The sequence below is a fragment of the Salvia splendens genome, chromosome 13 (genome assembly GCF_004379255.2).
Source record: "Salvia splendens isolate huo1 chromosome 13, SspV2, whole genome shotgun sequence".
NCBI lineage: Eukaryota > Viridiplantae > Streptophyta > Magnoliopsida > Lamiales > Lamiaceae > Salvia > Salvia splendens.
Window position 1 is genome coordinate 30,967,063 of NC_056044.1, and position 71,704 is coordinate 31,038,766.

General features: G+C 39.2%; 5 protein-coding genes and 2 pseudogenes across 21 annotated transcripts; all 7 read left to right on the forward strand.

Moving 5' to 3' along the window:
- The first annotated feature begins 22,660 nt into the window (after positions 1–22,660).
- Positions 22,661–24,741, forward strand: LOC121761470 (cytochrome P450 736A117-like). Its single transcript, XM_042157116.1, has 2 exons — positions 22,661–23,573; positions 24,067–24,741. The coding sequence occupies exons 1-2, from the start codon at positions 22,704–22,706 to the stop codon at positions 24,673–24,675; spliced, it is 1,479 nt and encodes a 492-aa protein (XP_042013050.1). The 5' UTR covers positions 22,661–22,703; the 3' UTR covers positions 24,676–24,741.
- Positions 24,742–28,177: 3,436 nt separating this feature from the next.
- Positions 28,178–30,236, forward strand: LOC121760875 (cytochrome P450 736A117-like). Its single transcript, XM_042156472.1, has 2 exons — positions 28,178–29,051; positions 29,619–30,236. Exons 1-2 carry the CDS (start codon positions 28,179–28,181, stop codon positions 30,234–30,236), a joined length of 1,491 nt encoding a protein of 496 aa, XP_042012406.1. The 5' UTR covers position 28,178.
- Positions 30,237–35,008: 4,772 nt separating this feature from the next.
- LOC121760876 (cytochrome P450 736A117-like) lies at positions 35,009–37,127 on the forward strand. Its single transcript, XM_042156473.1, has 2 exons — positions 35,009–35,776; positions 36,519–37,127. Exons 1-2 carry the CDS (start codon positions 35,009–35,011, stop codon positions 37,125–37,127), a joined length of 1,377 nt encoding a protein of 458 aa, XP_042012407.1.
- Positions 37,128–43,198: 6,071 nt separating this feature from the next.
- Positions 43,199–45,407, forward strand: LOC121760198 (cytochrome P450 736A117-like). The gene is made up of 2 exons (XM_042155843.1): positions 43,199–44,139; positions 44,729–45,407. Exons 1-2 carry the CDS (start codon positions 43,279–43,281, stop codon positions 45,335–45,337), a joined length of 1,470 nt encoding a protein of 489 aa, XP_042011777.1. The 5' UTR covers positions 43,199–43,278; the 3' UTR covers positions 45,338–45,407.
- A 1,176-nt stretch (positions 45,408–46,583) lies between these two features.
- On the forward strand, positions 46,584–49,306 carry LOC121760877 (annotated as a pseudogene).
- A 731-nt stretch (positions 49,307–50,037) lies between these two features.
- LOC121762897 lies at positions 50,038–52,436 on the forward strand. Of its 17 annotated transcripts, none has more exons than XR_006042305.1 (5): positions 50,038–50,315; positions 50,645–50,774; positions 50,881–51,078; positions 51,155–51,261; positions 51,997–52,436. XR_006042305.1 is itself a non-coding variant. In XM_042158916.1 (5 exons), the coding sequence occupies exons 3-5, from the start codon at positions 50,995–50,997 to the stop codon at positions 52,307–52,309; spliced, it is 501 nt and encodes a 166-aa protein (XP_042014850.1). In that variant the 5' UTR covers positions 50,038–50,315; positions 50,645–50,774; positions 50,881–50,994; the 3' UTR covers positions 52,310–52,436. The 17 variants fall into 17 exon arrangements, 7 of the variants coding, with proteins under 7 accessions (XP_042014850.1, XP_042014845.1, XP_042014851.1 ...); XR_006042308.1 differs by having other exon boundaries at positions 50,881–50,924; positions 51,001–51,078; positions 51,155–52,436; XR_006042307.1 differs by having other exon boundaries at positions 50,881–50,924; positions 51,027–51,078; positions 51,155–52,436.
- Positions 52,437–54,988: 2,552 nt separating this feature from the next.
- LOC121761380 lies at positions 54,989–57,166 on the forward strand (annotated as a pseudogene).
- The last annotated feature ends 14,538 nt before the right edge of the window (positions 57,167–71,704 follow it).

Consider the following 71,704-nt stretch of genomic DNA (forward strand, 5'->3'; position numbering starts at 1 on the left):
GCAGTTTTTGGCTGAAAAGCAGGAGGAATTCTTAACCTTCCTGCGAAAAAGCCAAAAGCAGCCGGAGACGAAAACGACGGATTCTCCTTCTCCCTCCGCACAAGAAAGTCACTACCGCAGTAGTGTCGCATCTCCCAGGAGAAAGAATCCTCAACCCCGACAGATTCCTGTTCCTCCTCGGTACCGGAATCACAGGAGAACTCAATCTCCTCCATACCGACGAGATATCGGATTCGCCGTGTACGGAGCACTGAAGACTCCGTTCTCGGACGACATCACCCGAACTCCCCTACCACAGAACTACCGAACTCCGTCGATGACTTACGACGGGCTCGTGGACCCTCACGATTTCTTGGGGCGCTATCAATATAACATGGCGAACCAGGGTCTCAACGAGGTCCACATGTGCAAGCTGTTTCCCGAGCTGCTCATCGGGAACGCGAGAAGGTGGTTCGATAGCCTCCCCCAGGGCAGCATCAGATCTTACCGAGATCTAATGGATGCCTTCCACAGGAGGTTCTTTCAGAAAGCGGAAGCCCGAATCACTTCGGCTCAGCTGCTTTCCATTCGTCAAGGTCGCGACGAAAAAATCAGCGACTTTATGACAAGATTCCACAAGGAATGCCTGCAAGTAGACGATCTCAACGATCTGCTTGTCATCTCGGCATTCCAAAATGGAATCCTGCCCGGAGCTCTCTACAGGAAGCTCGTTGAGTGCGGTCCGCAGACAGCTCAGGAAATGTGGGACATTGCGGACCAGTACTCCCGGGCCGATGAGGCAGACCGTCGCAAACGGTCGTTAGACAGCTCATCGTCCCGAGGAGACAGAAGGAAGCCCGATCATAGCGATCAGGGGCATCCTCGCCGGACTCCATTTGAAAGAATTCAAAGGGCTCCGGTGCAAGACAGATTGGGACCTCGTCTCAATCCCGAGAAGCCGCCCGCTCAGTTCGTACCGCTGAACAAGCCGAGAGCGGAAATTTTCGAACTGCACTCTGACCTATTCGAAAAGCCAAAGCGGATGACGAAATCAGCCGCGCGCCGACCACAGGATAACTACTGCTCCTACCATCAAGACCACGGTCACGATACTGAGGAGTGCAGAAACTTGGCTGCAGGTATCGATGTTCTTGTGAAGGCAGGGACATTGAAAAAATACCGAAGTAAGCAGCCAAAGAAGAATAAAAAGCAGAGTGGTGCGAACTGCGCTCCTCAGGATCCGAAAAGGCAGCCGGATCCCGAAGACGATGACGAGCCGCAATATGATGGAGTAATCCAGACTATTGACGCGCTCCCTGCCGGGAAGACCAAGTCGTCCCTAAAGTCAGAACGCAGAGGCTCCAATCGAGAGGAGCCAACGCATAAAAGGCTGAAGCAGGACGAAGTGATTACGTTCTCGGCTGCTGATCCCGTCCCGGCCATCTCTCCTCACCAAGACGCCATTGTCATCCAAGCCGGAGTGGCAAACAAACTGATCCACAGGGTGTTTGTGGATACAGGAGCGTCGGTTAGCATTCTTTTTAAAGAGTGCTTCGACAAACTAGAAGTGGACCCAGCTCGGCTCAATCCGGCTCCGCTTCCCCTGAAGAGCTTCACTCAGGAGGACACCCGCCCTGAAGGTATTATCAGCCTTCCGATCACGGTGGGGAAAGCGCCTACTAGCTCCAGTACGATGATTGAGTTTTTCGTGGTGAAAGCTCGGTCCCCGTACAACGTCATCCTGGGAAGAGACTGGCTCAACACAGTTCGGGCCGTTTGCTCCACCTATCACCTCACCATCAAGATCCCTACTAAAGGAGGGATAGCGGTCATCCGAGGTGACCAAAAGAGAGCAAAGGAATGTCTGCAAATTGCGCTTAGAAGTGCCGAGCAGTCAGATCGGCACCACCAAGCATAGCAATCACAGCAGCCGGAGTCAGAGGCGATGACCGAAGTCATACCGGAGCCGAACTCGATGACAGTTCAGCTGTACGAAGACGATCCATCCAGAACGGTTAAGATCGGCTTCGCGGGAACGCCCCTACTTCGGGAAAAAACCATCCAGCTCCTCAAGGAGTATAAAGACGTCTTTGCATGGTCTCCGTTGGACATGACCGGAGTGCCCCCCGAGGTAATCACTCATCGGTTAAATATTGATCCTTCAGTCCGGCCGATAAAACAGAAGCAAAGACTCTTTGCGGCAGAACGAAGTCAAGTCATCCATGACGAAGTCCGTCAATTATTGAAGGCGGATGTGTTATTCGAAGTGAAGTATCCTTCGTGGGTGGCCAATCCTGTCATGATCAAGAAAAAGGAAGGAGGATGGCGGATGTGCATAGATTTCACCGATCTAAATAAGCACTGTCCCAAAGATTGCTATCCCCTTCCGAACATAGATAAAAAAGTAGAAGCTTTGATAGGCTTTGAAATTTTTTGTTTTCTTGATCTGTACAAAGGATACCATCAAGTTTTAATGGATGAGATTGACGCTTCCAAAACGGCCTTCATTACTGATTTCGGCATTTTCGCTTATAAAAAGATGCCATTCGGTTTAAAGAATGCCGGAGCCACTTATCAAAGGATGGTAGACAAGCTTTTTCGGCACCTGATTGGAAAGGAGGTCGAAGTGTATGTTGACGATATAGTCGTCAAAAGCAAAAGCACTTCGGAGTACGAGCACAACCTCAAGTCCACTCTCAACGTGCTCAAGAAAGCCAACCTCAAACTTAATCCCCAAAAGTGTACCTTTTTGGTAGATTCGGGAAAGTTTCTGGGTTGTTGGGTTTCAAAGGACGGACTCAAGGCAAACCCCTCAAAAGTTCAAATCGTTCAGAACATGGCAATGCCGAAGTCCATACATGACGTGCAAAGGCTAACCGGATGTCTAGCCGCACTGAATCGATTCCTTTCCCAAGCAGCCGAAAAGCAACTGCCGTTCTTCAAGGTGTTGAAAAAGGCACCAAAGTTCGAGTGGGGAGCCGAGCAGAAAAAGGCCTTTGACGAGCTCAAAAGTTATCTAGCCGAGCTTCCTATTCTCTCTGCTCCAACCGAAGCCGAAGTAATATTCTTATACTTAGCGGCATCGGATCAAACCATCAGCGCGGTGCTTGTACGAGAAGAAGGCCTAAAGCAGCTTCCCATCTATTTTACAAGCCGAGCATTAAGAGGTCCAGAAACCAGGTATCAACCACTGGAAAAGATTGCTCTGGCATTAGTAAATGCAGCAAGGAGACTGCGGCCATACTTCTATGCTCACAAGGTATGCGTCTTAACTGATCTGCCACTTCGGCAAGTGTTGACCAAACCAGAAGCATCAGGCAGAATCGCCAAGTGGGCTATAGAGTTGGGAGAGCACACAATTGAATATCTACCTCGGAAAGCCATCAAGGGACAAGCCTTGGCAGATTTTCTTGCAGAAGCGAAGTTCGATCAAGCAATTCCTGTTATTGCCGAACAGAAGAATTCTGCCAATGCCGAACTAGCACAGCCCTTGGAATCCGAAGTAGAGCCGCCGGACTGCTGGAGCGGGTTCGTAGATGGAGCTTCGAACAAGATGGGAAGTGGAGCTGGTATTTTACTTGTCGCTCCCGACGGACACGAGGTAACCTACTCACTTCGGTTCCTATTCCCCACTACTAATAATGAAGCCGAGTACGAAGCCCTCCTGGCCGGACTCCAGTTAGCGCGAAGTCTGCTCGTCAAATCTCTCAAAGTCCATTGTGATTCACAAGTCATAGTAAATCACATGTTGGGTACAAGTGAAGCCCGTGACGAGAGAATGAAGAAGTATTTGGACAAAGCGCAAAGCATCAGCCGAAGTTTCTCCTATTTTCGGATAATCCGCATTCCCAGAGCGGAAAATAGCCGAGCAGATACCTTAAGTAAGTTGGCCTCAGATCCGAGCTCAAAGGCGGAAGAATTAATGCATCGAAGCATTGATGAAGCCGAGGTACATTCAGTATCCAGCTCGCCGAACTGGATGACGCCGATCTTGCAGTATCTGGATCAAGGACAATTGCCCGAGGATAAGAGAGAAGCTCGGAAGGTCACGTGCCGAGCACTTCGGTACGAACTTCATGAAGGAGTCCTCTTTAGAAAGTCTTACCTCCAGCCGTTATTGCGGTGCGTAGGACCAGAAGAGACGGACTACATCCTCAGAGAAGTTCATGAAGGATCGTGCGGTAGCCACATCGGAGCCAGAGCTTTAGCTAAAAAAGTTCTGAGATGGGGATATTATTGGCCAACCATGGTACAAGAGGCAGTGCAGCTCGTCAAGAAGTGTACGAAGTGCCAAATTCATGCAAATGTCCCAAGGATGCCGCAGACCGATCTATACACTATGCAAAGCCCTTGGCCTTTCATGCAATGGGGCATAGACATAGTGGGACCACTTCCTCAAGCTCCTCGGCAAATGAAATTCCTTATCGTTGCCGTGGACTACTTCACGAAGTGGGTGGAGGCTGAACCATTAGCTACGATAACGAGCTCAAAGGCATTGGACTTCGTCTGGAAGAACATAGTGTGCCGATTTGGCATACCCCACATCCTCATCTCGGATAATGGGACTCAGTTCACCGACAAGACGTTCAAGAATTGGTGCCAAGAGCTGAACATTCAACAGCGGTTCACTTCGGTCTCCCATCCCCAAGCAAACGGACAAACGGAAGTAACGAACCGGATTCTGGTGAAAGGGTTAAAAGCTCGGTTAGAACAAGCCAAAGGACAATGGGTAGAAAATCTCCCTCAAGTCCTATGGTCCTACCGAACTACGCCCAAAACCTCCAACGGTGAAACTCCGTATAGTCTGGTGTACGGCACTGAAGCCGTAATTCCGGTGGAGATCGGCGTACCCAGTCCCCGAACTCTAACTTTCTCCTCAGAAATGAATGACGACGGACTGAGAGCAGAACTAGATCTCGCCGAAGAAAGAAGAGAATTGGCGTGCATAAAAGCAGCCAAGTATAAGGAGCAAGTAGCCCGGTATTATAACCAAAGGGTGAAAAAGCTTCAATTTCAAGTGGGAGATCTCGTCTTGAGAAACAACGAAGTAAGCCGAGCAGAAAAGCTGGGCAAACTCGAACCCACATGGGAGGGTCCATATCGGGTGTCGGAAGTCCTCGGCAAAGGGTCTTATAAATTGACTCACATGTCAGGAGAACAAGTACCCCGAACATGGCACGTCTCCAACCTCAAGAAGTTCCACTTGTAAGAGACAAAGTCCGGTCAGTCTGTCTTGTGTCTAGTTCGGTCATAGGGGTACATGTTTTTATTTGTTTGTTTTTACTTGTACCTTTTACTTGTCGTTTTATAAAAAGTTTAAAGTTTTTTCTTTCGTCTTTTTCATTTTTTCTCTATGTGTTTTGTCTCTATGTGCTTGTCGTCTCTTACAAATGGTACCAAGGTATATCGTTCTTTAAAGACTGATCCCCTTTTTAGATCGATTATTAAAGACTATTGTGAGTCCAAGCTTCTAAGGAGGATATAAGACCACAAGTCAGCTTAACAAGCAGTCCGTCTGAAACGAACTGCAATAAGCCAACGATTGTGAGTCCAAGCTTCCAAGGAGGATACAAGACCGCAATTCAGCTTAACAAGCACTTCGTCTGAAACGAACTGCAATAAGGGAAAGTCCGATCCACGCGATAAACCTCGCCGAATTAGGACGACCAAGTTCGGTCAAAGAAGTTTACCTCATAAGACCGGGGACGACCATGTCTAGTCAAAGAGGTTTACTGCATAAGACCACTTCGGTTAAATGGGAAAGTCCGATCCACGCGATAAAACTCGCCGAATTAGGACAAGGGAAAGTTCGATCCCGGCGACAAAAATCGCCAAATTAGAACACAAACCAAGTCTGGTCAAAGATGTTTATTTCATCAGACCAAAGACGAGTCCGGTCAAAGATGTTTATTTCATCAGACCAAAGACGAGTCCGGTCAAAGATGTTTATTTCATCAGACCAAAGACGAGTCCGGTCAAAGAAGTTTACTTCATAAGACCAAGGACCAAGTCCGGTCAAAGAAGTTTACTTCATAAGACCGAGGACAAGTACGATGAAATTTTTTCGCTAAGCTGTAAATACAGTGTTAGAAGCGAAAACAAAATTTCATTTTTCAAAGTTCGGCATACAACTCAGCTACCCTACAAAATGGCGTTACGCTATTACAAAGGACTATTCTACTGTCCAGGGTTGCTGAAGTTAAGCCACCTATCTGCAAAATCCTCTGGAAGCCGAGTTCGGTGGTTCCGAGCAGATGAAGAATAAGCAGGTCGACGAGATGCTATCCTCGACCCAACGCCTCTTCCCCGAGCCCGAGAAGTCCTAACACCTCGGCGATGAAGAGTCTCTGCAATAAGCATCTGCTGATCTTGCTCGCTCATAGTCACAACTCCTCGGCGAATTTCAGTCCGTCCCTGTCTTGACGATTCCGGTTGCTCCTGAGCCCGTTCTCGTCTTGACGTTTCCGGCTGTTCCGGAGTTCGTTGTTGACTAGGAGTAGGATTTTGAACAAGGGAACCAAAGGTTTGATCTGGAGTGCGAGCATCTGTTGGCACGACATGCCGAAGGAATCTTTCTATGGAGGGGCGCCGAGAAAGAACAATGTCGTACCGAGAAGCCCAGCGCCGTAATGATTTCACAATTTGTTGGCAAGCCGAGCTCTCCAGCGCATTGTTCCTCCGGAGTACATGATATTCCTCCCACAGTTCGTCAACTCGACTCTGAACATCTGATATGGTCAATCCCCCGCGCACACGGATGTAATCCTCGTACGCAGTCCTCTCAGCAACGGTCGTATTCAGCTCGGCCTCCAGATCCTTCTTATCGGACTCTAAGTCCTTATTATCGGCCTCCAGCTTCACTAAACGAGCCAGAAGCTCGTCATTCTTCGTCTGATCGGCTATAGCTCTTTTCTCAGCTTCGTCTAAAGCCGAAGAGTACAGCCGTTTCCAGTGAAGTATCTCCATCTCCTTGAGTACAAAGCAGCTATATTAGTTCGGCAGCTGTACCGAGCAGATAGTAAAATACAACAGGAATAAAGGCGAGTACGAAAAGCTATACGAAGACAAGTGTAGAGAATTTTTCATTCACAAGGAAAATTTTTTACACTAGGAGGGCTTCAAGGCCATTTTACAAGGAAGAAACTGGACTAAGAGAAGGGAGACGAAATCATACTCCGCCAGCTTCGTCTCCGGCTCCTTGGTCTGGTTCAGCTTCTTTCTCCTGAACTACCTCAGCCTCCGCCTCGCCTCCTGCCGGCCTCGCCTCCGCCTCCTGATCGGCCTCCTTCTCCGGATGCCCGGCCCGCTCGACTTCGGCCTCCAGCTCCGGCGGCTCGGCCTCACCCTCTCCGTTGTAAGTCGAAGCGGGTGAAACGGGTCCCACGGAGGCAAAGATAGCCTCCAGGTTCTCGTCCCGATCAGCTCGACAACTCCGGACTCGGTCTGCAGAAAGCAGGACCGAGGATGAAGCGAGCTCCTCAAGGAGCGGCAGATTCTGAAGCCGAGCTGCTATCTCTCGGCTGTACAGAGGCAGCACGACGTCGGCCCCCTGCTCGCCCTTATCGGCAATTAGCCTTACCAGGCTACCGACAAAGGCCGAGAACTGGCTGCTCAAAAAGAGTTTCTCCGTGTAAACACGGAGAGCCTCCCCTTGGGCAACCACGGCAGCAGCATCGCTCCGCTTCGTCTGCTCTCGCTGGATGACGAGCTGGTTTTTGGCAAACTGAGCTTCATCCTGGGCCGAAATCCTAGCAGCTCTGGCCTTCTCAAAGTTAGCCTCAGCCTGTTCGGCCCGATGACAAGCAGCCGCCAACTTCCTCTGCATCTCGGCATAGTCATTGGACGCTTTGGAGAGTTCGACGGCGACGAGCTTGGAGAGCATATCGTTCCTCTGAAAATGAATAAAGAAAAAAGTCAACAAAGGGGCCACAAAAAATACAGGAAAAAAGCAAGGCCAGAAAATCAAGAAGAGAATTCACCTCGGCGAAGTCCGTGGGCCATAAAAACGGCTCACAGATATGTTCCGAAGGAGGCGCCAAGACCACGTCTTTCTCTGGCGCTCTCGGGGGCTTCTGGGCCTTCCCCCTCCCCTTTGCCGAAGTCGACTCCGGCTTCTTCGGATCCGAAGAGGTTTTTTGCCTTTTCGGAGTCCTCTCGGCATCAGACGCCGAGCTGGTGGTTTTCGGCCTCTCCGGCTCCTTGGACTCCGAAGATTTGCGGCTAGCCTTACTCAGCATGTACACTGCCAAAAAGCAAGAAAGCAAAGTCAGATTTTCTTCGTTAAAGCAGTAGAGCATAAAGATAAAGAGAAATCCTCACCCTCGGCCTCTTCGTCCGAAGACGAGATGTCGAACACGACGTCGCCCTTGACGAGCTCAGACTCCGTGTATTGTTTCCTAACTATGGGAATCTTGTTGAGCTCGCCATCGAGCGCGTCCAACGGTTCAGGCCGAGGGTGACGGATAACGGACTCCGGCCCTCTCCAGGGAAAACTAGGAGCCGCGGTCCTATCATAGTAGAAGAAGCGATTTTGCCACTTCGGCCACTTCGTTTTACAAAAGGCCCTAAAGGGCTGTAAAGGGATCAAGTAAAACCAAGACCCCTTCCTCTTAAATTGAAAAAATTTAAGGATCGCCTTCAAAGACAAATCCCTTCCTAACCTACGGAGTTCGGCAGCGAAGGCCGACAAGTGCCTCCAAGAGTTCGGAGTCACTTGGCCTAAAGGAAGCTGAAAAAAATCTAGTAAATCTATAAAGGCGGAAGGGAGGGGGAAACGAAGCCCGCATTCTAAGCAGGCCTCGTACACGGTGGCGTACCCCTCCGGCGGGGAGTCAGCCCTATGATCACCGTCAGGTACCACCGCCTTCCCCCCAGGAAAAAAGTATTTTTCGGGTAGGGATATCACAGTATCCTTACTCAAAATACTATGGAAATACTCTACGGTCTTCTCCCCAGACTCTTTCCGGCCAGAAGACCCCTTATCCCCTTTCCTACCGCTACCCGACTCCGAAGAAGAAGAAGACATTTTTCTTACTTTTTGAAGGTGAAGAAAGTCTGAAGAAGCTCGTGAAAGCGGAAGAAAATTTCTCGAGAAAGAGAGAGTATAGAAGACGCAACAGCAAAGGTGTTCAAATGAGGAAAAAGGAGCATATTTATCAGATTCGGGAAAGATTTCGAGATCGTTGCGCCGTTTCGAATCCCACCTTTTCAGGATTCAACGGCCGGATTTTACTGTCGCATTTAATGCAGGCACGCGCAAGGCACGTCCCCTGACGTCAGCCTCCCCCTTACCATTATCCAGAATGCCGAAGTGACTCACCTCGCCGAAGTGATTCACTTCGCTTTTCGGGGGGGGTAGTGATGGGGTACGAACTAAACCCTAATGGCAAGCCCAATAATAGTGACGGCCCATCAGCCCAGAGCCCAAGAAAGAGTATCTGTTCGGCACCAAAGAGTTCGGCACGACCAAAGAGTTCGGACTCAGCCTACAGCTCGGTAAAAGCCGACCAGTCAAGCTCTCCTCTCAGATCGGCAAGAGCTGATCGGTAAAGTCCAGCAGTTCGGTCTCAGCATTCGACCGAACTAGGAGTTAGTGGACTCATGAAAGGCCTCCACGACCTCCGCTATACCCACGATCTATTTAGTGGTACGAAGCAGTTATTGAGGTACGAACTTGCTCACCCACGATCTTGTTAGTGGGGCTGCAAACCACGACCTTAGTTCAATGTATAAATAGAACTTAGATCAGATAGAAAAGGGTTAAGCTCTCTAGAGATAAAATCATATAGCAAATCTGTGTTGTAAGCTGTAATCCCAGATCAAGCAATACAATCTTGCCCTCCCTTCTTCCCGTGGACGTAGATTTACCTCAGTAAATCGAACCACGTAAATTCACCGTGTCGTAATTTATTTTTACGAGCATTCATCATCATCAATAATTCGCGGACTCATCACTCAAGAAATACTACATATTGAACCACCAGCCTTCAAACAAACAACCACCATCTCCACCGAAGCTCCAGGTGATCGGAAACCTCCACCAGCTGAACGCGCTGACCCACCGCTCCCTCCAAAGCCTAGGCGCGAAGCACGGCCCAGTCATGCTCCTCCAATTCGGCAGCAATCCCGTGCTGGTTGTCCAATCAGCCGACACAGCTGCACAGATCATCAAAGACCACGACCTCATCTTCTCCGACAGGCCCCACACGAGCTCCACGCAGCGGCTCCTGTACGATCTAAAGGGCGTGATCACCGCCCCCTACGGCGAGTACTGGAGGAAATTAAAAAGCAAAGTGTTGTTCAACTGCTGAGCAACAAAAGGGTTCAATCTTACATGTTTATCAGAGAGGAAGAGACAGCCCTCTTGTTAGAAGAGATTGGATCGTCTGAAACGCCTGTGGATTTGAGCCAGCTGTTTGCTCTGCACTCGAATAATGTGATCTGTAGAGCTGCTTTTGGGAGGAGGTTTGGGGAATGGGAAAGAGGGAGGAGGTTTACGATGATGTTTCGAGAACTGGTCGAGCTACTGGGAGATAATCAGCAGATTGGAGAATGTGTTCCATGGCTTTCGTGGATCAGTCGTCTTAATGGCTTTCATGGTAGAGTTGAAAAGGTGAGACAAAAGTTTGATCAATTCTTAGAGATGGTGGTTGAAGAGAGTACTGATGGAAACAAAGACAATTTTGTTGATATTTTGCTCAAGGCTTCCATTGATAGAGATGGTATCAAAGCAATCCTTCTGGTATGTAAAAAAAATTAGTGTTTCCCTATATATTATGTACCTCATCCATCCGCGATTAAGAGTTTCAGTTGAGTTTGACATTGGTTTGAAAAATTTTGAGTGAAAAAAGATAATTGAATGTGAGTCTCATTTTAATATACGAAAAAAAGTTTCATTTTAACATTTTGGGATGTCCCCAAAAATAGTCACATTTCCAAAATGGAAACATTCTCTCATACTTTACCCACCTTTTGTCATCTCTCTTACATTTTCTCTTTCCTTCTCCTACTTTATCTAATTTTTCTACGATCTCTCTTACTTTACTAATTTCTTATTAAAATCGTGTCGTTCACAAATGGGAAAGGAAAATATATAATATTTCTTATCGGACCGGAATACTGTAGCAAATATATAATTAAATATATATTATATAAATATATCAAATATTAGAGTAGTAGTATAGGGCAAATGCCTATTAAAGGCATAACTAGAGAATGAGCCACAAGATTAAGAAATCAAGGGCTGATATTAACCTATGTGATTTTTGAAATTGGAGGAGAAAGCAGTTCACTATATTAAACATTTACTTCACTATAAGAAGGCAGGGGTATAATGGACATTTAACAAATAAAATAAGGGTTAATCTTTGAATTACTCTCTCATTTACTTAATTCATCTCTCGCCATTGCTCTTCTTCCCTTCTTCTCGAAATTTTAAATTTCTCACTCTGTCGCCGTCGCCGTCGCCTCATTCCGTCGCTGTCAACATCCAGTTCTTTCATTTCGTCGCCTCATTCCGTCGTCGAACAAATGGATTCAAATCAGAAAGATTTTTCAAAATGTAAGTTGTTCTACTAGTTTCTTCAACCGATTTAGATTTCGCATTCCGATTTCTCTCATTTCATCGTCAAACTCATGTTTTATTAACATTTCTTCAACCGATTTAGATTTGAACATTTAATTTTGTAATTTCCTCCTATCTATAGTATAAGAGTTTATTCGTAATTTCCTCCCTTATATAGGAGTTAAAAAAAAGAATCAACAGTTAATTAGGCTTAAAATCGTTTTGACATTAAGATTGTAATATACTCCAATTGTTAGTAATTTCTTCTCTTTTTTTATGTAGGTTTTGATCGACAGAAAAAAATGTAACCAAAGACTCCAATCGTGAGTAATTCCTACCTTATATTGCTCTGTTTTTTTTCATTTTAGTGGAGTAAAACGTGCTTATAGTGAAGTATTCCATGGTTAGAGTGAAGTGTTTGTGATGCAAATATTAATGATTTGTTTTTTCATTCCAGTGAAGTAAAACGTGCTTAAAGTGAAGTATTCCATGTTTAGAGTGAAGTGTTTGTGATCCATGCTTATAAGTGCACTATTGTTTCATCTCAGTGAAGTAAAACGTGCTTAGAGTGAAGTATTCTATGGTTAGAGTGAAGTGTTTGTGATGCATGTTATTAGTGATCTTTTTTAAAACTCAGTGAAGTAAAATGTGCTTAAAGTGAAGTATTTCATGGTTAGAGTGAAGTGTTTGTGATCCGTGTTATTAGTGATCTGTTTTTTCAACTCAGTGAAGTAAAATGTGCATAGAGTGAATTATTTCATGGTTAGAGTGAAGTGTTTGTGATCCATGTTATTAGTGATCTGTTTTTCATCTCAATGACGTAGAATGTGCTTAGAGTGAAGTATTCCATGGTTAGAGTGAAGTGTTTGTTATCCATGCTTATAGTGATCTGTTTGATCACTTTAGTGAAGTAAAATGTGTTTAGAGTGAAGTATTTCATGGTTAGAGTGAAGTGTTTGTGATCCATGTTATTAGTGATCTGTTTTTTCATCTCAGTGAAGTAAAATGTGCTTAGAGTAGAGTATTTCATGGTTAGAGTGAAGTGTTTGTGATGCATGTTATTAGTTATCTATTTTTCAACTCAGTGAAGTAAAATGTGTTTAGAGTGAAGTATTTCATGGTTAGAGTGAAGTGTTTGTGATGCAAATATTAGTGATTTGTTTTTTCATCCCAGTGAAGTAAAACGTGCTTAAAGTGAAGTATTCCATGTTTAGAGTGAAGTGTTTGTGATCCATGCTTATAGTGCACTATTTTTTCATCTCAGTGAAGTAAAACGTGCTTAGAGTGAAGTATTCTATGGTTAGAGTGAAGTGTTTGTGATGCATGTTATTAGTGATCTTTTTTAAAACTCAGTGAAGTAAAATGTGCTTAAAGTGAAGTATTTCATGGTTAGAGTGAAGTGTTTGTGATCCGTGTTATTAGTGATCTGTTTTTTCAACTCAGTGAAGTAAAATGTGCATAGAGTGAATTATTTCATGGTTAGAGTGAAGTGTTTGTGATCCATGTTATTAGTGATCTGTTTTTCATCTCAATGACGTAGAATGTGCTTAGAGTGAAGTATTCCATGATTAGAGTGAAGTGTTTGTTATCCATGCTTATAGTGATCTGTTTGATCACTTTAGTGAAGTAAAATGTGTTTAGAGTGAAGTATTTCATGGTTAGAGTGAAATGTTTGTGATCCATGTTATTAGTGATCTGTTTTTTCATCTCAGTGAAGTAAAATGTGTTTAGAGTAGAGTATTTCATGGTTAGAGTAAAGTATTTGTGATGCATGTTATTAGTTATCTATTTTTCAACTCAGTGAAGTAAAATGTGTTTAGAGTGAAGTATTTCATGGTTAGAGTGAAGTGTTTGTGATGCAAATATTAATGATTTGTTTTTTCATTCCAGTGAAGTAAAACGTGCTTAAAGTGAAGTATTCCATGTTTAGAGTGAAGTGTTTGTGATCCATGCTTATAAGTGCACTATTGTTTCATCTCAGTGAAGTAAAACGTGCTTAGAGTGAAGTATTCTATGGTTAGAGTGAAGTGTTTGTGATGCATGTTATTAGTGATCTTTTTTAAAACTCAGTGAAGTAAAATGTGCTTAAAGTGAAGTATTTCATGGTTAGAGTGAAGTGTTTGTGATCCGTGTTATTAGTGATCTGTTTTTTTCAACTCAGTGAAGTAAAATGTGCATAGAGTGAATTATTTCATGGTTAGAGTGAAGTGTTTGTGATCCATGTTATTAGTGATCTGTTTTTCATCTCAATGACGTAGAATGTGCTTAGAGTGAAGTATTCCATGGTTAGAGTGAAGTGTTTGTTATCCATGCTTATAGTGATCTGTTTGATCACTTTAGTGAAGTAAAATGTGTTTAGAGTGAAGTATTTCATGGTTAGAGTGAAGTGTTTGTGATCCATGTTATTAGTGATCTGTTTTTTCATCTCAGTGAAGTAAAATGTGCTTAGAGTAGAGTATTTCACGGTTAGAGTGAAGTGTTTGTGATGCATGTTATTAGTTATCTATTTTTCAACTCAGTGAAGTAAAATGTGTTTAGAGTGAAGTATTTCATGGTTAGAGTGAAGTGTTTGTGATGCAAATATTAGTGATTTGTTTTTTCATCCCAGTGAAGTAAAACGTGCTTAAAGTGAAGTATTCCATGTTTAGAGTGAAGTGTTTGTGATCCATGCTTATAGTGCACTATTTTTTCATCTCAGTGAAGTAAAACGTGCTTAGAGTGAAGTATTCTATGGTTAGAGTGAAGTGTTTGTGATGCATGTTATTAGTGATCTTTTTTAAAACTCTGTGAAGTAAAATGTGCTTAAAGTGAAGTATTTCATGGTTAGAGTGAAGTGTTTGTGATCCGTGTTATTAGTGATCTGTTTTTTCAACTCAGTGAAGTAAAATGTGCATAGAGTGAATTATTTCATGGTTAGAGTGAAGTGTTTGTGATCCTTGTTATTAGTGATCTGTTTTTCATCTCAATGACGTAGAATGTGCTTAGAGTGAAGTATTCCATGGTTAGAGTGAAGTGTTTGTTATCCATGCTTATAGTGATCTGTTTGATCACTTTAGTGAAGTAAAATGTGTTTAGAGTGAAGTATTTCATGGTTAGAGTGAAGTGTTTGTGATCCATGTTATTAGTGATCTGTTTTTTCATCTCAGTGAAGTAAAATGTGTTTAGAGTAGAGTATTTCATGGTTAGAGTAAAGTATTTGTGATGCATGTTATTAGTTATCTATTTTTCAACTCAGTGAAGTAAAATGTGTTTAGAGTGAAGTATTTCATGGTTAGAGTGAAGTGTTTGTGATGCAAATATTAGTGATTTGTTTTTTCATCCCAGTGAAGTAAAACGTGCTTAAAGTGAAGTATTCCATGTTTAGAGTGAAGTGTTTGTGATCCATGCTTATAGTGCACTATTTTTTCATCTCAGTGAAGTAAAACGTGCTTAGAGTGAAGTATTCTATGGTTAGAGTGAAGTGTTTGTGATGCATGTTATTAGTGATTTTTTTAAAACTCAGTGAAGTAAAATGTGCTTAAAGTGAAGTATTTCAGGGTTAGAGTGAAGTGTTTGTGATCCGTGTTATTAGTGATCTGTTTTTTCAACTCAGTGAAGTAAAATGTGCATAGAGTGAATTATTTCATGTTTAGAGTGAAGTGTTTGTGATCCATGTTATTAGTGATCTGTTTTTCATCTCAATGACGTAGAATGTGCTTAGAGTGAAGTATTCCATGGTTAAAGTGAAGTGTTTGTGATGCATGTTATTAGTGATCTTTTTTAAAACTCAGTGAGGTAAAATGTGCTTAAAGTGAAGTATTTCATGGTTAGATTGAAGTGTTTGTGATCAGTGTTATTAGTGATATGTTTTTTCAACTCAGTGAAGTAAAATGTGCATAGAGTGAATTATTTCATGTTTAGAGTATAGTGTTTGTGATCCATGTTATTAGTGATCTGTTTTTCATCTCAATGACGTAGAATGTGCTTAGAGTGAAGTATTCCATGGTTAAAGTGAAGTGTTTGTTATCCATGCTTATAGTGATCTGTTTGATCACTTTAGTGAAGTAAAATGTGTTTAGAGTGATGTATTCCATGGTTAGAGTGAAGTGTTTGTGATCCATGTTATTAGTGATCTGTTTTTTCATCTCAGTGAAGTAAAATGTGCTTAGAGTAGAGTATTTCATGGTTAGAGTGAAGTGTTTGTGATGCATGTTATTAGTTATCTATTTTTCAACTCAATGAAGTAAAATGTGTTTAGAGTGAAGTATTTCATGGTTAGAGTGAAGTGTTTATGATGTAAATATTAGTGATTTGTTTTTTCATCCCAGTGAAGTAAAACGTGCTTAAAGTGAAGTATTCCATGTTTAGAGTGAAGAGTTTGTGATCCATGCTTATAGTGCACTATTTTTTCATCTCAGTGAAGTAAAACGTGCTTAGAGTGAAGTATTCTATGGTTAGAGTGAAGTGTTTGTGATGCATGTTATTAGTGATCTTTTTTAAAACTCAGTGAAGTAAAATGTGCTTAAAGTGAAGTATTTCATGGTTAGAGTGAAGTGTTTGTGATCCGTGTTATTAGTGATCTGTTTTTTCAACTCAGTGAAGTAAAATGTGCATAGAGTGAATTATTTCATGTTTAGAGTGAAGTGTTTGTGATCCATGTTATTAGTGATCTGTTTTTCATCTCAATGAAGTAGAATGTGCTTAGAGTGAAGTATTCCATGGTTAAAGTGAAGTGTTTGTTATCCATGCGTATAGTGATCTGTTTGATCACTTTAGTGAAGTAAAATGTGTTTAGTGTGAAGTATTCCATGGTTAGAGTGAAGTGTTTGTGATCCATGTTATTAGTGATCTGTTTTTTCATCTTAGTGAAGTAAAATGTGCTTAGAGTAGAGTATTTCATGGTTAGAGTGAAGTGTTTGTGATACATGTTATTAGTTATCTATTTTTCAACTCAGTGAAGTAAAATGTGTTTAGAGTGAAGTATTTCATGGTTAGAGTGAAGTGTTTGTGATCCATGCTTATAGTGATCTGTTTTTTCATCTCAGTGAAGTAAAACATGTTTAGAGTAAAGTATTTCATGGTTAGAGTGAAGTGTTTGTGATGCATGTTAGTAGTGATTCTGTATGCATATGGTAAGTATTAAATACAACAGATTCTTTGTTATATTCACTAATTGATTTTATTCTGAAATTGTTATTATCTTTGTAGGTGTTCTTTCCAATTTATGCCGCGGAACATTACTACACCGTATGCTTCAGATTTAGCACTAAAAGTATAGTGGTGATTGACAATTCAAAGAATGGTGACATTGAAGAACTTGGTTAAAACATCAAAGCATTATCAAGAATGTAGGAAAAACATGGACATAGATGTGAAAAAAATGATTGTAAACTTCAAGTGTTCATGAACAATTGTAGAAAACTTCATTAAATTCAAGAGTAAAGGCCAAAACTGGTCCTGAACATATGCCCATTTTATGATTTTGGTCATATACTTTATCTTTTGAATTTTTGCATCCTGAACATTTCAACTCGGATCACAATTGGTCCTACACTAACAATTTCGTCAATTTTTAAACGGTTTTAACCCGATTTTGACCAATTTTTAAACGGTTTTAACCTGATTGGGACTGTTAAAACCATCAAAATCGGGTTAAAACCGTTTAAAAATTGACTGAATTGTTAGTGTAGGACCAATTGTGATCCGAGTTGAAATGTTCAGGATGCAAAAATTCAAAAGATAAAGTATAGGACCAAAATCATAAAATGGGCATATGTTCAGAACCAGTTTTGGCCTTTACTCTAAATTCAATAGTCAGTTCTTATTTTACGTTAATATCTTATTCACTATTAACTTCACCATTGTACATATTTACTTCACTATAAAGCATATTTACTTCACTAGTTCACTTTAAAGGTAATATACTTCACTGTAAGCATATAATAGTTCACTAAACACACAATATACTTCACTTGAATGAAAAAACAGTAAACTATAGGCATGTAGAAGATACTTCACTATATGCACAATATACATCACAGTACGCTCAATATACTTCACTGAAATGGAAAACGGTACACTATAATCAATATTTACTTCACTATAAAGCATATTCACTTTCCTATAGAGCATATTCAAATGTTTACCAATATTTTTTCAAGGATCGTGATTATCACTATAGAGCAGTTTTACATCATTGTACACAAGAGTTACTACACTCTATAGTATTTCAACTTCACTGTAAGTAAATGTTCACAATAAATGAACCAAAACATGTAATAAGTGAACTAAAGACTTGTAAGCAGTGAAACAAACACATATAAAAGTGAACTTATTCGCACTTGAGCTTAACACAAAAAGTAAATTTGCATTGAAATAAAAATCACTCAAAAGTGTACTAAAAATGGGTCATAAGTGATCTACAAAGGCTACAAAGTGAACTATTTTTGTCCAAGTCCTCACTGCCTCTGTTTTGCCTTCTCATTCACCTTTTTGCAATTCCTCGAATCATAGTGTCCAATCTCATGACAGTTTCCACATTTTCGACCTGGTTTCATTGATAACTTCATTGCTAACTCCTTCTTCGATTTCTTCCTACTTCTACTTCCCTTTTGTACAGACAACATCAGGAGGATGAACTTCAATAAAGTTCGGAACTTGTGAGCCATAGAAGTTCATACTTCTACTTCCCTTTTTTTACAGACAACATCAGGAGGATGAACTTCAATAAAGTTCGGAACTTGTGAGCCATAACAATTAGGAACTTGTGAGCCTTAGAAGTTTGGAACTTGTGAGCCATGTGATAAGGAATCCAGACGTCGCGATTTGACCGGGAAGCGACATCGCGATCAAACGTGAATGAATTTGGACAGGTATCTGAATTTGTTTCAGAAATCGCGCAACACAATTCACGTTGATTCTGTGAACAAATTTGGTCAAGATTGGAAGAAATCAGCGCTTGAATTTGGAAGAAATCACACTTTGAATTTGGGAGAAATCACGTTGAGTTTAAGATATTGAATTCTATGTTGATATTCTAATTCCAAAAATGCCCTTGGGCTATTATTTTTAACAAAAATCTGAAAAAAAAATTAACCTATAAGATTAAATTGGAATAACAAAATGTGTGGCTAAGATTTATTTTGTAGTTATACACTTAAAATTAGTTAGACCTTGATCACTCCTCTCAAATATTATATGCAATAATATATTTCTATATACTCTTATATCATAAAATTATAAAATTTAACGAAAGATAATATTAAATTTCATTGATGATAAGTATAATTAAATAAATAAATAATTAAAATATTCAGATTTGTATGTAACTAATAGTATATCTGTTTGATAATACTAAAATTTAGTGATTAAGGCCACCCGCAACACGTTACGCTGGTGGCCCGTATTCCGTTCCTGCGTGACGGAACCAGGGCGGGACGCGTTGCAGCGTCTCATCCCGTCACCAGCCCGCCCCCAGCCCGTCACCAGTCCCGTTCCGCCATGACGAAACGCGGGGACGGCTCGCCACGCGCCAAGGCGATGTGGCGCGCTCCCAGGCCATGCGTGACGCCCACTCGCCGTCCCGCGAGTGGGTATCGTCACGCTGACGCAATAATTAATTTTTTTAAAATTCGGATTAAATAAAAAAATAAATAAATAAAAAATGTGAAAAACGGTAATACTACCGTTAATAACCATTTTTTTTTTTTTTTTTATCCAAGCCCCTTGGCCTAGCGGTAAAGGGTGCTGGATACCGAGTCCATCCTGGAGGTCTCGAGTTCGAACCCTGGGTGACGTAATTTGTCTTTCCTCTTATAGGAGTTGATTTGTAATTTCCTCCTTCATATATATGATATAAATATATGAAGTTAATTTTTAAAATAAAAAAAAAAAAAAAAAAAAAACCATTTTTCCTTTTTTTATTTTTTTACTCTATAAATACTTATAATCCATCCTCATTTCACACACAACTACACATCTATTCTTCCCAAATCATCTACATCTCCTCTCCAAATTTCATCTAACATCTCATCACAAAATGTCTGGCGACGGAAACTCCGGCGGTGGCGGCTCCGGCTCGTGGGATCTCAACGCGTTCGGCGATTGGGAGAACATGTACAACACATTGGGTGGTTCCAGTTCGTCGACGCCGGGCACCCAGAGTTCGTCGATGCCGGGGAAGGGGGTACCAACCACCCAATTTTGATGTGGATGCATATACTCATCCCTCCGCCCCGCGGTATTCGCAGGGACTCTCCCAGATTCGGGAGGATTATCCGGTTCAACCCACTCCGGAAGAAGGCCGAGGCGGGGGAGGAGGCCGAGGTGGGGGAAGTTCCAGGGCGGAGGAGGAGGAGGAGGATCTAGGCCGGCATCCGTACGGCCCCAAAGAAACGCTGGTGGTATACAACGCCTGGATCAGCGTCTCGTACGATCCCATCGTCTGGAATCACAACCCCAGAAGTGCTTCTGGGAAAAGGTCACCGAGGCCTATCATGAGGTTAATCCGAAAAAGACCCGTCGCCGCACATATAAGATGTTCTGCGCTCACTTTGACCGAGTCGACAGAGAGGTCAAACGATTATGCGCCATCTACAAGCATGAAGCGGCTCAGTACCAAAGCGGAGCCATGGGAGCCGACATTCTGAGGTCGGCTTTGCGGGTCTACTTCGAAGACACCGGAAAATAATTTAAATATGCCGATGTTTGGGAGGTCGTCAGGGACGAGGAAAGGTGGGCCGGTGGTGTGCGGTCCAGCTCGGGCTCGACCTCGAAGCGCACGAAGCACACGGCGAGTGGTCAATACTCATCTGGTGAGGGCGGTTCAGGCAGCGGGCCACAAGAGTTTGCCTTGCAGGAGGAGGAGACCCCGGCAGACGATGTCGGGGGGTCCTCCCGTGGGCGCCGTCGGCCGCAAGGGAGAAATGCGGCGAAGGCGGCTAGAGGGTGGAGGGGCCGAGCCGAATCAAGCCAGGCGGGCTCGGGCTCGGGGGGTCCCTCGAACTCCCTTATGTCCATGTACATGACCGCCACAATGGCGGACACTTCCCGCTTTACGCCCACCCAATACCAAGCCTGGCTTAACGGAGTTACGTTTATGGCGGCACAACTTGGCATTCCGCCTCCTCAAGGCTTCAGTGCACCTCAACCGCCTCCTCCGGGGGATGATTCGTGGGCGGAGTAGTTTTTTTATTTTCTATAAAATTGTATTTTAAATTATGTCATTTTTATTTTTTTAGGATTTTAATTATGACTTTTTTTATTTTTTGAATTTTAAGTTGTATTTTTTATGTTGTAATTTTATTTTATTCTTAATGAAGTGTGTTTTTTTAACTGAATTTGGTTGGAAATAAAAAAAATGAAATTGAATGAATAGTAATTTAATGGACAGTTTAAGGGACGGTTAAGGGACGGAGGGTTGCAGGTTCCGTCCCTTAGTTAAGGGATGGAGTAAAAAATTACAGTGGGGCCAGCGAATAGTAATTAGGGACGGTATAGTTACAGCGTTGTGGATGGCCTAATAAAATATCACTCCTATTAAAATTTATTAAATAAAAAAATGATTAAATACATATTATAACGTCGAATAATATAATTAACTAATTAATTTATCGAGATATAGTTAATGAATTACTCCCTCTGTCCCGCTTTAGCAGTTCCGGTTGCTTTTGAGCACTTGTTTTGTAAAAATGATAATAAATAGTTAGAGTGAAGAAATAGTAAAGTAAGATAGAGAATAATATAGAGAATAGTCTTATCTACGTTATTCTCTCTCTTACTTTACCATTTCTTCACTTTAACTATTTATTATCATTTTTACAAAACGAGTGTTCAAAAGTAACTGAGACTGCTAAAGCGGGACGAAGGGAGTACTTTATAAAAACATACTATGATCAAATATAGAATAACGTAAAAATTGTTGATATAAGAATAACCAAAGTATTACTTCCACCATAGTAATGAATGTGGTCCAGTGGTGAAAGAGTTAGTCTTCATTCAGATTGGAAAACTGCAGATTTAAAAAGAATCGGTTTAACGGTCACCGGTTTCGGCCAAACCGGCCGGTTTTACCGGTTCAAAATGGTCTGAATGTCAACTGGTTTTTAGATGCAAACCGGATCGGACCAAGCACTGGTTCGCGGCTGAACCGGTCCGACCAGCCGGTCCGGTCCGGTTTTTAAAACACTGCCCTCCGTCCACATAAAATACTAATTACCATGCACATCATTCTAAATGTGGAACCTTGCAATCCACTAATACTATTTCTACCACATTTTCTCTCCCCCTCTCTCTCTCATTTTACCAATTATGTATTAAAATCCGTGTCATTTGAGTATTTTGTGGACGGAGTGAGTATTACACTAACAGCTTTGTGGGAGTCTGACCTGAATAGTGCGAGCTAAGCTGTTTTCCATTTTGCAATTATGTTATCGAGGGTATTTTAATCCATACATAATTTTAAATGATATTTTATCCTTTGAATGAAATAGGAACTAAAAGATAGGAGAATTTTGAACAAAACTACCAAAATTACTAACTAGATACTTAGTGGAGTACATAACTAGAAAAAACTTTAATACTCCATTGGTCCTATAAAAAAATATTTTAGATGTCATAAGTTTTAATGTATAATTGGTAAAATATTTGGGATGACAGCAAAATTAATCGTTATCTAGTTACGAGAAGTTTCTCAAAAATAAGGTGTGCTCTATTTTTCACTAATAACACTCTATCCATTTACCGGTCCAAGTTTCTCTCATTTTACTAAATTTGCATTAAAATTTGTATCTCATGTCAAGATTATTTTTATGGATGAACATTGACTGCACTAAAGTAAGTCCTAGAACGTGGCTGAAAGTTGAATATGTCCAACCATTGACTTTCTGTTAAATGCGCGATTTAAAATGTAAATAGATCCATCAATCCAAGCAAAAGTATAAACTATATACTAATTAAGGGTGCATGCAATATTTTATGGTGATATTCAACGCTTAAGGCCATTCATTTTAAATACCAACATTGATTGCCGTCGTTAAATATTCATTTTATTACATGGCCGGACATAATATACAGTTTGATACTCCTTAAAACTATATTAAAACTCCTCAATATTTGAAGCATCCATATCTATATCCATAATCCATCCATCAACTTAATCACAAAATTTTAATCACTTGAAAACATGCCAATTCTACTAATTCTCATCACTTTATTGTTACCATGGTTGATCAAGAAATATGTATTCAACCACAACCCTCCAAAAAACCAACCACCATCTCCGCCGAAGCTCCCGGTGATCGGAAACCTCCATCAGCTCAGCGCGTTGATTCACCGCGCCCTCCAAACCATAGGCGCGAAGCACGGCCCCGTCATGCTCCTCCACTTCGGCAGCAAGCCCGTGCTCGTGATCCAGTCAGCCGACGCGGCCGCGCAGTTTCTCAAAGACCACGACCTAGTCTTCTCCGACAAGCCCCACACGAGCTCCACGCGCCGCCTCATGCACTACCGCAAGGACGTGATCATTGCCCCCTACGGCGAGTACTGGCGGAAGATGAAGAGCATATGCGTTCTTCAGCTTCTCAGCAACAAGAGGGTTGGATCTTTCAAGTTTATCAGAGAGGAGGAGACGGATCTAATGTTGGAAAAGATTGGAGCGTGTTGCTTGTCTGGGTCGGCGGTGGATTTGAGCCAACTGTTTGATCTGCACTCGAATAATGTGATCTGCAGAGCTTCTTTTGGGAGGAGGTTTGGGGAAGGGGAAAGCGGGAGGAGGTTTACGAAGGCGTTGAGGGAACTGTTCCAGCTGATGACGAACGTGGAGATTGGGGAGTTTGTTCCATGGCTTTCGTGGATTAGTCGGGTTAATGGTTTTTATGGTAGAGTTGAGAAGGTGAGGGAAGAGCTTGATGAGTTCTTGGAGATGGTGGTTGAAGAACACATCAGTAAAGGCTTGGAGAGTGGTAGTGATGTAAACAAAAACAATGAGAATTTTGTTGATATTTTGCTCAAGGATTCTTCCATTGATAGAGATGGTATCAAAGCCATCCTTCTGGTACATCTCTCTCTCTCTCTCTGGTTGTTTCCCTTTAGTACATAGTGAAAAACTATCTTAGTATTTTCCCCTAGATGTAGTTTCAAGAAACCGAGTAACATTGTGTGTTAGTTGACCTATTGGTTGAGTCTATAATCTTATTTTATTTCGGTCTGTTCCATAAAATTAGTTCACTTTCATTTATGGCAAGTTTTTATCTCTTATGAGGTGTGCCTCATTTCCACTAACAATACTCGATATCACATTTTTTGTCTATTTCTCACGTACTTTATCAATTTTATGGGATGGAGGGAGTATTACGTATCTAAAAAGCATGATGCAAACGAGTTGGCTTAGCATCGTCCCCATGATATAATTGTTTCCCTCTGTATTTAGTATCTGAAAAACATAGTGAAAAACTAGCTTAGAGTTGGTCCGTGGACACAGTAACTAGGTAAACAGTTCTCATTTACTTTATTGCTTTTCGTGATTGTTCTCTCATGACAATTCCAAGGATATGCTTGCTGGTGGAACAGACACAACATCTTCGACTCTTGAGTGGGCAATGACAGAACTCATACGAAACCCTACCGCCAGGATGAAGTTGCAAACAGAAGTACGAGAAATCGTCCAAGACAGACATGTCATAACTGATGATGACTTAGGGAAAATGCAGTATCTGAAAGCCGTGATCAAGGAAACCCTACGTCTGCATGCTCCAGTCTCACTACTAGGGCGAGTAACTCGAGAGGACATAACAGTTATGGGGTATGACATCTCGGCCAACACATGGGTCCTCGTCAACACATGGGCTATTGGCAGAGATCCGGCGTCTTGGGACCAACCGGAGATGTTCCATCCAGAGAGGTTCCTAAATTCTTCGCTAGACTTCAAAGGTCTCGATTTCAAGTTTGTCCCGTTTGGGCATGGGAGACGAGGCTGCCCAGGGATCGCGCTTGCAATAGCAAGCGTTGAGGTCGTGCTAGCAAATCTTATGCACAAGTTCGAGTGGAAACTGCCAATGGGAGCTAAATGTGAGGACTTGGACGTGATGGAACAGCCTGGTGTTAATCTTCATAGGAAGAATCCTCTTATTGTTGTACCAACTCCGATTGGAACATAACATGCTATAAGAGATCATGCACAAATTTAAAGTTTGAATAAACTTATAAGCACGAGAAGGAATGAAATATTTACGCAGATTTGTAAACACAGAATTAAAATAAGGATTAAATTCAAACTAAACTACCAAAAATTGCTAACTATATAGAGATAGAAAAAAAAGTAATTGGAGTATTATTAATGGAGAATGAGATACATCTCATTAGAGAAAAAAAATTACTAAAGAAATGGATTATTTTTATAGGACAGACCACAATGAAAAATGTCTCTATTTTTATGAGACGGGGAGAGTATATATATATATAACTAGCATAAACCATAATATATATCATAATCATTTTCCTAGCGGAAACATGAGTAATTTACTAAACATGCCCTAAGCATGTGAAGGAATATCTAGGCAGATTAGTAAGTTCATCCCATAAATATCTAGCCAGATTTGGAGGCCTAAAGGTTAAAGCCGACAAAAGAAACGGGCCGGTGTTATTAAATATCAGAACAAGTCTAGGCCCATCGGGTTCGGGCCAATCAATGGTTTCAAACAGAATTCCTCCAAATATGACTTTGGAAAATTGCAAAAACAAGAAGATTCAAATAACAGAATTGTGTGTGATTCCACCACAATTACGAATATCAATTAGACTTCTGATCAAACTTTAACTCTAACTTTAACATATACTCCCTCCGTCCCACTTTAAGAGTCCAAGTTAAGTTCGGCACGAATTTTAAGAAATGTAATGCGGGTCCTACTTTTTTATATTAGTTTTATAATAAAATGTGAGTGTAAAAAGGTTAATGGAATGTGGGGCCTAATACCATTTATGGAATATTCCAACCGGGACTCCTAAAGTGGAACACCCAAATATGGTAAACCGGAACTCATAAAGTGAGATGGAGGGAGTAACAACTAAATAAACAATATTACTACCTCCGTCCCACATTAAGTGTCACATTTAGTGTGAGCACGGGTTTTAAAAAATGTAAAGAAAAGTGGGTTGAATAAGTGTAACACCTGAAAAAAAATAAAAAAAATAAAGGAGAAAAAAAATCAAATTAATGTAATTAAATCTTTTCCTAGTTGACTTGGTCAAATATATTTCTCCAAACTCCATCACCAAACGATTTTCACATATCTTCACTCCCTAAAATCTCTCCAACCACCAAATCCATCAATATCTATCAGTTTTGCCTATATATATATCCAATCAATCCCACAATCTTTCTACACATAAATTCAATACCAAGAAAATAAAGAGTTAGAGAGTTAGAGAAGAAGAAACTGAGGGAGCGTGATTTTTGTCAATAACATCTGTTTGATCAATTTTCATTCCATACCAAAGGTATACCATTCTCTCCTTCATCACCAATTGCATTCAACCATCGCATCTCTTAGTTTACGCAAACGAAATTTCCGAAATCTGCAACCAATCCAATTCAAAGAATCGAGAGAGAGAGGGAATATAATGAAGAAGACGTTTTGGTGTTTGGGAGTATTTATATTAAATTCATTTAGCTAGCTTGTTTAGTTGTTTTCTTTTTCTTCTTCTGGATGTGTTGTAAGAGAGAGAGGCGTAGGTAGGTGCATGGGAGCATATGCACAATTTCTTTCCTTTTCTTTAGTTTTAAGTTTTAGGACACTTTAATTTACCTTTTTATGGGTGGTTAATTAATTTATGCCAGTGGATTAAATATTTTGCGAAGCTGATGTCGAGCCGAGTTAGTTTCAAAATACGAGAATCTGGAAACCATTCTAAGAGGGTTTTTCTAAGAGGAGATGAGGAATAATACGAGCACACACGTAGGATGCATGCATTCTAATTAGATGTTTTCTTGAGTTGATGAGTTTATTATTTTATTTTAAAAGGGTTTTCTTTCGCAAGCGAGTAAGACGAAGTGAGAGTTTTCAAGTTAAGAATATTAAGAGAACGAGGTGGGCTTTCTATCCTACATTAATGTGTAGGCTTACTTTTAAATTTACGCAATATTTTTCAAGTATGAGTTATGTGCTTAAATTCCAAATATGTTGTGTCATGCCGTATTTTGTTTTTGAGGATGTGCCTATCTGATCGCCTAGTGGGGAGTGAGTCCCTACTAGAAGTTATGAGTTTAATCGAATTCGGATTTGTCTAGGGAGCGAGTCCCTATTCAAGCTAGTGTACACAGAGGGGATCGTGCGCTAGCTTTCGAGTTGGCCGGTCCGGTGATCGAGAATGTGGCCACGTTCTCGTTTCACATAGGAGGTTCAGATATGGTACGAGGAGAGAGAAAAATGGGCTGCAGCCATACTTTTGAGCGAGAAATGTTTTGGTGACTTGGTCTTTTTTAAAACCCCGAGTTCACTTTTAAATGCTGACACAATATTTATGAAAATTATTTTGGCATGTGTTCACTGGGTACATCAAGTACTCAGCCCTGCATTTCTTTTAAAAAATTTGCAGGTTGAGCGTGACGGGCGCGGTGGGTGTTGAGCAAGACCGTTGAAGAAACTTAAGTGTTTAGAATGTGTCATGTCTTCACACGTGGCATATTCCTCCTCTCAAATGCTTACGCTGAGTAGTTGTCATTCTTTTGAGTTCTTTTATCGCAGAGATAATATTCATTTTTGAGTTGTTGATTGTTGAGATACTCTGATTTTATTCGAGCTATTCCCATTTGTTTCGGGCTATGGTTGAGTTGTGTTGTTTTCCCCTTTATTCCCCGCTTCTTTAATCCTCCCCTAGTCGCGATCAACCGTGTTTTCTATCCTTAGAAAATGTGGACGTGACAATAAGTTAGTGGATTATGAGTCTCACTTACATATATATTAGTTTTATAATAAAATGTGAGTAGAATTGGTTGGTGGAATGTGGGGTCTACTTACCATTTATGGTAAAAGTGAAATGTGACTCTTTGTGTGACGAACCAAAATGACAAAATGTGATACTTATTGTAGGACGGAGGTAGTACTATTTTTCCATCCATAAAAAATTACAGTAGTCATATTTTTTCGTTTTGATCTATCCACTTTGTTATCTATTTATAGAAAGTTTCTCTCACAAGTGATGTGGATTATATTTTCCACTAACACTCAAATTCACTTTTTTTTTTATATTTACCTATCTATATTAGTTTTGTATTAAAATCCACGTTGTCCTAAATTAAAAAAAATATGATATCAGCTCTATCCGGGGGGTGAACAATGACTGCAGCTTACAACATCTAAAAATTGAATATGCTGACTTTCTGTTAAATGCATGTTTTAAAATTTAAACAGATTCATCAAGGAGTACTAATTAAGGGTGACAACTTGCATGCAATATTTTATGGTGATATTCAACGCTTAAGGCCATTCATTTAAATATTCGACACTGATTGCCGTCGTTAATTGTTTTTATTTCATGGCCGGCCAATAAAATATTAAACTTAGTATTCCTTAAAACTATGTTAAAACTCCTCCATTTAAAACTTCCATTTCTACATAGTAATATCAATCCATCATACTAATCACAAATTAGTTTTAACAACATGTTAATTCTACTTATTTTCATCACTTTATTGTTATCATGGATGATCAAGAAATATGTATTCAAGTTCAACCACCACGGTCATAAAAACAACCCACCGTCTCCTCCGAAGCTCCCGGTGATCGGAAACCTCCATCAGCTCAGCGCGCTGACACACCGCGCCCTCCAAACCCTAGGCGCAAAACATGGCCCGGTCATGCTCCTCCACTTCGGCAGCAAGCCCGTGCTTGTCATCCAGTCAGCCGACGCGGCCGCACAGTTTCTCAAAGAGCACGATCTCGTCTTCTCCGACAAGCCCCACACGAGCTCCACGCGCCGCCTCCTGTACGACCTCAAGGACATGATCATCACCCCCTACGGCGAGTACTGGCGGAAACTGAAGAGCATATGCGTTCTTCAACTTCTCAGCAACAAGAGGGTTCAATCTTACAAGTTTATTAGAGAGGAAGAGACAGCCCTCTTGTTAGAAGAGATTAAATCGTGTTGTTTGTCTGAAACAGCGGTGGATTTGAGCCAACAGTTTGATCTGCACTCGAATAATGTGATCTGCAGAGCTTCTTTTGGGAGGAGGTTTGGGGAAGGGGAAAACGGGAGGAGGTTTACGATGGCACTGAGGGAACTGTTCCGGCTAATGGCGACCATGGAGATTGGGGAGTTTGTTCCGTGGCTTTCGTGGATTAGTCGGGTTAATGGTTTTTATGGTAGAGTTGAGAAGGTGAGGGAAGAGCTTGATGAGTTCTTGGAAATGGTGGTGGAGGAACACCTCAGTAGAGGCTTGGAGAGTGGTGATGGAAACAAAAACAATGAGAATTTTGTTGATATTTTGCTCAAGGATTCTTCCATTGATAGAGATGGTATCAAAGGCATCCTTCTGGTACACACACTCTCTCTCTCTCTGGTTGTTTCCCTTTAGTACATAGTGAAAAACTATATCTTAGTATTTTTCCCTAGATGTAATTACAAGAAACCGAGTAACACTGTGTGCGAGTTGACCTAGTGGTTGAGTCTATAGTCTTTTATTTTTTATTTCGGTCTCTGTCCCACGCAATTAGTCCTCAAGGTGTGGCTCATTTTCACTAACAATACTCAAATAACTCTTTCTTTCTATCTCTCTCATATTGTATCAATTTCAAATAAAACTTGTGTCAGTCCCCAATCTCTCTATTTTTATGGGATGGAGGAGTATTATGTATCTAAAAAGCATGACGAAAACGAGTTGGCTTAGCATCGTCCCCATGAAAACTAGATCTGAATTTATGGATCGTCAAAATCATATAATTGCTTCCCTCTGTATTTAGTATCTGAAAAACATAGTGAAAAAATTGGCTAAGCATTGGTCCGTGGACACAGTAACTAGTTAAACAGTTCTCATGTACTTTAATTGTTTTTCGTGATTGTTGTGCGAATTATTTCCTAACATCTCTCTCGTGACCATTCCTAGGACATGCTTGCGGGAGGAACAGACACAACATCTTCAACTCTGGAGTGGGCGATGACAGAACTCATAAGAAACCCTACATTCAAGATGAAGTTGCAAGCAGAAGTACGAGAAATCGTCCAAGACAGACAGGTCATAACCGATGATGACTTGGGAAAAATGCAATATCTGAAAGCTGTGATCAAGGAAACCCTACGCCTACATGCTCCTGTCTCACTACTAGGGCGAGTAACTCGAGAGGACATAACAGTTATGGGGTATGACATCTCGGCCAACACATTAGTCCTCGTCAATATATGGGCTATTGGCAGAGATCCCGCGTCTTGGGACCAACCGGAGATGTTCCATCCAGAGAGGTTCCTAAATTCTTCGCTAGACTTCAAAGGTGTTGATTTCAAGTTTGCCCCGTTCGGGCATGGGAGACGAGGCTGTCCAGGGACCACGCTTGCAATAGCAAGCGTTGAGCTTGTGCTAGCGAATCTTGTGCACAAGTTCGAGTGGAAACTGCCTATGGGAGCAAAATGTGAGGATTTGGACGTGTTGGAACAGCCTGGTGTTAGTCTTCATAGAAAGAATGCCCTTCTTGTTGTGCCAATTCATCGTGAACATAACATGTTGTAATTAAAAGATTATGCACATGTTTAGAGTTTGAATAAATTTATAAGTATGTGAAGGAATTATAGTTGGAATTATTCAACCTTTTCACCATAGATGTTACACTAAATAGAAATGAAGATCCTATTCTGGATTTTACTTATTTTTCTCAAACTATAGTCTATGTTTGTTTTATTGGTGATTTCTAACTTATGAAATTAAATTTGATAGAGTTTAAGCACTCTCATAATTATTTTTTGATATTGTCCTAAATTAGATGATCTTTAGTTTTATACACAAAAGCTATAAAGGGGAGCAAATAGCAATCCTAAGCAATGACCAATGGGCCTTGAATGTCAACCCATGGTGTTTCGAAATAATATTATGCCACTTAACTAGAACAATATTAGGTCCCAGAATATATCACCAACGACAGTGGTGAATTTGACCTCAAATACCCGTCTCATAAAAATAATAGTAGTGCTATTCTTTTTTCATGTTTCTTTGTTTCTCAAAATTAGTCAAATTTCATTTTTTGACAAGTTTTTATCTTACACCTCATTTTTTACTAACAATATTTCAATTAATTTTTCTTTCTCTCTTTCTTTCATTTAATTAATTTTGAATTAAAAATTTGTATTATCTCCAAATTTCTATTTTTATGGTACAAATGAAAAGTAATATTTATTGAGATAGACTTATTAGCAATTTAGCATACATAATTATAGGGTTTTGATATTGATTTTATATTTGACAACATTGTAGCGATAGATTTTTTAATTTGATTAGTTTCATTTTTATAAAAGAAACCGTTAATGAAATAAAATAAAATAAAAATTATTTCCAGCACGGCAATAACTACAATTTTATTGTAATGGGAAGCAGATGAACGAAATACTGCAGTCAGAGCTTATTTTTAAATATAACTCAATTTCTTCCTACAGAATTGTCACAAAAGTTTATTAAACAAAGAAGATTTTTTTTCAAAATTGTCACTGAATAAAAAAAATCATTATATACCATTGTTTGTATAAGAAGAAATAAAATTGGACACGAAAAGTTTTGAAACGTGTCTACGAAATATCATGCATGAGTATAATACTATTACCAACTAACATTAGTTTGATATTATCCCCTTTAAATCAAGCCCGTAGAGAATTGTTTTTGGATCACTCCCAAAAATACTCAAACTAATTGAGATTAGACAGGAATTATATACCCCTTTCAACCTCCCTTCGGATGCTACATCCGACGTGGGATCAGTTTTTACCCAACAAATACTACGTCAATTAACCGTACATCGTGCAGAAAATATTGCGAATTTTCAGTATTATATAAATTATTAAAATTACGCACTGATATCGTACGAGCATAGTAGTATTATATTATGTACGTGATCAGTACGTGGCACGTATTTTGTAATATTACTAGCATTATTTCTTCTTATTTGATTCATTTATGTTAATTCCAATATAAAAGTTACTAGCATTATTTCGTTTGTTCATTTTTTTGTCATTTAAAATAAATAGATAAAATAATAGATCGAGATTTGATTTTTTTTTATTTATAAAATCAATGATAACAATAATAAGAAGTTTGGATACAATCATGCAAAAAAATATTAGTAATTCATATTAATATACTAATAATTGAGTAAAAGTTTGGGTATTCATACACACCCTTGTGCTAAAAATATCATAAAATTCATCCAAACTTGCACTTTTATCATTCAATTGAAAAAAACAATATCCTAATTCAGACTGTTTCATGGAAACCATTTTCCTTATGTCTGGCTGCACATGAAACAATGTTACTACTATTACTATTTATAGATGAAGAAAAATGAGAATTCTCATCCATATATAAATCACCTGACATAAGTGCCCCTTTGCTTTGTGAAAAGCTAGTTTACTCTTCAATTTTCATTTGGCTGCCATACAAATCCTCCAATCCTATTATTTATTATCGGATTTATTTGAACGCACGTTTCCGCTGCCAACCCCTACAGAAACTCAGGCCATGAATTTGCGTCGGCCAGCGATGCATCGATGGTTGTGCTCCGACGGAGGTTGCGGAATGAAATACAATCCAAAAATTGAAGGGCCACCGAAATCGTAAGCACTACCGTCGTGGTTAACGTCGTCACAGGAGTATCTGGACAGTCGTCGTGACAGGAGGGAGAGGGAGAATCGTGGGAGGAAGAGGGTAGCATCGGAAATCCCGAGAGATCGTGGGGTAATCTTGCCGGTGGTAAGAACTTAATCTACTTGAAAAGTGAGAATCGTGGGAGGAGGGGATCGATATGTGGGAGAGGGAAAGTCATGTGTGGGAGGGGAGGGTAGCATCAGAAATCCCAAGAGAATAGTTACATAACCCACCAATTTTGTGGGTTACATAAACGAGCATAACAAGGTATTTTTGGCCGGGCCGAGACGGGCCTTTCCCTTTTACCAGGCTTTGAGTTAAGCTTTTCTTTGATAACAAACACTTAAAAATGTATAAATACACATCTATATTTAGGCATTACCGGCTTATCACATGCCCTTATAAGCATGTGATCTAGGCAGACATGCAAGCAAAGTAGTTATTTAAAATTATTGACATGTTGGCTTAATTATGGTTTCCATCTCAACTTCTTAAATTGTTTTCAAATCTATCGCTATTTTTATAAAATATCAACTTTATATTTAATATTTTAAACTAATAACAAATTTATTGGCCGATATATGGAGGCCTAAGCCCACACTAAAAAGGGGAAAGTGTTATTAATTTGGAGCAGCCTGTTTAAGTGTTGGCCCATCGGGTTTGGACCAATGTATGCATGGTTTCACACGAGATTCCTCCTAAAATGACTTTATTTTGGGGGCATATAGTTGATCAGCAAAAGAAAATAGAAGATTCAAATACAATGTTGTTGGGATCCTTCTTACTGGAATTACAAGAGATAAACAATACCGGGCGTAATATAACCCAAGAAGGAATATCTGAAAACTGAAAATTACACGAAAATCGAAACTGCCAAAGGAAATTAAACATGGCCGAGTTAAGGAGGCCTCTTTCCGCAAGACAAGATACGCCCCGGTAGTGCTCTCGGTTTGGCGTGTCGTCCCCAAAGATAAAACGGCTACGTCTCTGGTGAAGCAGCACCGCAATCAACAGAGCTCCGGTGAACTGGAAGAGGAGATGGAAGAGCTTCGGGAAGAAAGACAATGCAGAGAGAGTATGATGCTTGTGAGTATGTTCGTATGTTGTTCTATCTGCTAATGCAAGGAATGACTAGCCTATTTATAGGCTTGGTCCACTGCGGGGGTCAACTTAGCCTTGATGGCTGTCATCATGGCTCATCATGGCGGGCCTGTAACCGCCGGCCGTTACGAGTTTGAAAGCTGGAGTGGTCGACGTTGAATCTAGACGTTGTATTCAACCGTCACATGTGGATTTCGTGAAGCGACTTGATCAAGACACTGATCAAGCCATCGCTCAAGGCGCAGCAGGCCGAGTTGATCAGGCTGCTGATCAAGGCGCAGCAGGCCGAGTTTATCAGGCTGCTGATCAAGGCGCAGCATGTCAAGTTGATCAGGCTACTGCCCAAAACTGAGGTGGTCCAAAACATTAAGTCTGGATCCAGAACCAAGCCCAAAGACCACCCAAAGACCAATTGCCAAGGGCAAGGGCAAGGGCTCGGGCGCGGGCACAGGCGCGGCTCGGCTCGGCGCGCGTGTGGGCTCTTTCACCCATCTTAGTCCACGATAATTACTAAGTGTAATAAGTCACTTAATAAATACACATTTAAAGATGTGTCTCATCTCCTATGTGAGATAATTAACACTAGTTAATTACTCCCTACACTTTCAACTTATAGCTTTATCAAAAGCTACAATGTGGCCAACTTTTATCCACTATTTCTTACTCACCGAGAATCGGATTTGAGAAAGTGAATATACTACGGTCATCTACGCGGAACGTAGATCAACGCTATATCATTTAATTTTCCAAAATTAAATGTCTCGTCACATTTATTATTGGTCAAATTTCGTTGACTGGACATCTTAAATTCAAGATTCCAACAAATGTAATGTCAATATTGTAACACTCCTTTCCATGTGCACGAACTGTTATTTCAAACTATTTTCATTGTTTCATGTTAATTGGGTCATTTTTTTTATTTTGAGAAGTTCCAACATAATTGAGTCCTTTTTTATTTTTGGTACTCTTATTCTATACTTTCTTCATCCCTCTTACTTCGTTCTTATCCACTTAACACACTATTATTTATCTTCGTACCGAAAAAAATGTCTCAATTAACAAGAAACGGATGGAGTACAACATTACGAATAACTATTAGACTCCTAATTAATCAAACTCTAACTCTAATATATACCAACACAATAAACAATATTGACTTTGACTGCAGTAAAATAAATCCTACATCATTTAAAATGTAGGATGCGTGATTTAAAATGTAAAGGGATTCATCAATCCAATCAAATGTATAAAACTAGCTAATGTGATGACAACTTGCTTTAAATATTTTATGGTAATATTCAACGCTTAAGGCCATTCAGTTAAATATTTAACATTAATTGCCGTCGTTTATTGTTTTTTTTACATGGCCGGCCAATAAAACATTAAACTTAATAGTACTCCTTAAAACTATTAAAACTCCTCCATTTGAAGCTTGCATTGCATGTCAATATCTATCCATCCATCATCTTAATCACAAAAATTTTATCACTTGGAAAACATGTCAATTCTACTTATTTTCATCTCCTTGTTGCTATCATGGATGATCAAGAAATATGTATTCAAGTTCAACCACCACGTTCATAAAACTCCTCCACCAGCTCAGCGCACTGACCCACCGCGCCTTCCAAACCCTAGGCGCGAAGCACGGCCCGGTCATGCTCCTCCACTTCGGCAGCAGGCCCGCGATCGTCGTCCAATCAGCCGACACAGCTGCACAGATCATCAAAGACCACGACCTCATCTTCGCCGACAAGCCCCACTTCAGCTCCACGCGCCGCCTTCTGTACGATAACAAGGACGTGATCTTCGCCCCCTACGGCGAGTACTGGAGGAAACTGAAGAGCATATGCGTTCTCCAGCTGTTCAGCAACAAAAGGGTTCAATCTTACAAGTTTATTAGAGAGGAAGAGACAGCTCTCTTGTTAGAAGAGATTGACTCATGTTGTTTGTCTGAAACGGCGGTGGATTTGAGCCAACTGTTTGATTTGCACTCGAATAATGTGATCTGCAGAGCTGCTTTTGGGAGGAGGTTTGTGGGAAGGAGGTTTGCGGTGGTGCTGAGGGAACTTTTCCGGCTGATGGCGACTGTGGAGATCGGGGAGTTTGTTCCGTGGCTTTCGTGGATTAGTCGGGTTAATGGGTTTAATTGGAGAGTTGAGAAGGTGAGAGAAGAGGGTGATGAGATCTTGGAGATGGTGGTTGAAGAGCACATCAGTAGAGGCTTAGAGGGGAGTGATGCAGTGGATGAAAACAAGGAGTTTTTTCTTGATATTTTGCTTAAGGCTTCAATTGATAGAGATGGTATCAAAGCAATCCTTCTGGTACACCACTCTCTCTTGCTATGCCCTTTGATGAAAATATTCATATGTGAGTTGTTATGAATACTTAGTGAGTCATTAATTAATTACTTTCCTACGTTCGTGAATAGGAGTTCTAGTTGAGTTCGCTGAGAGTTTTAAGAAATATAATGAAAAGTGGGTAGAAAAAGATAGTAATGTGAGTAAAAAATATTAGTGAAATGAGAAAACAGACTAATATTTTTACTATCCACTTACACTAACACTATTTTCACATTACTTAATTCAATTTTACCATCCACTAACACTATTTTAACTACCATTCAACTCATCTCTCTTACTTTACCAATTATGCATTAATTACCCAAATGTCATTATTTTTTTTAACAGAGGGAGTATAATTGTTTCCCTATGTATTATGTATATCTAACAATAACTCTAGTAGTACTTTATTACTCCCTCCTTCCGTGAAATGTAGTCCAATTTTTCCATCTTGGTCCGTCCGTAAAAAGTTGTCCACTTTGCTTTTTTTTCTATTTTAGGTAAATGGTCCTCATTTTCCACTAACTCTTTACAGTCGCATTCTATTATACAACTAATATATAAATGTAGGACCCTCATTCCACAAACTTTTTCAACTCACTTTCTTCACATTTCTTAAAACTCGTGTTGTTTCAAACTTGGACAATATTTCATGAACGGAGGGAGTACTTGTTGTAATTGTTGTGGGTTTTATATTCTAACTTTTCCCCATTACATTTGCAAGGACATGCTTGCCGGTGGAACAGATACAACATCTTCAACTCTTGAGTGGGCGATGACAGAACTCATACGACATCCTACCGTCATGATGAACTTGCAAACAGAAGTACGGGGAATTGTCAAAGATAGAAAGATCATAACCGATGAGGATTTGGGTGAAATGCAGTATTTAAAAGCTGTAATCAAGGAAACCCTACGTCTGCATGCTCCAGCCCCATTATTGGGGCGAGTTGCTCGAGAGGACGTAACAGTTATGGGGTATGAAATCCCAGCCAACATGATGGTCATCACCAATGTCTGGGCCATAGGCAGAGATCCTGCATCTTGGGAGGAGCCACACAAGTTCCATCCAGAGAGGTTCCTAAATTCTTCACTAGACTTCAAAGGTCTTGATTTCAGGTTTTCCCCGTTCGGGCATGGGAGACGAGGCTGCCCAGGGATCGCGCTTGCAATAGCAAGCGTTGAGGTCGTGCTGGCAAATCTTGTGCACAAGTTCGAGTGGAAACTGCCAATGGGAGCTAAATGTGAGGATTTGGACGTGATGGAACAGCCTGGTGTTGATATTCATAGAAAGAATCCTCTTCTTGTTGTGCCAACTCTGATTGGAACATAACACGCTATAAGAGATCATACACAAGTTTACAGTTTGAATAATGTTATAAGCATGTGAAGGAAATTAGATTTATAAACAATTAAAGATTTAAAATAGGAATTTAAGATGGGATGAACTACCAAAATTACTAACTAGAGCACAAATTATATGTTAATAAAAAAATATCATCACAACGTGGACCATAATATATATATAATAATCATTATCCTATCCTGTAGCATGTAAAGGAATATCTAGGCTGGTTTGGAGGCCTAAAGGCTAAAGCCCACACAAGATACGGACCAGTGTTATTAAATTTCAACGGCCTGATTTGGCCCATCCAATGCATGGTTTCATTCTGTCCACCAAAATTAGTAGTTACCTATTTATGGAAAGTTTATCTCTGAAATAATGTGAATTATACTTTCTATTAACAATATTAATCACTATTTTCTACGTCTCTCTTAATTTATTAATTTTATATAGAAATTCATATTTTCCAACACTAAATCAAGAAAAGTACAAACTAGACTAATTAAAGGTGACAACTTGCATGCAATATTTTAAGGTGATATTCAACGCTTAAGGCCATTCAATTAAATAGGGGTGTCGAAACGGGTAGCGGGTATCGGATACCCGCTACCCGACAGAAACAGGAAACGGGTCGGGATCAGGTATTCATATTTTGGGACCTGATACCCGAACGGATATACCCGTTAGTCCTGAATTACCTGATTTTTTATAATTATATTAGCATTTTGTATATCATCATAAAATTTTAAATATGCCCTCACAACATTATATATTTTTTCGTTATCCTTTTATCAAAGTTAAGTCTGTTTAACTTTTATAATCTTTTTAATTACAGTAACACATAAAAACATATAGTATACTAACATAATTTTCGGAATCTTCATTTTTATATATTATATATTCAGTAATATATAGAGTTGTGATCAATGTCGAACCCTTCTTAAAGACCGAACTAGAGACCAAATTTGGGTCATCCATTTTTCTTAATCTTGTGGTTAGGATTAATTTACAATTAATTTAATATTTTATACAATAAATACTTTTTTATTTTATTTTTTTTATTTTTTTAAAAAAAATATTAAAATTTATATATATATATATTAATTTATTTATTTATTTATTTTTTTTATTCAATAAAAACTTGCCGGAGTAAATAATGAACTATATTCACTAAATAATGAACTAAATGAAGTATGTTATGAAGTAATTTTAACATGTTATTGAAATTTAATATTAACTGTGTTAAACGTCAAGCGGCAGTAATGAACTATATTCAATAAATAATTAACCAAATGAACGTTAGTAATAAAACAAATATGACATTTTATTGAAATCTAATGTTAACTGTGTTAAACGTCAAGCAGTAGTAATGAACTTATTACTTCATTCAGCGATGCTATTACTTCATTCCATTAGTTTATTACTTCATCCCATTAGTTTATTACTTTATTCAGTCATGCTATTACTTCATTCCATTAGATTATTACTTCATAATGTGTTATGACATAATTATCTTTCAGTTGAAGTAAATTCGGTATATAATGAATGCGAAATATTACTTCATAACATACGTTCATTTAGTTCATTATTTACTCCAGCAACTTTTTATTGAATAAAAAAATTTAGCAAATTTTTTTTATAATTTTTTTAAAAAAACTTAAAAATAAAAATAAAAAAAAATTATTGAATAAAATATTAAATTAATTGTAAATTAATCCTAACCAAAAGATTATGAAAATGGATGGCCCAAATTTGGTCTCTAGTTCAGTTTTTAAGACTGGATTTGTGGATAATGGGACTTCATACTGTCATATACATATATTGTATATTAAATAAAAGGTTTAGTTTATGCTGTGTGTTTATATATATGAATGATTGAAAATTCATTACTCATGTTTGGAATTTGGATTTTTTATTTGTTTTATGATGAATTCATCTAAATCAAGGATACTTACGAATGATGATCAACAGATGAGCATATTATGGCAGTAATTAGTTTCGAAATATCTTGAGCATATTATGGCAGTATATTATGGAGTAAAATATACAAATAACAATAATAATAAGATTTAAAAAAAATGGTCGGATTGGGTACCCGCGTCGTTGGGTGCGGGATACCCGACTCGGGTATCGGGTAATACCTGATACAGTACGGGATGGGTATCGGGACTGCCTTTGGGGCCGAAATCGGGTATGGGTACCCGACTCGTCGGGTGCGGGTACCCGCGGGCAGTGGCGGATCTAGGGGGGGCAAGAGGGGGCGGTCGCCCCCTCCGTGCGACTATTTTTCCCTTATCGGGATGTAATTTTACCATGTCCGCCCCCTCCGTTTGCCTCCGGCGTCGCCCCGAATAACCAAAAAAATAGCCATGTCCGCACTAAACCAAGCTAATATTATATATTCCGCCCCCTCCATTTCCGGATCCTGGATCCGCCACTGCCCGCGGGTACCCGTTTCGACACCCCTACAATTAAATATTCAACATGTAATGTCGTCGTTAATTTAATTATTCGTTTGATTCACACGGAGTATTAAAACTTACATACTTACATGGCGGACCTAGCATATACTCTATGTACTAATTAATTTCATACGGAATATTAAAACTTCTCCATTATTATAAAGTTTTGGGTTAACAGTCATTTAAATCATGAAATTTAATTAAGTTATAGTCTATTTCATAAATTTCTAAATTGGAATATTAAATCATGAAGTTTCAATTTTTCTCAACTATTCATACATGCATAAAATATCATCTTTTAACGATATTCAAAACGATGTGTTTCATTAATTTAAGTATTTTTCTCTTTTATATTCTATTATTTTTTTTCCTTTCTCATTCTTATTTTATTGAAATATTGCCGTTTGTAATAACACAAAGAGATGTCGATTTCTGCATAAATGGGACAATTAAGAAAAAATGAAACTTCGTGATTTAATATTTCAATTTCAAAGTTCATGAAATAGATCAAAATTTAACTAAATTTTATGATTTAAATGGCTATTAACTCTAAAATTTTTATCGCTTAGCACATTTAATTAAGGCCGTTTAATTAAATATCAACATTATTTACCGTTGTTAAGTTATTCATTTCTTTCACATGGAAAAACTATAGACTACAAATTACATAGCCAACCTAGCGTATTACACAAACATAAATTTTATAGCCCAAATAATAAAGTAACAAAGAAAAAACTATAGACTACAAATTACATAGCCAACCTAGCGTATTATACAAACATAAATTTTATAGCCCAAATAATAAAGTAATAAAGAAAAAACTATAGACTACAAATTACACAGCCAACCTAGCGTATTATACAAACATAAATTTTATAGCCCAAATAATAAAGTAACAAAGAAAAAACTATAGACTACAAATTACACAGCCAACCTAGCGTATTACACCAAATTTGGGCCATCCATTTTTCTTAATCTTGTAGTTAGGATTAATTTGCAATTAATTTAATATTTTATACAATAAATACTTTTTAAATTTTTAATTTTTTAAAATTTTTATTTAAATTTTTTTATATTTTTTTTAAAAAAATAATTTTTAAAATTTTTTTTATTCAATAAAAACTTGCCGGAGTAAATAATGAATTATATTCACTAAATAATGAACTAAATGAAGTATGTTATGAAGTAATTTTGACATGTTAATGAAATCCAATATTAACTGTGTTAAACGTCAAACGGTAGTCATGAACTATATTCAATAAATAATGAACCAAATGAACGTTAGTAATGAAACAAATATGACATTTTATTGAAATCTAATGTTAACTGTGTTAAACGTCAAGCAGTAGTAATGAACTTATTACTTCATTCAATCACGCTATTACTTCATTCCATTAGTTTATTACTTCATCCCATTAGTTTATTACTTTATTCAGTCATGCTATTACTTCATTCCATTAGTTTATTACTTCATTCCATTAGATTATTACTTCATAATGTGTTATGACATAATTATCTTTCAGTTGAAGTAAATTCGGTATATAATGAATGCGAAATATTACTTCATAACATACGTTCATTTAGTTCATTATGTAATGAATATAGTTCATTATTTACTCCATGAAGTTTTTATTGAATAAAAAAATTTAACAAAAAATAATTTTAAATTTTTTTTAAAAAACTTAAAAATAAAAAAATTTATTGAATAAAATATTAAATTAATTGTAAATTAATCCTAACCAAAAGATTATGAAAAATGGATGGCCCAAATTTGGTCTCTAGTTCAATTTCAAGACTGAATTTGTGGATAATGGGACTTCATACTGTCATATACATATATTGTATATTATATAAAAGGTTTAGTTTATTGTGTGTGTTTATATATATGAATGATTGAAAATTCATTACTCATGTTTGGACTTTGGATTTTTTATTTGTTTTATGATGAATTCATCTAAATCAAGGATACTTACGAATGATGATCAGCAGATGAGCATATTATGGTAGTAATTAGTTTCGAAATATCTTGAGCATATTATGGCAGTATATTATGGAGTAAAATATACAAATAACAATAATAATAAGATTTTTTAAAAAATGGTCGGGTTGGGTACCCGCGTCGTCGGGTGCGGGATAACCCACTCGGGTATCGGGTAATACCTGACACAGTACGGGACGGGTATCGGGACTGCCTTTGGGGCCGAAATTGGGTACGGGTACCCGCGGGTACCCGTTTCGACACCCCTACAATTAAATATTCAACATGTAATGCCGTCGTTAATTTAATTATTCGTTTGATTCACACGGAGTATTAAAACTTACATACTTACATGGCGGACCTAGCATATACTCTATGTACTAATTAATTTCATACGGAATATTAAAACTTCTCCATTATTATAAAGTTTTGGGTTAATAGTCATTTAAATCATGAAATTTAATTAAATTATAGTCTATTTCATAAATTTCTAAATTGGAATATTAAATCATGAAGTTTCAATTTTTCTCAACTATTCATTCATGCATAAAATATCATCTTTTAACGATATTCAAAACGATGTGTTTCATTAATTTAAGTATTTTTCTCTTTTATATTCTTTTATTTTTTTTTCCTTTCTCATTCTTATTTTATTGAAATATTGCCGTTTGTAATAACACAAAGAGATGTCGATTTCTGCATAAATGGGACAACTAAGAAAAAATGAAACTTCGTGATTTAATATTTCAATTTCAAAGTTCATGAAATAGATCAAAATTTAACTAAATTTCATGATTTAAATGGCTATTAACTCTAAAATTTTTATTGCTTAGCACATTTAATTAAGGCCGTTTAATTAAATATCAACATTATTGACCATTGTCAAGTTATTCATTTCTTTCACATGGAAAAACTATAGACTACAAATCCCTTGCACATTTAATTAAGGCCGTTTAATTAAGTATCAACATTATTTACCGTTGTTAAGTTATTCATTTCTTTCACATGGAAAAACTATAGACTACAAATTACATAGCCAACCTAGCGTATTACACAAACATAAATTTTATAGCCCAAATAATAAAGTAACAAAGAAAAAACTATAGACTACAAATTACATAGCCAACCTAGCGTATTACACCAAATTTGGGCCATCCATTTTTCTTAATCTTGAGGTTAGGATTAATTTACAATTAATGATTCTACTACTATCGAACGGAGGGCGTATTACACCAAATTTGGGTCATGTATAAAATGGCAAAATGATTCTACTACTATCGAACGGAGGAAGTATTTAGTATGTACTCCACAATTGACTAACTCATTTTACTTACAAGTACTATTATCAAACTAACACTCGCCCCGTCCATGAAAAATAGTCTCATTTTGTCAGTTTGAGATGTTCACAAAAAAAGTCTCATTTCTAAAAGTGAAAAATTTATCTCTCATATTTTACCTACTTTTTCTTCTCTCTTTCATACTTTATCAGATTTTTTTTCATTTATCGTTTACTTTATCAAGTTTTTCTCCTTTAAACTCATATCGTCCACAAATAAGACTATTTTCTATGGACAAAGAAGGTATATAAAAGTAGGGTTCACATCCCACTAATTTTTATCAATCACTGTTTAAAGGATTCGGAGGGAGTATATTAAAACATAAACCCCCTCTATCTATTATCATCCATCAATTGAAAAACATGTCAATTCTACTTATTCTCATCACATTATTCTTGTCATCATGGATGCTCAAGAAATACATATTGAACCACCACCCTTCAAACAAACAACCACCATCTCCACCGAAGCTCCCGGTGATCGGAAACCTCCACCAGCTGAGCGCGCTGACCCACCGCTCCCTCCAAACCCTAGGCGCGAAGCACGGGCCGGTCATGCTCCTCCAATTCGGCAGCAATCCCGTGCTGGTTATCCAATCAGCCGACACAGCTGCACAGATCATCAAAGAGCACGACCTCGTCTTCTCCGACAGGCCCCACACGAGCTCCACGCGCCGCCTCATGTACGACCTGAAGGACGTGATCATCGCCCCCTACGGGGAGTACTGGCGGAAGCTGAAGAGCATATTCGTTCTTCAGCTTCTCAGCAACAAAAGGGTTCAATCTTACAAGTTTATTAGAGAGGAAGAGACAGCTCTCTTGTTAGAAGAGATTGACTCATGTTGTTTGTCTGAAACGGCGGTGGATTTGAGCCAACTGTTTGATTTGCACTCAAATAATGTGATCTGCAGAGCTGCTTTTGGGAGGAGGTTTGTGGGAGGGAGGTTTGCGGTGGTGCTGAGGGAACTTTTACGGCTGATGGCGACTGTGGAGATCGGGGAGTTTGTTCCGTGGCTTTCGTGGATTAGTCGGGTTAATGGGTTTGATAGGAGAGTTGAGAAGGTGAGAGAAGAGGTTGATGAGTTCTTGGAGATGGTGGTTGAAGAGCACATCAGTAGAGGCTTGGAGAGTGGATGTGATGGAAACAAAAACAATGAGAATTTTGTTGATATTTTGCTTAAGGATTCTTCCATTGATAGAGATGGTATCAAAGCCATCCTTCTGGTACATCTCTCTCTCTCTCTGGTTGGTTCCCTTTAGTACATAGTGAAAAACTATATCTTAGTATTTTCCCCTAGATGTAAGAGTGTGTGTGAGTTGGCCTAGTGGTTGAGTCTATAATCTTTTTTTTTTTTCGGTTTGTCCCACAAAATTAGTCCACTTTCTTTTATGGCAAGTTTTTTCTATTATGAGGCGTGCCTCATTTCCACTAACAATACTAGAATCACTTTTTCTTTCTATCTCTCTCTTATATTTTATCAATTTCACATAAAACTTGAGTAGTATGGGATGAAGGGAGTTTTATATATCTAAAAAGCATGATGAAAACGACTTGGCTAGCATCGCCCCCATGAAAACTAGATATGTATTTCTGAATCGTAAAAATCATATAATTGCTTCCCTCTGTTTTTAGTAGTATCTGAAAAACATAGTGAAAAAACTGGATTAGCATTGGTCCGTAGACACAGTAACTAGGTAAACAATTCTCGTGTACTTTATCGCTTTTCGTGATTGTTGTGCGTGTTATATCCTAGACACAGTAACTAGGTAAACAGTTCTCGTGTACTTTATTGCTTCTCGTGACAATTCCAAGGACATGCTTGCTGGTGGAACAGACACAACATCTTCGACTCTTGAGTGGGCGATGACAGAACTCATACGAAACCCTATAGTCAGGATGAAGTTGCAAACAGAAGTACGGGAAATCGTCAAAGACAGACAGGTCATAACCGATGATGACTTAGGGAAAATGCAGTATCTGAAAGCCGTGATCAAGGAAACCCTACGCCTGCGTGCTCCAGTCTCACTACTAGGGCGAGTAACTCGAGAGGACATAACAGTTATGGGTTATGACATCTCGGCCAACACATTGGTCCTCGTCAACACATGGGCCATAGGCAGAGATCCTACATCTTGGGAGGAACCGGAGATGTTCCACCCAGAGAGGTTCCTAAATTCTTTGCTAGACTTCAATGGTCTCGATTTCAAGTTTGCCCCGTTTGGGCATGGGAGACGAGGCTGCCCAGGGATCGCGCTTGCAATAGCAAGCGTTGAGGTCGTGCTAGCAAATCTTATGCACAAGTTCGAGTGGAAACTGCCAATGGGAGCTAAATGTGAGGACTTGGACGTGATGGAACAGCCTGGTGTTACTCTTCATAGGAAGAATCCTCTTCTTGTTGTACCAACTCCGATTGGAACATAACATGTTATAATAAGAGATCATGCACAAGTTTACAATTTGAATAAAGTTATAAGCACGTGAAGGAATGAAATATCTACGCAGATTTGTAAACAAAGAATTAAAATAAGGATTAAATATAGGATTAATTTCAAACTAAACTACCAAAAATTACTAACTATAGAGAGATGGAAAGAAAAAGTAATTGGAGTATTATTAGTGGAGAATGAGACACATCTCATTAGAGAAAAAAATTACTAAAGAAATGGATTATTTTTATAGGACAGACCATAATGAAAAATGTCTCTATTTTTATGAGACGGAGAGAGTATATATATATATATAACTAGCATAAACCATAATATATATCATAATCATTTTCCTAGTGGAAATGAGTAATTTACTAAACATGCCCTAAGCATGTGAAGGAATATCTAGGCAGATTAGTAAGTTCATCCCATAAATATCTAGGCAGATTGGAGGCCTAAAGGTTAAAGCCGACAAAAGAAACGGGCCGGTGTTATTAATATCAGAATAAGTCTTGGCCCATCGGGTTCGGGCCAATCAATGGTTTCAAACATGATTCCTCCAAATATGACTTTGGAAAATTGCAAAAGCAAATAGAAGATTCAAATAACAGAATTGAGTGTGATTCCACCACAATTACGAATATCAATTAGACTTCTAATCAAACTTTAAATCTAACTTTAACATATAGTAACAACTAAATAAACAATATTACTATTTTTCCATCCATAAAAAACTACAGTAGCCATATTTTTCTCTCAAGTGATGTGGATTATATTGTCCATTAACAACACTCAAATTCACTTTTTCTATATTAAAATCCACGTTGTCCTAAATTAAAAAAAATTATGATATCAGCTCTATCCGGGGGTTGAACAATGACTGGAGCTTACAACATCTAAAAATTGAATATGCTGACTTTCTGTTAAATGCATGTTTTAAAATTTAAACAGATTCATCAAGGAGTACTAATTAAGGGTGACAACTTGCATGCAATATTTTATGGTGATATTCAACGCTTAAGGCCATTCATTTAAATATTCAACATTGATTGCCGTCGTTAATTGTTTTTGTTTCATGGCCGGCCAATAAAATATTAAACTTAGTATTCCTTAAAACTATGTTAAAACTCCTCCATTTAAAACTTCCATTTCTACATAGTAATATCAATCCATCATACTAATCACAAATTAGTTTTAACATGCCAATTCTAATTATTTTCATCACTTTATTGTTATCATGGATGATCAAGAAATATGTATGCAAGTTCAATCACCCCCCCCCCCCCCCCAAAAAAAAACCAACCACCATCTCCGCCGATGCTCCCAGTGATCGGAAATCTCCACCAGCTGAGCGTGCTGACCCAACGTGCCCTCCAAACCCTAGGCGCGAAGCACGGCCCGGTCATGCTCCTCCACTTTGGCACCAAGCCGGTCCTCATCATTCAATCGACCGACGCGGCCGCGCAGATCCTCAAAGAGCACGACCTTGTCTTCTCCGACAAGCCCCACACGAGCTCCACGCGCCTCCTGTACGACCTCAAGGACGTGATCATCGCCCCCTACGGTGAGTACTGGCGGAAGCTGAAGAGCATATGCGTTCTTCAGCTGCTCAGCAACAAGAGGGTTGGATCATACAAGTTTATCAGAGAGGAAGAGATGGATCTGTTGTTGGAAAAGATTGGATCGTGTTGCTTGTTTGGATCGGCGGTGGATTTGAGCCAACTGTTTGATCTGCACTCGAATAATGTGATTTGTAGAGCTTCTTTTGGGAGGAGGTTTGGGGAAGGAGAAAGCGGGAGGAGGTTTACAATGGCGCTGAGGGAACTGTTCCGGCTGATGGCGACCGTGGATATCGGGGATTAGTCGGGTTAATGGTTTTCATAGTAGAGTTGAGAAGGTGAGAGAAGAGCTTGATGAATTCTTGGAGATTGTGGTTGAAGAACATCTCAATAAAGGCTAGGAGAGTGTTGATGGAAACAAAGAGAATTTTGTTGATATTTTGCTCAAGGATTCTTCCATTGATAGAGATGGTATCAAAGGCATCCTTCTGGTACATCTCTCTCTCTCTCTGTTTCCCTTTATAGTACATAGTGAAAAACTATATATTAGTATCATTCCCTAGATGTAATTACAAGAAACCGAATAGCAAGGTGTGCGAGTTGGCCTAGAGTGGTAACATCTGAGGTCAAAGGTCTCGAGTTTGAGTCCCTCATAACGGGAACTTTAAAATTTATATTCATTTGCCTATTAAAAAAGACACCAAATATTATAATTGAATTTCTGGCCTAGAAAAAAAGTCATTTCCTTTTATACTCCCATCGTCCCATAAAAATAGTCTTTTCTTTCCATTTTGATCCATCCTACAAAATTACTCCCTCCGTCCCAGTTTAAGAGCAAGATTTAGTTATGCCACGGGTTTTAAGAAATTGGTGGAGTGTGTAATAAATGAAGTGAGATAATGGTTGTTGGAGTGTATAATAATTGAAATGAGGTAGTGAAAAGTGGGACCCTTTTGACTTTTTGTATGTTTAGGATTTTATTTTGTTTTATTTTTATGAAACTAATGACATTTGAGTGTAAATGTCATCAACAATGAGGTTAAATTTTATGGCCAAATATGGTAAATTCTAAATGAGACTCTTAAACTGGGACGGACAGAAATGACAAAACAAGACTCTTAAACTGGGAAGGAGTGAGTAGTTTACTTCTATTTATAGCAAGCTTTCTTTCTTATGAGGTGGGAACTTTCCACTAACAATATTACAATTACTTATTTCATTTATTTCTTTCATATTTTACCAATTTTGCATTAAAACAGTGTCATTCCCAAAGTCCCTATTTTTATGGGACAAATGGAGTATTATGTATCTAAAAAGCATGATGACAACGAGTTGACCTAGCATCGGTCCCATGAACACTAGATCTGAATTTATGGCCTGTAAAATCATACTCCCTCCTCCCACAAAAAGTGACCAACTTTCCATTTTTGGTTGTTCTACTATAAGTGAGTGATTTTTTTTGGCAAAAAAACCAACACCATTATCTCTCTTACTTTATTCTTTTTTTATCTCTTCTATTTTTTCCTCTCTTTATTCTCTCCATTACTTAACTCAATAAATATCATTTTCTTAAATATCGTGCCCAAAAGAAACTCCTCACATATAGTGGGACGGAGGGAGTATAATTGTTTCCCTCTGTGTTCTGGATATCAAAAACATAGTGAAAAACCTAACTTAGCATCGGCCGGTGGACACTTTAACTAGGTAAACAGTTCTTGTGTACTTTATTGATTTTCGTGATTGTTGTGCAAATTATATCCTAACATCTCTCTCGTGACAATTCCAAGGACATGCTTGCGGGTGGAACAGACACAACATCTTCAACTCTGGAGTGGGCGATGACATAACTCATATGAAATCCTACAGTGAGGATGAAGTTGCAAACAGAAGTATGAGAAATAGTCCAAGACAGACAGGTCCTAACCGGTGATGACTTGGGAAAAATGCAATATCTGAAAGCCGTGATCAAGGAAACCCTACGCCTACACGCTCTTGTCTCACTACTAGGGCGAGTAACTCGAGAGGACATAACAGTTATGGGGTATGACATCTCGGCCAACACATTAGTCCTCGTCAATATATGGGCTATTGGTAGAGATCCCACGTCTTGGGACCAATCGGAAATGTTCCATCCAGAGAGGTTCCTAAATTCATCTCTAGATTTCAAAGGTGTTGATTTCAAGTTTGCCCCGTTTGGGCATGGGAGACGAGGCTGTCCAGGAACCGCGTTGGCAATAGCAAGCGATGAGCTCGTGCTAGCGAATCTTGTGCACAAGTTCAAGTGGAAACTGCCTATGGGAGCAAAATGTGAGGATTTGGACGTGTTGGAACAGCCTGGTGTTGGTCTTCATAGAAAAATTCCACTTCTTGTTGTGCCAACTCATCGCAAAAATTACATTTTGTAAGAGATCATACACAAATTTACAGTTTTAATAAAATTATGAGTATGTGAAGGAATTGTTATTGGAATTGTTATTGGAATTGTTATTGGAATGGTTCAACCATTTCATCATGGATGTTGCACTAAATAGAAATGAAGATCCGACACTACAAAAAAAACGCTTATTTGCAAGTACATATTTTCAAGCACATGTTGTGCTTGTAATTTCTGGAAGAATTTCGACCAAAAAAGCGACCAAAATGCAAAATAGATAGTTGCAAATAATTTTGCAACAACTACTTCGACCAAATTAATTATGCTTGCTAATTTGCGAGCACACGGTGCTAGCAAACGTATGCTTGGTCGCAATCACTGACATCATGCGAGTAAACTAATTGTGCTTGCAATTTGGTCGCTGCTTTGCTAGCAATAATAAATTGTGCTCGAAAATTTGCTAGCACAATTTATGGTGCTCGCAAATATTAGATCTAATAATCCATCAAAGTTGGCCTCATTTTATGTGATATTGATCTGATTTGCGAAGTCATGATTTCAAGTTATTACCAGCTTTAATTTAACTAACAATTAGCACCTCTCAAATTCATCAAAAGATTTAATCTACCAAATAAATAGATTTATAATCAGATAAAAAATAAAGAAAATTTAGAAGCAATGGAACCAAAATCAGAAGAAAAAAAACAAAATATTTGCACTTAAAAACTGCCTGCACTTAAAATATTTGCGAAGGCCCGAAAACAAAAGGCCCGAAAAACCTACACAAAACCCTCCCGCTACACAAAACCCTTCCGCCACTCTCCATTCATTTCCTTCCCCTTATTTTTCTCCATTCTCTTAATCTAAATAAAAACCCTAAATCTCGGCCATGAATCCCGCATAGTTGCCAAAATCTAAGGTGTTTTTCTATTCCGGTTTGTTTCGCCTTCGATTTGGTAGATCCACAAGTGTTTTCATCGGGAATTCTGTTTAATTTTTTGATTTTGAAGCGCGAGTTCCATGATTTCATCGGCAAATCCGTGAGTTTTTGTGATTCTATATGTAACTCTGAATTTCAATGCAGAAACATGTTTGTTTTATGTGTTTCTAAATGTTGGAATTGATCTCCTCTGAAATCATTTAATGTCGTTTCATTTTATTGTTCTTCGATTCGTGTGGAATTCGATTTAGGGTGATTTGCTCGAGTTATCCGATATTTGTAAAAATTGGTTACTTTTGCAGCTTTCGTCTTAACTTGTCATCCTTACTAATGTAAATCCCTCAGAATAAGATATCTTAGTATTCATTCCATTTAAGCACAAAAAAAAATATCTCAGTACCTCATAGTCCCTTGTGGTTTTTTTACCAGAACAGTGGTGTGATTCAAATATGGAACGTGAAGGAGAAGTGGTCTTATAGCTTGTTGGTTTGAGCAACTCTCTTTGGATGTTATGCACAATAAAGTCGACTGAGGAGAAGTCATCTAAGCTTGAGACATTGTACAAGTTTTTTCAGACTCTGTTTATTTTTCAATTCTCTTGTTTGTGTATCACTATTTCTTGTCATTAATGCCACCCCAATATGAGAACTATGTGAATGTTGCAGCTTGGTATCTAAGTTTCATTTCAGCATATCTAAATTTCAACAAGGTTGGGTGTTATATGCTAATTGCCTTGGAAAAAATACTTGTTTAATTATTAATCAACATTCGAAGTTCTGATGCAGATTTTCGTTAATGAGTTTCTCTATAGGGTTATATTTGGCTTGCTGGCTGAACCAGATCCACATCTTACCAAAAAAATGGTAAGAATTGTATTTTCCAGCTTCAGTGGTTTACATTTTTAATTATTGTTAAATTTTTATTAAAATTGTTTGCAAGCTAAGGAGAACCATGGAAATCTCCCTTCATTTTGGGACCTATTTCTCAAGACTCATAGGCTAAAGGACTCATACGAGTTATGTTCACAACAAGCAAAAGAAATTGAGGTAATTTGCTGTTTGAGTTTTACTTCTTTCCTGTTTCAGTATATGTGAATATTATTGACATTATAAAACATGTTTAGCTTATTATCATGCTTCTGTAAGTTCTGTTTTAGGATAGTATGCTTCTGTAACTTTTCAGAAGAGTAAGTTCTGTTTTCAGAAGAGTGAGTAGCATGCTTCTGTAACTTTTGCTAATTGCTTGCTAAGTTCTGTTTTGGGATAGTATGCTTCTGTAACTTTTGTTTGTTTGTTTGTGAGAGATGCAAGAAAACAAGTGAAAAAGAAATTATTCTGTGAGAATGTTGCTGGAATTCATTTAATTTTTGGTGGTCCATTCATTCACGGTTTAGTTTGAATCTGCATATGTTTAATTTTTTTTACCTCCATTCTATGAAAACTGAGAATGGAGTTTGATAACTCCAGCTAAATGATATGTTTGTACTTTTTATATTTGTGAGTTTTAATTTTTTTTGTCAGGTTGTTGGATTGACTTATTTTTTTTTGTTAAAATATGTGTTTTTGACAATAAAGTGTAATATAGTTGGTAAGATGTGTTCCCTTTAATTAATAAGTCAGAACTTGGAATCACAATAGTCTACTGCTGGCCACATAAATGAATGATGAACCATTATTGTTTAATCTCTCCTCCAATGAATGATGAACCATTATGTGGCCAACATAATTTCTTGCATCAGCTCAGTGCTAAATTTAACGTTTGTTTGTTTGTTTGAATGAGAGGGTTTTGGCAAGGGCTGAAGAGTTGTGTGCTGAAGGGGAAGATCCAGATTACGATGCAATCTTTCTCGAGCTTTTTGGGAGGGTTAAGAAAAGGAAACAGGTTCCTGGAGCTGGGCAAGTGACAAGCTTGTATTTTCCATTTGCTACAAGCTCAGCTGCGGGCTCTGCATCTTCCGGCTCGTCATGCCTCAGCACTGAGCAGGTTGATGAGCTTCTCGAGCGACGAGTACAACCTTTGCCTCAAGAGATCGAAGAATTGCGGGAGCTAGTAAAAGTCCTCAGTCGGCAAGTTCAAGCAAGTTCAAGAGTCTAGAAGAAGTGGCTAGTAGTATTTGAACTAAAATTGTGGAAACTAGTAGTATTAGAACTTAATTTGTGATTTGATTGAATTGAAGTGTGAAACAATGTTTTGTATCTATGTTAAATTTGAATTTTCGTTATTCAATTGAGTTATTTCATACTATGATTTGAAAAAATAAATCCTAATATTAATTTTTAAAAAAATTATAAATATTTAGTAGAAAGTATTTTAAAATAAATGTTGAACATCGAGCACAGCGGTGCTTGCAAAATGAAGTTAGAAAATGGAATTATTTTTGCGAGCACAAGAATGCTCGCCGAAATTGAATTTGCGACAACATTGAGGAAGTATTGCAAGCAAAAAATTCTTGCAACGGCCACCAGATTTTGCTAGCCATTTTGCGAGCACTAGTCAATGTGCTTGCAATTTTTCAGAATGTGCTTGCTATTGTTCTCACAAATTTTGCGACAAGCGAAAAGGCTAGCACCCTTTCTACTCGCAAAGTGCTTGCAAAATGATGTTTTTGCGAGCATAAATACTTATTTGCAAGCACTTTGGTGCTTGTAAATCAACGTTTTTTTTGTAGTGCGAGTCTGGATTTACCTTATTTTTCTCAAATTTTATTAGTCTATATATATTGTCCTAAATTAGATGATCTCTAGTTTTATAACAGCTATAGGGAGAAGCTAATAAGCTATGGGCCTTGAATGTCAAACCATGGTATTTGGAAATAATATTAGGGCCAAGCCCACTTAACTAGAATAATATTGGGCCAAGCAAATATCACCAACGATATTGTTGAATTTGGACCTTAAATTCTGTTATTTAATTACTCCATCCGCTATGAAATAATATTCTTTGTTCATTTTAATACGTACTATAATATTCTTTGTTCATTTTAATACGTACTATGTTTTACTAAATTAGTTAAATTTCATTCTGGAAAATTTTTATCTCAGACCTTATTTGTTATTAATAATATTTTAATTAATTTTAATTTCTATTTTCTTCTATTTTATTAGTTTTAGATTAAAAATCAGGTTATCCAAAACTCTCTATTTTTATAGTATTATTTATTGAGGTAGCGTTATTATAACATGCATCCTTATAGGATTTTCATATATAGATTTTATATTTGACGACATCGTAGTGACAAAATTGTTCATTTAATTAGTTTCTTTTTTCTAAAAAAACCATGGATGAAAAAAATGCTCCACCCAAAAAAACAAAATAAATATTTCCAGTACGACAATATCTAAAATTCCATTGTGGGAAGCAGATGAGCGAAACACTGCAGTCAGAGATTTATCAATATAACTCAATTTCCTCAACAGCAAAACAGCAGGCGTCACAAAAGTTCATTAAACAAAGAAGATTTATTTCAAAATTGTCACTGAATTAAAAAAACATTATAAGTACAGTATTTGTATAAGAAGAAATAAAATTGGACACGAAAAGTTTTGAAACGTGTCTACGAAATATCTTGCATGAGTATAATACTACTACGTCAATTATCCGTACATCGTGCAGAAAATATTGCGAATTTTCAGGCTTATATAAATTAATAAAATTACGCACTGATTTCATACGAGCATAGTAGTATTATAATATGTTCGTCAATACGTGGCATGTATTTTAAAATATTACTAGCATTATTTCTTCTTATTTGATTCATTTGTGTTAATTCCAATATAAAAGTTACTAGCATTATTTCATTTGTTCATTTTCGTTGTCATTTAAAATAAATGGATAAAATAATAAATCGAGATTTGATTTTTTCAATTTATAAAATCAATGATATAAAAGTAAGTTTGGATGCAAAAAGTTAGTAATTCATAACTGGCAATGGGAGCTAAATGTGAGGATTTGGACGTGATGGAACAGCCTGGTGTTAATCTTCATAGGAAGAATCCTCTTCTTGTTGTACCAACTCCGATTGGAACATAACATGTTATAATAAGAGATCATGCACAAGTTTACAATTTGAATAATGATATAGGAAGGAATTAAATATATAGGCAGATTTGTAATTAAAGAATTAAAGAAACGGGCCCTCCTAAACGACTTTGGAGGCAAATTGCAAAAAGAATTAGACTTTCTAATCAGACACTAACTCACTCTTATATTTTTTAACATATAACAAGTCAATAAACAATATTATCTCTGTCCATAAAAATTTATAATCATGCTTTCACATTTGATTTGTCTATCAAAATTATTTGTTACTATCTATTTATGAAAAGTTTTACTCTCAAATGAGGTGAGTCCTATTTTACATGGTGCTATTTTCTCAATTTATTTTTCTCTTTATCAAATTAACATTAAAATGCGTACCATCTACTATCAAAACTATTTTTTTTTTAGAGAGAGATGGTAACAAATAAACCGCATAAAATCTATTATCAGTATCAGATCCATCCTTGGGTTAGAACATTGACCGCACTAAAATAAGTCATACACATGGATGAAACTTGAATATGTCCAACTATTGACCTTTTGTTTAATGCATCATTTAAAATGTAAAAAGATTCATCCAATCTTATCAAACGTACTAGGGTGACATAACTTGCATGCAATATTTTATAATTTTATAAAAATATTCAACGCTTAAGGCCATTTCATTAAATACTAATTCAACATTGATTGCCGTCGTTAAATATTCATTTTATTACATACAGTTTGATACTCCTTAACACTATATTAAAACTCCTCAATATTTGAAGCTTCCATATCTATATCCATAATGCATCCATCATCTTAATCACAAAATTTTAATCATGTCAATTCTACTAATTCTCATCACTTTATTGTTACCATGGTTGATCAAGAAATATGTATTCAACCACAACCCTCCAAAAAACCAACCACCATCTCCGCCGAAGCTCCCGGTGATCGGAAACCTACACCAACTCAGCGCGTTGATTCACCGCGCCCTCCAAACCCTAGGCGCGAAGCACGGCCCCGTCATGCTCCTCCACTTCGGCAGCAAGCCCGTCCTCGTCATCCAGTCAGCCGACGCAGCCGCGAAGTTTCTCAAAGAGCACGACCTCGTCTTCTCCGACAAGCCCCACACGAGCTCCACGCGCTGCCTCATGTACGACCGCAAGGACGTGATCATCGCCCCCTACGGGGAGTACTGGCGGAAGCTGAAGAGCATATGCGTTCTTCAGCTTCTGAGCAACAAAAGGGTTCAATCTTACAAGTTTATTAGAGAGGAAGAGACAGCTCTCTTGTTAGAAGAGATTGACTCATGTTGTTTGTCTGAAACGGCGGTGGATTTGAGCCAACTGTTTGATTTTCACTCGAATAATGTGATCTGCAGAGCTGCTTTTGGGAGGAGGTTTGGGGAAGGGGAAAGCGGGAGGAGGTTTACGATGGCGCTGAGGGAACTGTTCCGGCTGATGACGAACGTAGAGATCGGGGAGTTTGTGCCGTGGCTTTCGTGGATTAGTCGGGTTAATGGGTTTTATGGTAGAGTTGAGAAGGTGAGGGAAGAGCTTGATGAGTTTTTGGAGATGGTGGTTGAAGAACATCTCAATAATGGCTCGGAGAGTAGTGATGGAAACATAAACAATGAGAATTTTGTTGATATTTTGCTCAAGGATTCTTCCATTGATAGAGATGGTATCAAAGCCATCCTTCTGGTACGTCTCTGGTTGTTTCACTTTAGTACATATTGAAAGTTATACTCCTCATAGTATCACCCCCTAGACGTATATTGTGAAGAAACCGAATAGTTGTGTGTGTGAGTTGGTCAAGCGGTAGAGAGGTTAATACCTGAGACCAAAGTTTGGTCTCAGGCTCGAGTCAACACAACTAAGATTGAGCTTAATCGAGCTCATCAGTTTGCAATGAAGGACTTTCAACGCATTGAGCTTCAGCAGCAGTAGGATATAGATTAGTTGGATTGTTCTAATCTCAGCCGTTCATCCATTTAGCTGATGTTGACTGTTGACTGTTGAGTGTTAGTATAAAAGGCTTTTGTAGATTCAGTTTCATCTTGATTCATTCACCATTCTAAATAGTAAGATTTTACTTTTCTGTACGTCGATCTTGTGTTCTTCTTCATTCTTCAACATCAATTGTAGTTTGTTTTCTGTTCTCGTGTACTTTATTGGTTTTCGTGATTGTTGTGCGTGTTATATCCTAACACCTCTCTCGTGACAATTCCAAGGACATGCTTGCTGGTGGAACAGACACAACATCTTCAACTCTTGAGTGGGCGATGACAGAACTCATACGAAACCCTACAGTCAGGATGAAGTTGCAAACAGAAGTACGGGAAATCGTCCAAGACAGACATGTCATAACCGATGATGACTTAGGGAAAATGCAGTATCTGAAAGCCGTGATCAAGGAAACCCTACGTTTGCGTGCTCCAGTCTCACTACTAGGGCGAGTAACTCGAGAGGACATAACAGTTATGGGGTATGACATCTCGGCCAACACATTGGTCCTCGTCAATACATGGGCTATTGGCAGGGATCCCTCGTCTTGGGACCAACCGGAGATGTTCCATCCAGAGAGGTTCCTAAATTCTTCGCTAGACTTCAAAGGTGTTGATTTCAAGTTTGCCCCGTTTGGGCATGGGAGACGAGGCTGCCCAGGGATCGCGCTGGCAATAGCAAGCGTTGAGCTCGTGCTAGCGAATCTTGTGCACAAGTTCGATTGGAAACTGCCTATGGGAGCAAAATGTGAGGATTTGGACGTGTTGGAACAGCCCGGTGTTAATCTTCATAGGAAGAATCCTCTTCTTGTTGTGCCAACTCCGATTGGAACATAACATGCTGTAATTAAAAGATTATGCACAAGTTTAGAGTTTGAATAAATTTTTAAGTATGTGAAAGAATTATTGTTGGAATTATTCAACCTTTTCACCATGGATGTTGCACTAAATAGAAATGAAGATCCTATTCTGGATTTTACTTATTTTTCTCAAACTATAGTCTATGTTTGGTTTATTGGTGATTTTCTAGCTTATGAAATGGAATTTGATTGAGTCTAAGTACAATATATATTGTGCACTCTCATCATTATTTTTTGATATTGTCCTAAATTAGATGATCTTTAGTTTTATACACAAAAGCTATAAAGGGAAGCAAATACCAATCCTAAGCAATGGCCAATGGGCCTTGAATGTCAACCCATGGTGTTTGGAAAATATTTTGGCCCAAGCCCACTTTAAGTAGAATAATATTAGGCCCCAGCAAGTATCACCAATGATAGTGGTGAATTTGACGGAACAATTCTTTTTTTGGTAAAGCCCTTTAATGGAATTCCATTTTAATGAAGAGCATTAGTTGAATTCCGCCTGAGGGAGTGACGCACAATGGTTATGCGTCGTTAACGTATAGACGCATAACCATTATGCGTCGATAGGCAAAGACGCATAAGAATTATGCGTCGCTAAGGAAAGACGCATAACCATTATGCGTCGTTAGATAGTGACGCATAATGGTTATGCGTCTTTCCCTAGCGACGCATAATTCTTATGCGGCTTTGCCTATCGACGCATAATGGTTATGCGTCGTCCATCGCGTTTTAAAACACCCAGAAGGCAGAAAGAGACAGAAACGAACGACGAAGAAGCAGCAGCCGAAACCAAGCGACGCAACCAAAGCAATTTCCGACGAATCCGAGCAATTTCCGGTGAATTTCCACCCTCTTGCAACCATATTCCGGTAATTGTTCTTCAATTTGTCTAAATACATCCTTTAATGCTTAATTTGGGCAGATATTCCGTAATTTAGTAAAAGTAGGGTTTATGATGAAATTGATGGATTTTTGGTATATTTGTGTTGTTTTGTTGCATATAATTAGGGATTATGATGAAATTATGGGTTATGATGAAATTGATGGAATTTTTGGTCGACTTTCCATAATTTGTGTATTTCATATGGATTTAATTTAGCAAAATTAGGGTTTATGATGAAATTGTTGGATTTGTTGGTCGATTTTCCGTAATTTGGGTATTTCATATGCATATAATTGAATGGGTAGAAGCAATTGATTAAGTTTTTGTAATTGTGCCCCTTTTGGTGGGCGATTTTATGTAATTTGGGTATTTCATATGTATATATTGTGCCCCTAAGTTGCAATTTAGTTAGCTTGTTGAGTTGTTATGAAAAAAATTGAAGCATGGGTGAATGTTTTGAAGTAGATGACATCTGCAAGTTCCGAACAACAGTTATGCTATGGACCTGAGGATCCATCACTACTGTTTCATCAGAACGAACATATTTCAAGCTCCTTGTTGGCGAATGGCACAGCAAATGTGTTGAGAAGTCGTAGGACGGAGAGTAAGGTATGGGCATTGCCTATACATGAAGATGTGATGTATTGGCTAGGTGTATGGGGGTTCAGAGGCGTGGTTGAATGTGGAAGACCGATGAGGATGGACAATGAGCTAATAACTGCCTTGATCGAGCGATGGAGGCCGGAGACACACTGTTTCCACCTTCCAGTTGGGGAAGTTACTGTTACCTTACAGGATGTGCAAAGCCTGTGGGGTTTGAGAGCAGACGGTCGTGCTTTCACTGGCCGTGACTACCCTGTTGGATTTGAAGATTGGTCCAGCAAGTGTAGAGATTTGTTGGGATGGATACCTGACTCAGAAACCGAAACGAAGCACGGTGGTTTGTTGATGACGTCTCTGATCCACCAAGCGACGATGCCATTGGGTGATGGGCTGCCTGCGTATGCATACATTCAAAGAGCACGTATACATGCTCTGATCCTGTTAGGGGGGCTTATTTTGCCGGACACCACAGGGTGCAAGGTCCCCTTTATGTGGTTAAATGCCTTAGACGATCCGGAAGATGTGGCTAATATCAGTTGGGGTAGTGCTGCTTTAGCATACCTGTATCATTATTTGTGCGAGGCTTCTGTAGGCAGACAGAGAAGAGATGTGGGTGGACCTATGGTTCTCTTGCAGCTGTGGGCCTGGGAAAGAATGCCTACACTGAGGCCAGCCTTCTTGATATCGCCTATGCACACGCCGTATACCCCGTGCGGAGCCAAGTAATGTTTTTGTTTAAATTAACTCACATAATTATGTGTTTTGTTGATAACTTTTGACATTAATATTATGTATAGGTGGCACGGAGTTACTGAAATTGGAAATGCTCCCCGACATTCAGTCGCTCATTATCGTGATCAGTTATCACTGATCCGTCCTGGCCAGGTGAAATTTATTTGTGTTGTCTTAATTAATGAATTTACTTACTATAGTATGAAATTAATTGTGTTTTTTATTTTATTTGTTTGTAGTTTCTATGGACACCCTATGCAGACTGTATCCTCCCTGAGTACTGCATTGATTCGACTGCATCCTACTTGTGCGATACTTATTTGGTGTGCTGGTCATTTGTCGAGGCACACGAGGCTGGACGCGTTTCTCGACAATTTAACCGCTACCAGCGTATTCCTCAGTACTGTGATAGGATGCTACATAGCTCCGGCCATTTGAGTAAAAGTCATCGCCGTGGGAGGAAGGACGCTGATTGGGCTAAGGTACATAAGTTCTTCATTGATGAAAGGGACTTGCGCCACGACAGGTTCCAAGCAACTTTTGACCACGCAACGGCGACAATGGATGGTCGCATTAATCCGGGCTATATGGCGTGGTACAATAGGATCACCGTGTCGTACCTAGTTCAACCTGGGACACAGTCAACTGAAGGGATGAACGAGGCAGCCTCTTCTAATTTATTGGCGGTATGTGATGTTTTTGTATATTAAAATGTCTTTAGTTTAAAGTTTGTATTGCTCCACGTGGTATGATGTCATTTGTATTTTTGTTATCTAGGTTGAGACCCTTCAGGGGATATGGCATTTGACCTCTGAGCATGACACAGACCCTCGGTTACGGCAGATTCGAGAAATGGCTGCTTCGGCACTTCGTGCGATGAACCATGCTGATGCGATGGAGTATCCATCTTCTCAACGGCAAAATGTGGTCGTGCCGCCACGCCCACCAACTTCTCTTCGTCATGGACTGCCGGGTGTCCGGACGGGTGGGCACGGGATTACACGACAACATAGGTTGGCGCAGCAGCAGCAACCGCAACCTGAGTATGCGGTACCAGAGCCCTTGAGTCCGGAGTACGATCCCCCAGGATGGTCTCAGTTGAGTGGTGCAAGCATTGAGCCCTCGCAATGGGGAGCACGCGCGTCATGTGATTCATTCTTTGGCGGTGTGTCTGATTGGGATGCATCTCAACAAGGACGTGATACGTACTTTCAGAATTATCAATTTATAGATCCTGTGGGGGAAGAAGAGGGTCAGGAAGAAGAGGGTCAGGAAGAAGAGGGTCCGGAAGAAGAGGGCGGGGAAGAAGAAGGCGGGGAGGAAGTTGACGAAGTAATATTCCGACCACCGACCGCGAGATCCTCACGATCATCAAGTACGATTGGCCGGGCTATGCAGAATGTATTCAGGGGCTTTTCAACAAGGAAGAACAAAGGGAAGGCTCCGACAAAGTTCACGCCTCCATCTAGATAGATTTCGGTCATATGTTGGTATTTGTGTCTATTGAAACAGGTTGTGGTCGTAAGTTGATTTTTGAACATTTTTTATGTGATGAAAAATAGGATAAAGCTCCATGTTTTCTATGGTGGAATGAACAATATTATGATTTTGATAAACAAATATAAACGAATACCAACATATGACCGAGCGAAGTATTATGATTTTGATAAAACAGTATTATGATTTTGATATAAAATTCGGTTACAAATATAAACAAATACCAAATATAAACCGTATTATGATTTTGATAAAAAAATTTGAAACATAAAATCGCCCGACCGGGCGTTTTTTGAATGTTAAATCGCCCGACCGGGCGAAGTTTCTGGACTCAACAGTGCACAACGACATTGCTTTGGTGACGCATAACTCTTATGCGTCGTTACCGGGTGACGCATAACTCTTATGCGTCGTTCATTGGTGACGCATAAGTCTTATGCGTCGTTCATTGGTGACGCATAATGCTTATGCGTCACCGGGTGAATTTCGTTTCGCCCTGTTAAGTCCAATCCAGAAACATTTCGTTTCACATTTTCCGGGTTGTATGTGGATTTTTGCAAACATTTTTGCCGGGTTGTATGTGGATTTATGAACATTTTTGCCGGGTTGAAACATGTTACAAAATTTTTAGTCCAGACATAATAAAACACATCATAACTGTAGACAACATCTCACAAATGTTGATACATACATAACATCTCAAATACACAACGCAAATGCAAATGGCTACCATGACTTTACTGAACGGCACCGGCTGAGCAATTTCTTCGGTCATGCCCCTCTATCCCGCAATTTCTGCAACGGCGGGGAGCTCTCGGTTCATCTTCCTCCTGGACATCCATTTGATTAAGTATCCTCCTTCTTCTAACTCGGCCACGCGTTCTAGGAATCAACTGCTGAGGGGTGATGCACAATTTCCATGAAGGTGCAACCCAATACTCTTCATGTCTTGGTGCATCAAATGAAACTTCACTATAGTACTGTGATCTTCATGTACCTAGGTAGTACTTCTCATCTATGAGGTCAATCATAACATGACCTCTGTCTCTAGCAACCGCACAAGCATGCGAACAAGGGATTCTCCACATCTGCCACTTACCACAACTGCAACTCGATTCCAAATACCTGACTATTTGAACATTGTTGCCCTTTGACACTCCTTGTACGATTCTTTCTCGAGTTCGGACATGGTACTTCCCTATATCTCGGTCAATGACAGTGATGTAATGTTTTCGCCCCTTTGAGTCATTCTTAGCAAGTCTGTCCCTCGCCCATGGGGTTAGTTCACCTTCGGTGTGTTCTATTGTTGTCTTCTTCTCCACCCACCATTTTACCGTCCTCCAAAATGTCAAATCAACCAAAGCTCTAATCGGCAACTCTCTCACACCCCTCAAGACGTTATTGTAGCACTCCGACATGTTTGTGGTGGCCACCCCCCACCTAAGTCCACCATCGTAGCACAGTGACCAACATTCTTTTGTAATCCTATTCAGCATTCGAACCGCACCACTGTTGACATCATATAGTGCTCGACGTCTTCTGGCAAATTTACGTTCCTGAGAACTGACCCCCAACTTCCATATAATGGCCTTCACATTGGGGCCCTTGTGCTTCTTCAACACATTTGCCCTCACATGAAGCAAACAAAATTTGTGGTGTATCTGCGGGGCCCTAGTCATGATTTCAGACTCCATTGCATTCAAGAGTCCTTTATGCCTATCTGATATAATGCACACCTCCCTCTCGTATTTCACTACATGAGTTCTGACATGATCCAAAAACCACGACCAACTGTCATTGGTTTCTTCATCCACCACAGCATATGCAATAGGCAATCATGTCTTGTTAGCATCAAAACCACAAGCAACAAGCAACTTACCTTTAAATCTTCCTCGGAGGTGAGTCCCGTCCACTGTTAACACCGGTGCGGCCTTCTGGAACGCATGTTTTGCAGGCCCAAATGCCCAGAAAACATAGTTGAACAACATTGTACGCCTCTGACTCAACAGATCGTTATGCTTCCACTCAACAATTGTGCCCATATTCTGTGACTGGAGTTCAAACATGTAGCTTGGCAACTGCCTAAACGATTCCTCTCATCCACCGTATACAAACTCTATAGCCTTTCTCTTTGCATACCACGCCTTCTTATAACTGATTAACACACCAAATCTGTCTTGAATATCAGCTATTATTGAGAAGACCTTGAAATCGGCACATTGTCGCACATGATGTCGAATCAACAGAGCTATCATTGGGGATGAAAAGTTAGCATGATCTCTATTAGCACGATGGCCTATACATGTATGTCGATTCTTCCACTTCCTAACTTCCCACATATCGTCATGCGACCTTTGTGTAACTGAAACCTCCCACTTACTGTTAAATGGTATAGACAACATATTTAGAGAAGAAAGCAATGGGAGAAGATTATTGTATTTTGATTGAATGATAAAATGGTACTCAACACCCATATATTTATAGGGATGTTGGTGACTTTTGAGATCCTACAATAAATATATATTCATGGAACTACACTACTATTGGAACAATGCATGCACATCTTCAATGCTTCTTGGAACTCTATTCTTCTTTAATGCTTATTGATACTTCCCATTTTCTCAACACTCCCCCTCAAATTGAGTGGTGGGATCTCCAAAACTCAATTTGGAAAGCACATCTTCAAAGCTCCTTGAGTTGACTGCTTTAGTTAGGATGTCGGCAAGTTGATCCTCAGAGCGAACAAAAGGGAGTTCGACAATCCCATTCTCAATGTTTTCTTTGATGAAGTGTCTGTCAACCTCCACATGCTTCGTTCGATCATGTTGTACTGGATTTTGTGAGATGCTTATAGCGGCTTTGTTATCACAATACAACTGGCACTTGCTTGGAGGGAGATTAATCTCTTTCATCAATCTCCTTAACCATAAAATCTCGGTCAACCCACTTTTAATCCCACGAAATTCTGCTTCGGCACTCGAAAGAGCCACCACCTTCTGCTTCTTACTTCTCCATGTTACCAAATTACCTCCAACAAAGGTAAAGTAGCCTGCTGTAGACTTCCTATCGTTTGGGTTCCCTGCCCAGTCAGCATCTGTATAACCATGAATCTCAAGATGCCCATTTTTAGCGAACAACACTCCATGCCCTGCAGTTCCCTTCAAATACCGACAAATCCTAAGTGCTGCCTCCATGTGATCTGTCTGCGGCTTATGCATGAACTGACTTACGACCCCAACTGCATAGGCAATATCTGGCCTAGTGTGCGAGAGATATATGAGTTTTCCGACTAGTCGCTGATATCGACTACGGTCAGCCAACTTGGCTCCTTCTCTGATTTGTAATCCGTGATTAACCGCCAGAGGAGTGTCTGCTGGTTTACATTCCAGTAGGCCAGTCTCTGCTAGGATGTCCAAGATATACTTCCTTTGTCGCAGAAAAATTCCTTTGGTTGACCTTAGCACTTCAATCCCAAGAAAGTACTTGAGATTCCCCAAGTCCTTCATCTCAAATTCCTGAAAAAGATTTTTCTTTAATTCCTCAATCTCTTCTAGGTCGTCACCTGTAATAATCATGTCATCAACATATATGATTAAACATGTGATCTTGTCACCCTGCTTCTTAAAAAATAGCGTATGGTCTGAATTGCTCTGTGTATATCCATAGCTAATCATTGCCCCAGCAAACTTCCCAAACCATACTCTTGGAGATTGCTTCAATCCATACAAGGTCTTCCTCAATCGGCACCCTTCACCTGCTTTAAACTCTGTTGCAAAACCTGGGGGTGCCTCCATGTAAACTTCTTCTTCCTTCTTCAACTCTCCATGTAGGAAGGCATTCGTCACATCAAACTGGTGTAATGGCCAGTCCCTATTAGCAGCAATGGATAACAACACCCGAATTGTGTTCATCTTAGCTACTGGAGAGAAGGTCTCAGAATAGTCAACTCCATATGTCTGAGTATAGCCTTTTGCGACAAGTCGTGCCTTGTACCTTTCTATCGAGCCATCAGGTCTTCTTTTGATAGTGAAGACCCATCGACAACCCACTGGTCGTTTCCCTTCTGGTAGAGCACATTTCTCCCATGTGTGGTTTCGAATCAGTGCATCAATCTCTTTCTTCATTGCTTCCCTCCAATGCTTGAATTTCATAGCTTCTTCCCATGTCTGTGGTATTTCTTCTTCCTCATATAGTGCATTCTCGAAAGCCCGAGCCATCTCTGATAAATGGCCTTTGGCTAGGTTCACAACAGAGTACCGCTTTTTCTTGTCAATCCTCTCTGGCGTATACCTTTTGGGTGGAACTCCTCTGTTTGACCTTGGTGGAAGTATGTACCTCCCAGTGTCAGGGTCAACTCCTTCGACCTCGACTTCCTCAATTTCCCTTTCTTCGGCCTCAATTGAATTTTCTTCTGCACTTACAGTGTTAGCCAAACAATTATCTGTATCCACAGGATTACTTACATTGGATAACCTTAACGGAGAAATATTTGAGGCGATGCCACTTTCTACGATGGACTCTACCACATCAGAGACTTGCTCAGCGGAATTGCTTACTGTTTTCTCTGATAGATCCGCATCAGGATTGCTTGGCGTTGGCAGTGGCATTGAGATCCAACTTAGCGGGTCCGTATCATTGTTATCCCTAACATTACTCTCCCCCTGACCGCTAAGATGGGTAAAGAAGTACTCAGTTTCAAGAAAGTTGCAGTTCATTGTAACAAACATCCGGTTGGACTTTGGATCGAAACACCTATACCCCTTTTGATTTACCCCATATCCTACAAAAACGCATTTGATAGCGCAAGGGGATAGTTTAGTTCTTTCATGTTTAGGAATGTGGACAAAAACGGAGCATCCGAAGACGCGAGGTTCAAGAGTCAAGGGCGGAGGAATTTTTGTGAAGGTGGACAAGACCTGTAGAGGAGTTTTGTGTTTGAGAATACTTGTGGGCAATCGGTTTAAGAGATAGGCTGAGGTGGCAATGGCTTCTGGCCAGAAGTGTTTCGGGGCTTTTGACTCTATAAGCATAGAACGAGTCATTTCGAGGAGAGATCGATTTTTCCTTTCAGCCACACCGTTTTGTTCGGGAGTATGAGCACATGTGGTTTGGTGTATAAGACCTTTGTTTTGGAAGAGTTGTTTCATGGTAGAATTAACGAACTCCCCCCCATTATCTGACCGAAGGACCTGAATGGTTTTGTGAAACTGAGTTTGGATAAGGTTATAGAAATGGGTAAAGTGTGACAAAACTTCAGATTTTTGTTTCATGAAATATATCCAGGTCATGCGAGTGCAATCATCCACAAAAACTAAGAAATATCGAAAACCTTGCCCCCCAATAACTGGTGCGGGCCCCCAAACATCAGAGTGTACTAAGGCAAATGGGGTTTCAACACGAGTATTACTTAATGGGTAAGAGTTCCGATGACTTTTGGATAAAAGACAAGTTTCACAGTACATGTCATGCTTAGGAATAATACTAGGAAATAACAATTTTAAGTAACCGATAGATGGATGACCCAAGCGCCGATGCCAAAGCCAAGCTTTCCGGTCAGCTGATCCGTGAGCTAACATGGCAGTCCCTTTTTGAGCTATCTCATCCACATAGTAAAGCCCATCACGTTCAGTGCCACGTCCAATTATCTCTCCGGTTCGGATATCCTGCAACAGACAAAATTGTGGCTGCATTAGTAACGTACAATTCAATTCCTTTGTGACATGACTAATGGATAATAACTTATGAGACATCGAAGGAATATATAGACAATTTGATAACTGCAAAGTTGGGGAAATGTTAACGGTTCCAGCCCCCTCAACCACCGTAAATTCCCCATTGGCAGTTTGGATATGAGATTTTAGAGGTTTCTGAAGGTTGGTAAGGTCTGAGGCATCATATGTTATGGTATCGGTTGCCCCACAGTCAAAAATCCATTTATCATTTTTCTCATGGCCATTAGATACTGCACACACAAATCCAAGCTTCTCGAGAGGCTGAAATCGATTTTGGCAAGTGGTTTGGGAAATTATGGAATTTTCAGGAGATTTGGGGGCTAATTGTGACTGAGAATTTTGGTGGGGTAAAACCTGCAATTTCCCAAAGATTTGGGGGCTTCCAATAAAAGAGCCCCCTAACCCTAATCTACCTGAATCAGGCGCCACCTCTCCCCTCATCAATTCTTCACTCCAATCGTGAATTACACTCCCACTTCCGCTGGCAACGAAGTTTGCTGCCCCGGTTGTGTTCGCCGGCTGAGCAGCTTCATTTCTGGTCCTTCCTCCTGGCTGGACAGCACCGGCGGTTTGCACGACCCCCTGCACGGCGTTGCCTCCGTCGCCTCCAACTGCTGCGGCGGCGTGCCCGCCACGGTTCCAGGGTGTTTGCGGTTGCGGCGGCTTGCCGTGCTTCTCTTCCCACCAATCTGGATATCCAACTAGTTCAAAGCATGAATCTTTTGTGTGTCTTTTCCGTTTGCAGTAGGAACACACCAATTTTGACTTGTCTTCTTCATCACTTCGCCGATTTCTATCATTGCCACTGCCGCGACCACCACTGTTGCTGCCGCGACCACCACCGTTGCTGCCGCGACCGCCACCCCGAGAGCCGCCGGTAGGGTTCTGCCACCCTCGGATGGCGAGGCCAGTTCCAATTCCATCCATGGCAGCTGCTCCGCCGGTGTTTGCCTGTTGTAGCACTCGGAGTCGTGTCTCCTCCTGCTGAATCAGGTTGTACGCATAGTCGACGGAGGGAAGCGGGTCCATTTTCAGTATCTCCCTCTTAGTTGTTTCATATTTGCTATCAATTGCATAGAGAAACTGACATACTCTCTGATCTTGTATGAATTTGTTATGAATCTCCATATCCTCTGGACATTTCATTGGGTTCGTCTGTTTTTGGTCGATTGAAATCCAGATCTCTCCCAACCGGCTCCATATTTCTTCTAATGAACTGCTTCCTTGTCTCAGTGTGGTTGCTTTGAACTGAAGATCATACACCTGGATTTTATCTCTTCCGCTCCCATATGTGACGGCCAACGCATCCCATATATGCTTTGCCGTCGGATGTTGTGAAACTCGACTGACCAGTCGAGGCTCAATGTTTTGTACTAACCAAGTGATCACACAGTGATCGGCTTGTTCCCATTGTATGAAGGCTGGATCGGTTCGCGGTGGAGAATGAGGCACTCCGGTGACGTGAGATACCATTCCCCGACCGCTTATTGCCGTCTTCATCAATACGGACCAAAGGGCGTAATTTTCTCCATTCAACTTATTCCCACCAATGTGGAGGGGCTGCGTGTCAATTCTGAATGGCATGACAGCTGTTTCTGGTGGATTTGGTTGGTTCATCGCAAAACTATTGCGCATAAAGTTGGCAAATTGCCGGGCAAATTCATCTGCCATAGATGAATCTGAGGTTTCGGTTACTATATAGTTGTCATTTGACATTTTGGCTTATGGTTATAGGTACAGCGGAAAAAGGAAAAACAAAAAAACGGGAAGGGGCCGAGAAAGGTATCAAGGACGATGATGATACCTTATCTGAGTCCAAACCCGCTCTGATACCATGTTAAATGGTATAGACAACATATTTAGAGAAGAAAGCAATGGGAGAAGATTATTGTATTTTGATTGAATGATAAAATGGTACTCAACACCCATATATTTATAGGGATGTTGGTGACTTTTGAGATCCTACAATAAATATATATTCATGGAACTACACTACTATTGGAACAATGCATGCACATCTTCAATGCTTCTTGGAACTCTATTCTTCTTTAATGCTTATTGATACTTCCCATTTTCTCAACACTTACATTCCCTCGCCTTTTCAGCGTCGGTGGTGCTGATGATGCCTGCCCCTGTTACTGTCGTTCCTGCTGGAAATTTGCATACAGCATGCCACCTTCTTAATTTGCTCTAGACAACCTTAAACTGTTTTTCATTCCACAAACTCCACATAGTTATAGCAGTCTTCACGTGTAGCTTGGAATCAAATTTTGTTCCCAACACAATCCGATGCGGCTCATTCTCATTCCAATACAAAAGGTTGTGTTCATTGCCACCACCATCATCCGATACTCCAGACGGACGACTTGGTAATTCACGAAAGAATCTAAACCCACTAGGATTGTATTCCGGAAGTGGTTGTTCACCTTGCATAACAGGTTTACATGGTACTATCTCATCATCAGAACTAGCACCGACATCATCAGCACCATCACCATCACTGAGATCGGGGTCTGGCTCTGTCTCGGATAGTGGCCTTGGCTCATCAAGATCATCTGCATCATCTACCTCATCATTCAATCCAACACCAACATCAGCAACATCTACAACATCTACAACATCTCTCTGCTCATTCATTTGGTCCACCCTCGCAGATGATCCAATACCACAGTCAAAACTCATTTGTTCAAACCTCGCAGATGCTCCAATACCATAATCAACAACTGGTGGGATTTCTGCACTCCTCACCGGTGAATACTCAACAAATAATTCAATACACCCACTTGAATTTTGAGCATTGTTGAACATAAACATTACACTATCATCATTGCGAATTACAGAACATGTATAACTCATACCGGAACCATAGACTATACATTGTCTCCATAATAATTCAATTGTGTGTTGGTTCATATCTATTCCCATCGCATCACAGATCATTGCTACCAACTCATAATAGGAAACACCTGAATTTAATATGATGGAGCTCCTCGCACGAGGTGGGTCATAACCAATACCCATATGTGGTAGTTGAACTACTCTACCACCCCAATACAAACTCACAAATACTTGCATGATTTCTGCATCAAAAACATATAAAACAACGACAATTATGGACATTTTCCTACAAGCCCTAATTTGTATAAATTGGGTAAAACTAACAAATGAAAGCACAATAAACATGAATAATGATGAATGTAGCTAAATTGATGAACAAATTACCGGATCTTATGGAGAAATCGCCGGAAATCGCCTGAAAACGCCGGAAATCGCCGAGAGAGGAAATGAAAGTGTGTGAAGGTGCGTTCTGTGTTCTGCGTCTGCTTGGAGGGAGTTAAAAGCCGCCTTAACGACGCATAACCATTGTGCGTCGTTCAAGATCGACGCACAACCCTTATGCGTCGTTAAGCGACGCATAATACTTGTGCGTCATTAATTAACGACGCATAAGGGTTGTGCGTTTCATTAAGAACGACGCACAACCATTATGCATCACTCCCTCAATTAGAATGATTCTATTCTCCTTCATTAAATTGGAATTCCATTAGTTTCTTAGCACAAAAGAAGAAAGAGCTCTGAATTTGACGTTAAATATCCGTCCCAGAAAAATAATCCTACTATTCCTTTTTTATTTTTGTTTGTTTCTCAAAATTAGTAAAATTTCATTTTTGACAAGTTTTTATCTTGGACCTTATTTTTTACTAACAATATTTTAATTAATTTTTCTTTCTCTCTTTCTTTCATTTTATTAATTTTGAATTAAAAATTTGTGTTATCTCCATAGTTTCTATTTTTATGGTACAAAAGAAAAGTACTCCCTCCGTCCCATAGTAGATGTCACACTTTCCTTTTTAGTTTGTCACACTTTCCTTTTTAGTTTGTCCCACAAAAGATGTCATATTTCCTCTTTTGGAAAAAGTTCTCTCTCACATCAATTATAAAATTATATTTTCTCTCACCACTTAACCCACAAAATAACATCTCCTAAAATCCCGTGCCATCTCACAAGTGTGACATCCACCTTGGGACGGAGGGAGTAATATTTATTGGGATAGAGTTATTAGCAATTTAGCATACATAATTATAGGATTTTGATATAGATTTTATATTTGACAACATTGTAGTGATAAAAAATTTAATTTAATTAGTTTCATTTTTATAAAAGAAACCGTGGATGAAATAAAAAAAATAAAAATTATTTTCAGCACGGCAATATATCTAAAATTAGTTTCATTGTAGTTTCATCGAGACTTGATTTTTTTTTAATTTATTAAATCAATGATAACAGTAATAAGGTTGGGTGAAAAAAAATATTAGTAATTCGTATTAATATACTAATAATTAAGTAAAAGTTTGGGTATTCATACACACCCTTGTGCTAAAAATATCATAAAATTAATCCAAACTTGCACTTTTATCATTCAATTGAAAAAAACAATATCCTAATTCAGACTGTTTCATGGAAACCATTTTCCTTATGTCTGGCTGCACATGAAACAATGTTACTACTATTACTATTTATAGATGAAGAAAAATGTGAATTCTCATCCATATATAAATCACCTGACATAAGTGCCCCTTTGCTTTGTGAAAAGCTAGTTTACTCTTCAATTTTCATTTGGCTGCCACATAAATCCTCCAATCCTATTATTCACGTAACAATACTATCAATAGTAATAATGAACAATAAATAGTAGTAGTACTATGTTTAATATCAAATGCCTTACTTTGACTTGACGACTTGTAAAATGGAATATCTGTCTACTTTTATGAAGTACTAATTTTATGTACAAAATTTTAATGGAATATATGTTTATAGTAATTTCTAATTGAATAGGAGTATTAGATTTTTTGGTTATTTTACCGATCCCTAATCTCAGTTGCATTTTATATTGCACACATGATGTCGCATGCTTAGACTATTTTATTTGTTAGATTATATTTTGTATCTATATAAGCTTGTTTATGATAACTCTAAATTGGTATTTATAAAGCAAATTATTTTGTCAGTCTCCTATGTACTATTTGTTTAGACGAAGGATTGGTCCTCCCATTGTCGACGAGAGAAATACTTTTGGAGTTAAAAAAATGTGGCCAAACCCCATTTGCACCAATCTCAACCTAAAAACACTGAAAATTGGAGTGAAA

Excerpts from the sequence above, each read along its gene's own strand:
- LOC121762897 (XM_042158911.1), top strand. The coding sequence starts at position 50,722 with ATGTTATGCACAATAAAGTCGACTGAGGAGAAGTCATCTAAGCTTGAG. Across the intron at positions 50,775-51,026 it reads TCATCTAAGCTTGAGACATT|GGTTATATTTGGCTTGCTGG; the intron begins GTACAAGTTTTT and ends GTTTCTCTATAG. Across the intron at positions 51,079-51,159 it reads CACATCTTACCAAAAAAATG|GAGAACCATGGAAATCTCCC; the intron begins GTAAGAATTGTA and ends TTGCAAGCTAAG.
- LOC121761470 (XM_042157116.1), top strand. The coding sequence starts at position 22,704 with ATGCCAATTCTACTAATTCTCATCACTTTATTGTTACCATGGTTGATC. Across the intron at positions 23,574-24,066 it reads GTATCAAAGCCATCCTTCTG|GATATGCTTGCTGGTGGAAC; the intron begins GTACATCTCTCT and ends GACAATTCCAAG.
- LOC121760198 (XM_042155843.1), top strand. The coding sequence starts at position 43,279 with ATGTCAATTCTACTTATTCTCATCACATTATTCTTGTCATCATGGATG. Across the intron at positions 44,140-44,728 it reads GTATCAAAGCCATCCTTCTG|GACATGCTTGCTGGTGGAAC; the intron begins GTACATCTCTCT and ends GACAATTCCAAG.
- LOC121760875 (XM_042156472.1), top strand. The coding sequence starts at position 28,179 with ATGTTAATTCTACTTATTTTCATCACTTTATTGTTATCATGGATGATC. Across the intron at positions 29,052-29,618 it reads GTATCAAAGGCATCCTTCTG|GACATGCTTGCGGGAGGAAC; the intron begins GTACACACACTC and ends GACCATTCCTAG.
- LOC121760876 (XM_042156473.1), top strand. The coding sequence starts at position 35,009 with ATGTATTCAAGTTCAACCACCACGTTCATAAAACTCCTCCACCAGCTC. Across the intron at positions 35,777-36,518 it reads GTATCAAAGCAATCCTTCTG|GACATGCTTGCCGGTGGAAC; the intron begins GTACACCACTCT and ends TACATTTGCAAG.